We start from the raw sequence: 72,089 nt of genomic DNA, 5'->3' as shown, positions 1-72,089 counted from the left end.
GTGAGACACAAGAAGATTGGCATTCCATCGGATCAAGAAGATGGAATGGTGGGTGCTTTATAGGCTTAGATTTAATGCTCTAATGATGGGTCAAGTGAGGCTTACCAATTGATGGTATGGATCTCACTTTGGACCCTAGGTGTGGTCGATGGCCCACCTTGATTCTCATGATCATTCCATGATGGGGCCATTCTCCATGGGCTCCATCATGATGTTTATTTTTCTTGTATGAATAGGGTCATCTAGACCATTGCATTTTGGTAGAGAAAGGATCTCCACCGTTAATTTTAATTGGTGGGCCTGCATGTAATGGGACCCACTTGATGTATGTTGTAAATCATGGAAGGGAGGGCCCATAGTGCTGGGGTCCCTCCATCACTCGATCTTACTCTCTTTCTCTCACTCCCTCTCTTTTTTCATTTTGTTATTGTGTGTGATGATGTGGCTATGTGGCCCACTCGGATGGACCCCACCTTGATGTATGTATTATCCACACCATCCAACCTTTTGGTGGTCGACGTATGTAGGTGGGGCCCACCTTAAAACGGTGTTACAACCAAATTATCCAGCGTTCAGGGACGCGGGACGTGGCCACAAGTGAAGTATGAACTGACAGCGTGGTGCACTGACGTGCAAACCAATATATATATATATATATATTAGTTTGATTCTTAAGGTTTTTGGGTTGGCCACTCATATAGGCCCCACCTTAATGTATAAGTCTAATCCACGCCGTCCATTCCATTCCCCAGCTCATTTTAGGCGTTGAGCCAAAATATGAGGCCAATCCAATTTTCTAGCAGGTCATATCATCGAAAATAGTGATTCTTACCATTAAAATCATTAGGGCCTACTCTGATGTTTCTATGCAAAACACATCATATATTGGGCCCATTTGGTCGCTCTTGAGCCATAGAATCCAATGGGTGGAGTGGATTCACTTGATGCGGGCCCCACCTACGAAAAACCACAAGAAAACACATTTAAAAAAATAAACAAAGCAGCAGGCGCTGCTGCTGGCGTCCAGAGGACGCTGCAGCATCCTGCTGTGTTTGACGCGGAATGGCAGGGGGTCCCAATTGTGGGCCCCACCATGATGTGTGTGAACATCACCACCGTGCAACGGGTGGGCCCCTTCTAGTTGTGGGCCACCCTAAAAAAATCAGTCGTGGGAGCTAGGTGGCCCACGTCATAGGAAGCAGTGAGGGATTGAACGTCTGCCATTGGACTCCCTTGGAGTCCAGCGGTTTTAGATAAATATAATATTTATTTAATTATTTATTTGGTCTTTGTGACCTTACTAACAGACTAGATGGAAACTAAACTTTATGGTGGGCCCTGTGATTTAACCGTGAAAATTATTATCTCCACTACTATTTGTGGCATGGTCCAAATGATCCTTCAATATGATTCTTTTTGGAATGTATGAGGCCCACCTTGATATATATATATATATATAAGGCCCATGTGATGCAGCCCATTTGATGTATTTGAGGCCCATGGGTTGAGGCCTAATGGGATGTACATAAGGTCCATTGCGATGTGTGAATCCACCATAGTTTGTCTAGTGATATTTATGACGGGCAATGCCTTGGGAGCAATGATGGTTTGACATCCACATTGTGAGGATAATGTTGGTTAAATGTCCGCATTGTAACTCTCCCTATGGCCTATTGATTAACCCATACTTGTTGTGTGTAAGCCATCTAGGCCCATCCTCGTTGGAAAGATAGTTCATCACCATATAACGTGCTTAGTATAATTCCATGACTCATGTCATATGCATCATATGTATGCTTGACATGAATAGTGACTAATCATAGCATATGCCATTGGATAGATTATTCATAGGACTCACTGATAGGAGTTATCCACATGAGCACGTGGTACACGCAGGATTGTTACATGATTGAATAGCATGATTCATGCATCTCGCATTTATGTGTCATGATCATTGTACGCCCTAGTGACATCAGGGCCGTGGCTTCCACATGCACATTGTGGATGACCGTATCGGATACCGAAAATACTTGATTCCAACACTATGGGCACTTAGGATGTCCTTGGGTGAAGTCCCAGAACCTTTTTGGTACTAGGAGATGCTTTAACGTTTAGACCGAGTGGATACACGAGCCCCTGAGTGCCGAATACCAGTACGTCACATCTCCCACTGTGTCATGGTCGTTGGAAGGGGGTGTGGCCTTATCCGCCCGAGTGAGTTGGTTGTAAGCTAGGATGAGTTTGACCAGCTCGCAAATGAGTCCGCTATCAATGAGCTGAGTAGGTATTGACAAACTACTGGTCAGTCGGATAATCTGGTCTATTCCGCTCGCTGGGCTGTCCGACTAGGAAGGCGACAGTCAGTGTGAAGTGTACTAGACCCTGGTGATATCCCAGAGAGAAACTATATTGATATGTGTACTTGATGAGGACTGACATGCTTGCTTTGTATCTCACATATGACATTTGGCTACATAGGCCTCACATTGCATGGTCTTGGTATGGTTAATAATATTTATGTCTCGCATCACATAGCCTTGGTATGGCTGATTGTATTCATGGACTTACCCACATATTTTCGCATTACGCTGATATTGTATGCTTGACACTTGCCTTGCGCACACACTTACACCACCCTCTAAGCTTTTGTAAGTTTATGCATGACCGTTGCGTGCAGGTGTCGTTGGATCGCAGCAGCGTGAGGCAGGAGCGGACATCTGATCATTTTTGGAGCCTTTTGATCACTTTGTATTTCCCTTTCTGTAATGTACTTAAAGTTTTTGATATAGTGGGATATGTTGTGATGTTATTTTTGTGACTTAGTTATGTTCCATTACAAAAAAAAAAAAAATCATACTAAAAATCCTCTTTATAGGATCCCATGATCGGAATCTGGCATATGAGTGCCGAGATCCGAGAATGGGGCACTACGGAGGCTATCAAAGCCGGATTTGCCGATCGAAAATTTTCTGAGCCATTTTTTCCGAGTTTGAGGCATGACAAAGTTGACCTGGAAGGGCACAGAGTTTGTATGGAGTGACGCCTGTGAGCAAGTATTTATGGAGCTAAAGGACCATCTCACGTCCACTCATGTCCTCACTCTTCCCTCTAGGAGTGAAGGATTTGTTGTATTTATCGATGTTTTGCAAGTGAGTTTGGGTGTTGTCCTAATACAGCAAGCAGACCAGTGACTTATGTGTCTCGCCAGCTCAAGGTCCATGAGCTAAACTACCCCACGCATGATTTAGAACTAGCAGCAGCCGTCTTCGCACTGAAGGTGTGGAGGCACTATCTCTATGGGGTTAGGTTCGAGCTCTTCTCCGACTATAAGAGCTTGAAGTATCTATTCTCTCAATCTGAGTTGAACATGAGGCAGAGACGTTGGATGGAGCTCCTGAAGGACTATGATTTCGATCTCCACTACCACCTAAGCAAGGTAAACGTGGTGGCGGATGCCCTCTGTCGTTAGCCACGGGGCCTAATGGCGCATATGATGATTTAGGAGTGGAAGATCTTGAGGATGTGGCAGCATATGACTTTGAGATCCGTCTGCAGTCTTCTATCGTACAGTTATTGAGCCTATCGATTCAACCGTCTCTTTGTCGCAAGGGTCATCGAGGCTTAACAGGCGAATGAGTCATTGCGGAGTTATTAAGTAAATGCAGCATCTGATAGTCAGTCAGACTAGCAGATTGGTTCTAATGGTGGACTTCACTTCAGAGGATGATTATGTGTCCCGGATATTCCAAAGTTTCGTAGAGATCTTATGACCGAGGCACATCGATCACGGTTTTCTATCCACCTTAGCCCGACGAAGATGTACCATGATATGAGGCGACAGTATTTTTAGGCGGGGATGAAGCATCAGATCACAAGTTTTGTGGCCGATTGTGACACATGCTAGCATGTTAAGGCCAATCATTAGAGATCCCCTAGTCCATTACAGCTGTTAAGCATCCCATTGTGGAAGTGAGAGCACGTATCCACCGATTTTATTATAGGTTTACCGAGGATTCAGTGCGGTCATGACGCCATCTAGATTGTCATTGATCGTCTGACGAAGTCGGCACATTTTCTTGCGATTTGTACGACTTGTCCTTTAGACCGGCTTGCTAGATTATTCATCAAGGAGATTATGAGACTGCACAACATTCTAGTTTCGATCATTTCTAACCGAGACTCGAGCTTCACGTCTCATTTTTGGAGGAGCTTTCAGAGAACAATGGGGTCTATTTTGCAGCTCAACACCGCTATCATCCGTAGACCAATGGGTAGACCAAGAGGGTCAACCAAATCCTTGAAGATATGCTTTGGGCTTACGTCATTGACTTCGGGGGTAGCTAGGATGAGCATCTGCGGTTAGCTGAGTTCGCATACAACAACATCTATCAGGCGACCTTTGGCATGGCTCCTTTTGAGGTACTATATGGCAGACTGTGCAGATCACAGAGTTGTTGGACCGAGGTTGGGGAGCAGCGTCTTCTAGGTCTCGAGCTTGTGCAGCAGACGTCAGAGGCTATCGATATCATCAGGCAGAGGATGCGTATAGCTCAGAGTTGACAGAAGAGTTTTGTTAATCACCGGCATCGTCCCTTGGAGTTCACTATTGGGGATAGAGTGTATCTCAAGGTCTCGCCCATGAAGGGCGTAGTTCGATTTGGAGTGAAGGGCAAGCTTGCCCCAAGATTTATAAGACCTTTCGAGATCACTAGGCATGTTGGCGTCGTGGCCTACAGGCTTACCTTGCCATCTCAGTTTTCTAGGATCCATAATGTTTTCCATGTCTTTATGTTGAGGAAGTGTGGGTCAGACATCGTTCCTGTTATCGATTGGCAGTCATTAGAGGTTCGTGAGGACGCATCTTACATTGAACAGTCGGTTCGTATCCTTGATCGGAAGGAGCAGGTCCTCTAGACCAAGGTCATTCCCTTGGTGAAGGTGCAATGGGGTCACCATTCTGTTGATGAGGCATCTTGGGAGTGCGAGGCCAAGATTTGAGAGTGTTATCCCCATCTCTTTAATGATTGATTATATGTTATATCTTGTATGTTGTCTCCAATATTATATGATGATGCTATGTTTCCATTTTCCTTATGAGTCTTGTCTAATTGTGTTATTAGTGTAATTTTCAGGGATGAAATTTTTATTAGGAGGGGAGAGCTGTAAGGCAAGTATCCTAATTTGTACTATTCCTTAGACTCCCGTGATCCTCCCCGTCGAATTTCGGCAACCCGCAACCTGTAATCAGCATTTACACGTGACCCTAAGTTGCATCCTGTAGATCTATGTCGACTCGACTTGAAACTTGTACCCTCACGACCGCATCGTCGCTGCGGTTCCAACGCCGCGTCTTTTGCATCGATTCGATACCATGTCCATGAGTTGTGGGCCGGCGTTTATTTCGAGAAAAAAATCACACGTTGCAAATCCCAAGAGAATCTCTACCATCCATCACATCAATCAATCAATCACAAGTACACAACCCATCCTTCTCTTAAATAAGCCATCCCCAAAGTCAACTCTCTCTCTCTCTCTCTCTCTCTCTCTCTCTCTCTCTCTCCACCCATCCCTTTTCTTACGCACACCCATCCCTCTCTTACACACCCATCCCTCTCATCCCATCCTTCTTACAACGCCCTCTCCTCTCTCATTCTCTCCACCATTTTCCAAGCTTCCATGAGAGAAAAGCTTTAAGGAGAGAAAAGAGAACCCAAGATCAAGACCCACTTTCCTACCCCCCCTCATCTCATCATCCAACCCTTCAATCTTCATCATCCACCATCAAAGAAGAGAACAATCGGTGGGTGATTTTAGGATTTCCACCCTTGATCTCTATTTGAGGGCCCACTTATTGTGGGATCCATTTTGATGTATGTGTTGTAAACCGAGAGGACCTCATAGCAGCGGAGCTCCTCCCTTTACCACTCAATTCTCTCTCTCTCTCTCTCTCTCTCTCTCTCTCTCTCTCTCTCTCTCTCTCTCTCTCTCTCTCTCTCTTTACTTGGTTTGATGGGCTGATCCAAAACCTTGGTGGGCCACCTCGTGGACCCACCTTGATATGTGCGTGGTATGTTCCCATTATCTAGAGTTGGCCGCCTAGTGTCCAGCAGCAGTGGCCCACCTTGCTGATTGGCCTAGATGAGGAAGAACAGAAATTTCAGCTTGATCCAATAAAGGTGGGCCACCATGTAGACCCACCATGATAGATGTGTTTTGTCCATGCCACCGTCCAACGGGCCTTGGACGTGGGACCCGTCTACTCGTGTGGCAGTCCACATGTCCGGTTGCTAGGGATGGTGGGTCCCCTTGAAGTATGTATTGTATATCCTCACCGTCCATTTGTTGGGATGGTGGGACTATACCATGATGTATCTATTAATCCAAGCTGTCCATCTGCTGGTGGTCCAGCAGCCCAGCCATATGGCTGCTGTATTGACGTCAGAAGTTCTGTGGGTTTAATCCCCACCGTCCATTCACTGGACGGGTGGGAGCCACCTTTAATACATGTATTTGTATATCAACACCGTCTATCTGGACGGTGCCATGTGGGGCCTACCTTAGAGCATGGGTCTTATCCTGTTGGACGGTGGGACCCACCTCTGATTTATTTGTTATCCACGTCGTCCATCTGTCAAGACCACCATGATTTATGTATTTCATCCCACCATCCATCTAGACGGTGGGGATCACCTGCTGCATTGATGTTAGTAAGTTCTGTAGGTCCCACATGATGTACGTGTTATATCCAAACCGTCCATCTAAGGACGTGGCCCGCTAGCAGCAAGGTTGATGTATTAACGTCAACAATTCTATGGGCCCTGATCATGAGGTTTGTTTTAGATCCAAACCGTCTATCCACTTCGCGAGCTCGTCTTAAGGCTTGAGACAATAAATAAGATAGATATGCCTATCAGGTGGACCACACTACAAAAATTAGTGGATGATTGAATGTTTACCATTGAAACTGTTTAGGGGTCACATAAGTTCTGGATCAATATGAGAATTGTTTTTGCTGTCTTTGTGACCTTATGAACAGATTGGATGGAAAATAAACGTTTAGGTGGGCCCCGTGAATTGTTAACGGTGAAAATCATTATCTCCACTGCTATTCGTGGTATGGTCCCGATGATCTTTCAATATGATTCATTTTTTTGGGGTATTGCTCTATAATGGTCTTTAAAAATAGATGAATGGTGTAGATATAATAAAATGAAAGTATTTTACCCACACGTGTGGGTCCCACCTTAATTTGATGTATATTAGGCCCAGATATGAGGTCCATGGGTCGTAGCCCATTGTGATGTATTTGAGGCTCAGATATGAGGCCCATTGTGATGTTAAGCCCATGGGTTGTGGCCCATTATGATGTATTTAAGGCCCATGGGTTTTGGCCCAATGTGATGTAGATGAAGCCCAATGTGATGCATGTGAGGCCCATGAGGGAGCCCTAATGTGATGTATGAGAGGCCCTTGTGTGAGGCGCAAAGCGATGTATATGAAGACCGATGTGATGTGTGATTTCACCATGATGTATATAATGATCTTTATGATGGGCCATGCCTTGAGAGCAATGATGGTTAAATGTCCACATTGTAACTCTCCCTAGGGCCCGTTGTTAGGCCCATTCTCACCTCCCCTTGGTGGGCTAACCAAAACTGTTGGGCCCTCATGGTCGTTAGGCCCATTCATGATATGAGTAGGCTGTCTAGGCCAATACTTGATATGAGAAAAGTACATCATCATCATATAACATGCTCAGTATAACTTCACGATCCATGCCCATGCGCATCATATGTATGCTTGATATGAGGAGTGATTCATCATCGCACATGCCATTGGGCGGATTATGATGGGACTCCCTGATAGGAGGAGTTGCCTGCATGAATGGATAGTATGAATCATGCATCTCGCATTTGTATGATATGATTTCTATACGCCCTAGCGACTCAGGGCCATAGCCTCCACCAGCATATTATGGATGGCTGGATTGGATACCGAAAATACTGTTACTAGCATCGGGGCGCCATAGATATCCCGGGGTGAAAATCCCTAAACCGGATGGTACCAAATGATGACTCCAATGTTGCGACCGAGTGAATATATGAGCGCACGAGGGCCGTATATTAGTACGCCGCGTCTCCCACTGTGTCGTGGTCGGTTGGAAGGAGGTGTGGCCTTATCTGCCTAAGGGTAGGGGGCATAACTAGACCGAGTTTGACCAGCTCATAAATGGGTCCGCTATTGGTGTGCTGAGCTGATATTGTTAGGAGGATAGTAAGGTCTCTTCCACTTGCATGGTTGCACATCCAGTGGGCGGTGATTTGGTGTATAGTGTACTAGACCCTAGTGACATATACATTTAAGAGATAAACTGTATTGATATGAGGATTCATATGAGATTTGGTATGCTTGAGTTGCACCTCGCATATGACATTATCCATATAAGCCTTGCATCACATAGCCTTGGTATGGTCGATAGCATGCATGCCTTGGATCGCATAAACTTGGTATGGTTGTTAGCATTCATGGACTTGCCAATAAGTTTCTGCATTATTCTGATATTACATCCTGAGCACACTTATATTGCGCACACACTTACACCACCCTCTGAGCTTTCTATAAGCTTTTACACTACTGTTGTGTGCAGGTGACACTAGGTCATAGCTAAGAAAGAGCAGGAGTGTGCCGCAGAGCTTCTAGAGTTTTGTCATTATTATCATTGTATTCCCCTTTATGTGCAATGTACTCAAGTTTTGATCGTAGTGGATTTTTGTGATGGTGTTCTCATTATTATTCGTAGGTTATGCTTATTATGAATCAAGTTCATGTTCAAAATTCTCCTTGTAGGATCCTAGGTTTGGAACCTGGTATATGGGTGCTGGGAGCCGAGAATGGGGTACTATGGAGGCTGTCGGCACCGGATTCGGCGATCAAGAATTTTGTGAGCCCAGTTTCTGAGTTTAGGGTATGACCGAGAGAGAGAGAGAGAGAGAGAGAGAGAGAGAGAGAAATGTGATCTTGGTGGGCCACCATCAACTCCATCAATCCTATCTCTTCCATTCATCTCAACCATCCATCTAAGTCATCAAGGTGAGTACACCCCCTCCACTCTTATAGTTTGTTTTCTTTCTTGATTATTTGAATGATTGATTGTGGTGATGATGTGATGATAATGACAATGATTATGGAATGGGACTCATTAACCATGGCCCTATCGTGGGCCCATTGTAATGTTTATATGTCATCCAAACTATCCAAGTGTGGCCCATTGGGCTGGCCAAACACACACACACACACACACACACACACACACACACACCCATGCACACACGTGTACACAACACCATATATAAATATATTTAAAAATATATATAAAGGGAAGAGAGAGTGGATGCTGCAGCAAGCAGTGTCCTAGCTACTTCAAAATAGGGCAGGGGCTGTAGGACCACAACGCTCCCCCACACTCTCCCATGCTGTATGTATTTGATCCACACCGTCCATCTAATTTCCCCGCTCATTTTAGGCCTTAAGCCAAAAAAATGAAGCTAATCCAAATCTCTGGTAGGCCACACCATAAAAAATCATTTAAAAAGTGATAGTTACTATCAAATCTATTAGGGCCCACTGTAATGTTTCTGTACGCCTAAACATATTAAATATTGGGCTCATTGGACCTGCCACGAGCCAAAGAGCCCTTTAAATGGAGTGAATCGTCCTGATGTGGGCCTCACCTACAAAAAACCATAGAAAAAATCAATAAAAGGGTTGGACGCCACTTGTTATTAGTGTCCAAAGGACACTGCAACAAGTAGTGTCCTGCTGCTTGGACGTTAGTAAGGACGATGGGTCCCACCACAGGTCCCACTGTGATGTATGTTGAATATCTACACCGTGCATTTGATGAGTCCCCTTTAAAAATGGGATATCCCCAAAAATCAGCCGTACACGGAACCCAGGTGGCCCACACCATCTAAAATCATGTGGAAACATGGCTCATACATATAAAAGCACTTGGTGAGGCCCACCTAAAATTTGGATGCATCTGAAACTTAGTCTGACCCTTAACTAAGTGGGCCGCACATAATGGATGGGCTGGATTTGTGAACCGCGCCTCGGCAGCCCAATAAATGATTATGAATGTTTTAATGGAGGGTAAGCCTCTCAACTTTTGTGTGTGTGGCCCACATGTGCCATAGATTGACTTGATTTTAAGCCTTAGGCCCACCATGGATTGGTGCATCTGACTGATGGTATTGAGGGTCGACATGCGTCACAACCTCTCAATACTTGATTTTTGAGATTGTTATTTCCTTTGGTTATTTACAGTTAATTTGGCTATCTTTTGTTTATATTCTACTTATTATTTTTTATTTGGCATTGTCTATTCACCCCCCCCCCCCCCCCCAAGGACATTTTGCTCGGCCTTTTATGAGGTACATTATCCCAGCTGGATCGATAACGTGGTCCTCGTGAAGAAAGATAATGGGAAGTGGTGGGTCTGTGTAGACTATTTGGATCTGAACAAAGCTGACCCCAAAGATAGCTTCCCTCTGCTCGGATTGACTAGCTGGTAGATAGCACAACTAGGCATGAGCAGCTCTCATTCCTGGATGCCTACTCTGGGTATAATCAGATCGCTATGCATCCTCCAGACAAGTAGAAGATGACATTCGTCACTGATAAAGGTCTCTACTGTTATTGAGTCATACCCTTTGGCCTGAAGAACGCTGGAGTGACATATTAGAGGTTAGTGAACTAGATGTTTGCCAAGCAGATTGGTCGAACCGTAGAAATTTATGTCAACAACATGCTAGTGAAGAGCGTCAGAGCATTCAACCACATCACGGACCTTGGGGAGACTTTCTTAATCCTCCGAGAGTACCGTATGAAGCTGAATCCCACCATGTGTGCCTTTAGAGTCAGCTTGGGCAAATTCCTCAGTTTTCAAGTCAGCTAGAGGGGCATCGAGGCGAATCCCGGGAAGATTAAGGCACTACTCAACATGAGCTCACCTCGGACTACAAAGGAAATACAATGCCTCACTGGTCGAGTAGCAGCACTCGTTCGATTTATATCCCGAGCCACCAATAAGTGCCTCCCCTTCTTCTAGCAGTTGAAGGGTCATAAAAAGGCCGAGTGGACCTCGAAATGTGAGCAAGCCTTCCGGCAGTTGAAGCAGTACCTGGGTTCGCCTCCCCTTCTATCCAAGCCGAAAGAGGGTGAACCCCTGTTCCTATATCTGGCAGTCTCTGTCTCGACCGTCAGTTCCTCACTCGTCAAGGAGGTAGGAGGCAAGAAGTATCCTGTCTACTACATAAGCAAGGTAATGGTACTCACCAAGACCAGGTACCCAAGCATGGGAAACTAGCACTTAGTTTGGTCTTCTCAGCACGGAAGCTACGCCTGTACTTCCAAGCACACACCATCATCGTCCTGTCCAACACCCCCCTCAAGTAAGTCCTTCAAAAGTCAGACGTCTCAGGTCAACTGACAAAATGGGCGATAGAACTCGGGGAGTTTGACATCCAATATCATCCGAGGACTGCAATCAAGGGCCAAGTTGTGGCTGACTTTATAGCCGAGTTTACCATTCCGAGTGCAGACACCGAAGCAGAAGCAGCTCTCGTGACCCCACCTGTTCCCCCGCCTATCAAGGATGCGGAGTCGAAGCAGAGGTGGGTCCTTGATAGACGCTACCAAGACAATTCCCGCCCTGACGGGTCGTCCAATGTCAAGCGCGTCAGGGCGGGAATTGTCCTGGTAGCGCCCGATTCTACGACTATACAATACGCCATCAGGCTCAATTTTAGAGCTTCTAATAAGAAAGCAAAGTACGAGGCCCTGTTAGCAGGACTCAGACTAGCAGCTAGTCTGGGGGTTCAGTCCCTTGAAGTGCAGTGTAATTCTCAACTTGTGGTGAACCATATCTCCACCGAGTATGAAGCTACGGAAACCAGGATGGTTGCTTATCTGGTCGGGGCCAGGAAAGTGATAGAAAGGTTCTGGAGCTGCATCATCAACCAGATTTCGAGGGTAGAGAATTCTTGGGCCGATACCCTTGCAAGGTTAGCCTCAGCCACGGAAGGAAAGATTCCTCGGATCATCCCCGTGGAATTCATGGAGAGCCCGAGCATTGACCGAACAGATCAGGAGGTGGTCAACCTGGTGGAAACTAGCCCAAGTTGGATGGACCCGATCTACAACTACCTTGTATCTGGTGAAATCCCCCAGGATTGATTGGAGGCCCGACGCCTAAAGATCAGAGCTGCCCGATACATTATCTTAGACGGGGTCTTATACAAGAATGGGCACTCACGGCCTTACCTTAGATGCCTCCGACCTGAGGAAGCGGACTATGTGATATATGAGATCCATGAAGGCATCTGCGAAAATCACTCTGGTGGCAAGCCTTGGCTTTGAAGATACTCCGCCAGGGGTACTTCTGGCCGACCATTCGAGAGGACTCAAAAAGATTACGTCCAAAGGTGCGACAAGTGTCAGAGGTTCGCCACTATACCGAAGCAACCTGTAGAAGAAATGATCGTCATGAGTGGGTCTTGGCCATTTGCCCAATGGGGGATTGACATCATTGGACCTCTGCCCACATGGAAAGGGCAAGTGAAATTCGCTATTGTTGCGGTCGATTACTTCATTAAATGGGCTGAGGCCAAACCCGTGGCCAAGATCACCGAACAGAAAGTAATCGACTTCATCTAGAAGAACATCATCTGCTAGTTCGGGATCCTTCACACCATCATCTCTAACAACGACAAGCAGTTTGACAATGATAAGTTCCGAGGCATGTGCAGGGGGTTCGGCATCCCGAACGCTTATTCTTCACCTCAGCATACGCATTCCAACGGACAAGTGGAAGCAATAAACAAAGTCATCAAGCATCATCTCAAGACGAAGTTAGAAAAAGTAAAAGACGCCTGGGCTGAGAAGCTCCCATTTGTCCTTTGAGCCTATAGGACTACAGCTCGGTCGTCCATTAAGGAGACCCCCTTTGCGCTATCCTACGGCTCGGAGGCAATCGTCCTAGCTGAGATCGGCCTTAGAATGGCTCGGGTCAGAAGCTACCAGGAGGATCAGAACATAGAGCAAATCACAGCAAACCTCAACTTGCTCGAGGAAGCCAGAGATGTCGCCAGACTCCGAGTCGCCACTCGGCATCCGCAAGTGGCATGGTTCTATAATTCCAGGGTTAAAATGAGGCGGTTCCGGCCAGGGGACCTGGTCCTCCGCAGCATCTTCCAGAATACAGCAGAGCCAGGGGTCGGTACGCTCGGACCAAATTGGGAAGGGCCTTATCACGTGGTCAGGTCAACCAAACTAGGCTCTTACCACTTGGAAGATCTCAAAGGGCGTCAGCTCCCCCACCCCTGGAATGCCGAGCACCTGAAGATCTACTATTCGTGAAAATCTACTGGCCATTGGAGGCCTTCAATAATTGTATAGCTCAGAGCTACTAGCCTTTTAAGGCCTTTAATAAAAGTTCCTTTCTACAAAATCTACTCGTGCGATCTATCTACAAACAAAAAAGCTGCCCCTCATAAGTAGAGGCGAGCTTGACGGACCGATCCCTTAAAGAATGGGTTGGCTCGTTAATCCACAAAAATCTACAAGGGGTCCTCTCATATGTAGAGAAAAAATCCGAAGGTGAACCAATCCCTTAAAGAAGGGGTCGGCTAATCATACGCTAAAAAATGTACAAAAATAATTAAGGGTCATGCACCATTCGTGGGGGGTTGACCCCTTTAGGGATCGGCTATTAACATCAACAATTCATCGCAACGATCAGCACATGAGAATATGCCCTCTACCAAGGGGTTAAAAGATTATCATCCATTCAAAAATTTATCATCAAAAAATTATCCATGTCATGTAAAAAAAATATAATACAAGTCTCACTCCCTCCGACTAGAGGGACGAGCCACCGAGCTGGGGGGCTGAGCGTCAGGGGTGGCCTCGATGACAGGAGGGGCACTCTTAGGCTCATCCATCATGACCGGTTCAGCATCCTTAGCCTCGTCCACAGTGAGAGCATTGAGGTCGATGGTCAAATGAAGCTTTCGAGCCTCAACGAAGTAATTATCGAAGCCGGTGTTGTAGCCAAAGAAATACAGTTTATCCAACTCCTTGGCCCTCTCAGCTGACCCCTTGTATTCGGCCGCAGCAACCTGTAAGGCCGCTCGAGCCTCGAGCTCTCCCCATAGTTTCGCCCGGTCTACAGATGTCGTGGCCTCAAGGACGATCCGTTGCTGGGCCAACTAGTCCGTAATCAGTCTTCGCTCCGTCTCGAGTCTCTCCTTAGCCACCTCGAGCCTCAACTTGGCCTTGACGACCCTGAACTCCAGGTTCTTGTTAGCCTCGCGCAAACGTTTGATTTCAGGGTCGGTGACATTCAAGCAGGCCTGAAGTCCGTTGACCTCACCCTGGAGAACTAGCTCCCTAGTTCAACCCTCATCAACACGCCTCTGCAGCTCGTCACGCTCCACAGTCAGAGCCCCCAACCGTTTCTCAAGCTCGACCCTCTGTGCTTTGAGTTTGGCACTCCGTGCCTCTTGCTTTGCCTTCTCCACCACAAGGTCAGCTTTCTCCGCCTCGAGCCGTTCCATCTCCTTCAATCTCTCCTTCACCTCCACCATCATTGGCGACGAATGGTAACAGACGATGCGTAATCATTTATGAAGTTGACGTGGTGTCGGGAGAGCAAGTCGGCTATCTTCAACTCTGGTACATGCTTGGCCGCCCATGAGTTTAGCAAAGCCATGTGATAACCTGGAGGCAGAGTCTCTGGACTGAGCTCGAAAGCTCCTCGACCCCACTGGCCACGAAAGATTGGGCGGCCGCCTCGGGCATGGTGGCATATCCGATAAGGGCATCGGTTCGGCCAGCTAAAAGCTCAGCCTCAACAGTAGGGTGGTGGGCTACGGATTGTGCGGGGATGACAGTACTAAGAATCTCCCCGACTTCCTCTCTCCCTACCCTTGGTGGGCCTGCAACCGCTAAAGGTGGAACCTCGGGGGCTTACTCCTCTATAGCGGTGTCGAGATGGTGATAGGCTCGACTCCAACAGGGGCCTCGGGGGCTTACTCTTCTACAGACTGTGTCGAGAATGGTGATAGGCTCGACTCCAACAGGGGCCTCGGGGGCTCGTGCTTCGGGAGCAAAGGTCGGGGTAGCAATGGGAACAACGTCGATTGGGACTGTAGCAGGTACGGCTTCAGCTGGGGCCATGACATGTCCAGCTTTGACTGAGAAGGTCATGGCTGCAGCAGGAAAAGGTTTGGCTCTGGAAGCAGAGGTCATGACTGCAGTTAGAGTAGATTCAGCCTCGGAGTCTTCCTCTTCTTCGGCGTCACCTTCGTCCTCAGCTCGGATGAGAGGACTACGTCCATCGAAGGGCACGGCACTATTGGCCTCCTCCTCTTCGAGCCACCTACCTCAATTCCTGTCCAAAAGAGGAAGTCAGCCAGAAAAATCTATTGAACGTCTGCAAACAAATCTCTGAAAATCCTCACCCCACTTACCCAAAGCAAAGAGAGTAGGCTGAATTCTACAAAAGCCAGACGACACCAAGTTCTCCCCGTTAATGAGTTCGAACCAAATGCGCTGGTCCTCGAGGAGCAATCTAGCTCGGGTGACCTGCTACTTTTAAAGAGCAGAGAGGTCTAGGGCCCCCTTCGGCTAAGCTGCAAACAGAAGCAGAGCTTGAGTTAAAACATAGAAGGATGGATTGAGCCTACAGTGCGACTAAAAGAAGTGCCCGACCTAAGTTGGCGAACTTAGTGGGGACTCGAACCCGCAATCCGTCCAATTCAGAGGCAGGGACCTCCCATTCCCTCGAGGCCCAGAATCACTTCCCTTTCCAATCCTTGTTGGAAGTAGGAAGTTGGGTTACCAAACTCGGGACGCATTGAGGCCTAACTGAGAAGTACAACCAGGGCTTATCCGATCTATCGAATTTGGCCATGTATAAAAATAGAAACTCGTCTGGCGTCAGCCTCTGACTCCTCGCCCGATGCCAGAGAATAAAGGTAAAGGAGAGGATCCTCCAAGAGTTCGGAACCAACAGCCCCGGTGTTATTCCCAGCTGTGCGGTTAGCTCATGTAAGAACAGATGGATAGGGAATTGGAGCCCGCATTGAAGGGCACAAATGAAGATAGCGATCTACCCCTCGGTTGGAGAGCCCGCTTGGTCCGTGGGGGCAGGGGCTCGGATGTGCACCGAGTCGGGAATTTGATAGTCTTCGCAAAGCTGGGCCATCTGGAACTCGACCAAGATTGAGCCCCCAGAGACTAACGGCTTCGACCTACCTCCTGAGGGGCCTGCCTTCGACCGCCCCGCAAGATCTCTAAGAGCCCTCTTCGGTCTCTTACCTCGACTTTTGGTCCTCTAACTCATGGTTCTCTAGGTCGGGACCAAAGCGCTAAGGGGTATGGCCTCAGAGGGGCCTTTGGACTCTCTAGGTCCTGAGGTGCTGGTTTCTGGTTCAGAGTCTAAACCAGCTCCTCAGACCTCTTCTACTTCATTAGAGTTGCTCGACATGATGCAAGGAAAAAGGCTTTAAGTGATGGAAGACTCACAGTGTTGTAGGCGATTTCCTCCTGCAAAAATTTTCCCAACCCCGGTAGCTTCCTCCGAGTCGAATCTCTTCTCCGATAGTCAGAAACCTTTTATCCAGCCATGAAAATTCTTTTTCCGGCAGATGACGATTTCTAGCAAAGAACGATTTGAAAAAAAAAGGAGCAAAATTCTTTTTCCGACAGAGGGCTATTCGAAAGAAAAGAGCAAAGGAAATGGGAAGAGAGAGTGCGAGAAGTGTGAGAGTGAGAATGGGAGGGGTTTATATAACCCCCTCATTGCTCAGTATCATCATTGCAAATAGCCGTTCCCGAAGCCAAGGTGGCTGGCACTGGCACCAAGGGACATGTGGAGGAAAGCTATACGTCCGAACCCGCGCTCCCGTGCCCGAGTCATCTCAGCATTAAATGTTATTCATGGCGCGAACAGCCTCTCGCCTCCCTACAAGCACGTGGCATCATTTCCGTCATTCAGCTGATTGCGGATCGTAACCGTCACCACGTGTCCTTCGCCCAGAGGCTACAGTCCGAAGATTTGCGACTGTCGTACAACACGCGGGATCCGAAGCGCAATCATTGCATTGATTACATCCCAGTTATCCCAATCGTCATCATGAGCAGAGGCGTGGAGACGTCGTTTCGTTTCCCTAGGCATTTACTCTCTAAGTCCGGACTCGGACCAAGAGAGTAGGGGGCTTCTGTTATAGGGAAATCTGAACAAGGATAATCAGGGTCGGCCTGAGCTACCCGAATCAGTTAACAAGGCCTCAGAATGAGGATACCATGTCAAGTATGAGCCAACCCCTAAGTTATAACTGTACGTTAGCTGAGACGAGCTCTCCACTAATGGATCACGACTCCGAACTATAGCCCTGATTAGCCGATCCAAACCTCCGTCCTCACCCAAAGAAGGATGGCTAAGCCGAGCTCTAGTCCTCAACCTCAGTTTCATTCAGCGAACTTCGATCCCAGTGATCTACTGACGAACTCTGGCCACTAATACTTAACCTCGGGTCAGGGCAGGTTGAGGCCGAGCCTGGGTGAGGACACTCTGTGTGCCGAGCCCAGAGACTAACCTAAATGCGGACGTGACCGAAGATCTCGCCCAAGGATATGCGCCCTTAAGACACGATACACCGCACGACCTAAAAATTGTGGATAATATCTCCACGATTACAATATATACTTGATTGAGTAAATCGTGCCGAGATTAACGGACACAATCCTCTCTACCCACAAGTATAAATACTAGGGGACCCCATTGCTATAGGTATGCAATATCTCGCACCCTCTCTCTACTTTCGACTTAGACCCAAATTCCCTAGCCTGAATTAGGCATCGGAAGGTCCCCCGGCTAAGCCAGGGTCTCCTTTACTCACCCCTTTGTACAGGACCAGGGTTCGTTGGAAGTTTGTAGCATTGAGTAGAGGGTGGTCCAGATTTTGACTTCAACAATTATTATTTTAACTATTTAGATTTAGAATCCCAATGAAGAAAGCCGCATTTGATCCTGTTGACCAACAACAAAGATATGTCGAATTCTTTCTCTGTTTTTTTTTTTTCCCCAAGCCTCAAAAACTCCAGATCTTCTCTATTAAAAGAAACATAAGTATGTTTTCATCAATGTGGGTGGGCCTTAAAAACCTTTTAAAAGCAAAAGACTAAAAAAAGATGGGAAATCTGTTTTAAAAAACAAAAGGACTTTTCACCTTTTTGCAGTGAATTACGGTAGAATAGAACCTTACAATTCATGTTCACAATAATAACATGATTAAAATCACAACATTCAAATCGTGAACCGTACAGTTTAGATAACCTTGGTAGTAGCAAGAGAATAGTATCCAAGGCGGACGACCAGAATCGAGATACCGCAGTATTCAAATCGTGAACTATACAATTTAGATAACATTGGTAGTAGGAAGAAAATAAAAGGGTCCCGATTGGGAAAATTACCTAAACTTGCACTATATCTTCCGAAGGCCATGACTTTGCGATCAACAAACTTTATGGTATATCCAATCACCTAAAATTCATTGGCCTCCAAACGAGTTCACAAAATGAGATCATTTTAGGGATCAAATTAGAGTTCCAAGTAAGAACTACCTATTTTTAGTTAGTTTTATTTTCTTTATTTTTAGCATTTGAAGCATCCGGTTGTGGTTGAGTTCCCTGTTTTAGTCATGTACGGGTTACTGACGAGTTTGGGATTGGTTTATGTAAATTTTTACCATTTCAAAAAAGTACCCTGTTTCAAGTCAAATTAAGAATATAGGGCCTCTTTTGCTCACGTAAGACCATCAGATCCGTTGTAATCAGCACTTTTGATTCAATAATATCAATTTTATTTCTCATTCCAGATATTTTTATTGAAGGGCCATCGTTGAGAAGATGATGACCTCCTCTTTATTCCATGCAGCAGTTATGTCATAGATGGATGGTGTGTTTCAATAGGCATGCACATATGACCCACTTGACAAATGGACCAGGCTGATTTATTGTCCCGCACATGTTCACAGAAGCTCCACCTTATAGAAGGCCCAGATTTCCTACACGTGTGCTGCAATTCTCCTCCTGTCTCTCCACATGCAAACTGACTTAACATTCTTCATATAATACAGATGGCAAGATTAGAAAGCTATAATGCATTTCTTAACGAATAGATCTTATAAAAGATTGTTTTCTTCTTCTTGAAACAATGGCATATACATTTTATTGATTTGAAATACACACGTGATGGAGGATACTTGCACCGTAGAGGTAGAACAAGCCCTCGGGGCAGTTCTACTCAAGAAGTTTGTTACAGGTCCCAACACCAACTGCTGCAGCAAGATGCCATGCAGCATGAATGTATGGAGTGCTTGGGAATAAATCATCAGCAATAAAAAGCGCACCTCCTAGGATGGATGACATCTTATGCAAGTTGTGTGCCATCCTCAGCTCTGGTTTTGTAAATGCTCTTTTCGCAAATGCAACCTGAAAGACAAAACAAGGATGATAGAGTCCAGATTAACTGAAAACAGCAGCAACACAAAACATGAGTGTATCATTAACGTGCCACATGAATCCCCATCTTTCCAAAGACTTCAGCAAAGAAGCCACTTGGGTAAGCAACACCACAGTATTTGTTCCCAACAGTGCATTTGATGCTTAAAAGCGAAACGCTAAGAGCATTATGGCTGTAGCTTCGACTGAAATCAAAGCACTTCAATTTAAAAAGAAAGTAAAGAAAAAAGCCTTAAAGGTGATATTTTCATATTGCAGTATAGAGCAGGCTGTGGGATTCTACCTCCAACCTAACATCCCATAAAGTAGAAACAAAAGATAAAGAATGCCTAAAAGACCGGTTGACAATAAAATCTTCCCAAGTCTATTTACTCATCCACAAAGAAAAGCAATTTAGTATAAAAGACTTCTTAAGTTGGTTGCTTAGAAAAATAAGTCATGGCATGTCTCACCCAAATTGCAAATAAACTGTGGTGAATGTCTGTTTTCTTGATTTGATTTCCTTATTTTATATTTTGTATGACAACTTTTGCCCCTATTTCGACAAAACAAAGGACAAGGAATTCAAGGGCTAAGCCGAACAAAGAAATTGAAACCTGCAGTAGCTAGAGAGATTGCCATAAGTTGCAGAAAAGCCAACTGAACCTGATAATGAGGAGAATCTGACAAGAGACCATTGGATTTGCAATGCCAAAATAGTACCACATTAAGATCTAGACAGGATGAGTTCTTGATCCTTGCTCTTAAGTTATGGAAGTCTTGAACAGAAACTTTAACGTATTTTATCAAAGCCTTATGGGACTGCTCAAGGGTTTCAATATCCGCAATCCCAGTGTTCAAATGTGAATATCTCATGCCTCAAGAAGAGACAGAAGAAAAATCCAAGGCTCTTCCCAAGGCTTAACTGCATGAGGCTTAACCTTCATGTGTAAGCCTCACCCTCAAGGTCTACATCACTTCATGTCTCTTCCTCCACTGCCACCCGCCGTCCTCTCTCTCTTCCCTTCTATATCAAATTACATAGTATCAAGATGGTGATCAATCAAAGTTTGAACACCCTTCTTTTTTCCTTCCACTCTCTAATACTTTTTCTTCTTGTCTTTTTCTTTCTTCAATGCATTCCTTGTGTTCAGCATCCCTTGAGAAACTAGGGTTTCTTTCAGTGTTGGCCCCTTAAATGGCCTACATACGAAAAGTGATCACGTGTCAATCATCGCTGCTCATTTGGGTACGAAATTGAAGTATCTTAGGCTGATTTGTGCATTCCACATCGAGTGTACATTGTGTTTGTGCATGCGGTTGAAGTATTCTTATCCCCAGCAACATTAACCACCTTATTTTGATTTGAATTTTTCCCCCTCCTTGTACTATATTGAAACAAGATGACTATGAGTTACTTTGTGGTTTACTTAATTACGTTAATAACACTTTTGTCCATATTAGTTTATTGATTATGGCTTTTATGTTTGGTGCTTTTCAAGAGTGGATGGTGGAAACAATCTTGTAGAGTGGCAATGAGAATTTGGTGTAGTTGTAGTTGTAGGATGTGGAGAGTGGACTTGTTTATTGAGTTGGGGTTGGTGCTTGAAAGTTTGCAGCACAAAAATGGCCAAGCATGACAATGAAGATGTAGGGTGGCAGTATAGGGTAGAATGGAATAAATAGATAGAATATCATTGGTGAATACTATGTGAGTGTTAGTAGGGGCATAATTCAATTAAAAATTTGCATTAAAAAGTCGAGTTTATGGGTGGCCAAGTGTACCTAAGGGAGCAAATAAGAAAAAAGGTCGAGAGAGAGAGAGAGAGAGAGAGAGAGAGAGAGAGAGAGAGAGAGAGAGCAAATAAGAAAAAAGGTCGAGAGAGAGAGAGAGAGAGAGAGAGAGAGATATGAAGAAAAAGGAACCAAACCAAATAAAAAGAAGGGGCAAATATCTCCAAATTGAACACATCTCAAGCATGATTAGTCGATTTAGGATATATATATATATAGGGAAAAGGTTCTATGCGGTCAAGCTCATGGGAACTTCCCATGAGGTCGAGTTGTGTGGGCCCACCGTGATGCGTGTCGAACATCTACCCCATCAGTCAGATGTAACATTCCATGGTGGGCCTATGGCTTAAAAATCAAGTCAATCCGTGACTTGTGTGGGCCACACCACATACAAAAGTGGAGAGGGGTTACCCTCCATTAAAACATTCATAATCATTTGTTGGGCCCACCGAGATGTGGTTCACAAATCCAGCCCATCCATTATGTGTGTCCCACTTGTATGAGGGGTCAGACCAAGTTTCAAACACATCCAAATTTCAGGTGCGCCCCACCAAGTGCTTTTATATGTTTTAGGCATGTCTTCACATGATTTTCGACAGTATGGCCCACCTGAGTTCCGTATACGACTGGTTTTTGGGATATCCCATAATTTAAAGGGGACCCATCAAATGCATGGTGTTGATGTTCGAGATACATCATGGTGAGGCCCACATAGCTCGACCTCATGGGAAGTTCCCATGAGCTCGACCGCATAGAACCTTTTCCCATATATATATATATATATATATAGCCGAATGCTCAGACCAGTTCGCACGAAACTCGTGTGAACTTTTTTAGAACTCATCATATGTGATGTGAGTCCAAAATCTGAACGGTCCACATGATGCAACACCCCATGAAACCCCCAGGGCCCAACTTTTACTTTGATCCAAAACTTTGGTGTGCCATGAAAAAAGAAAACAGTTTCCTCCCTTGATTTGCATCTCTCTTTGCTATGGCCCACCAGAGTTTTAGATCAGGGTGAAAATTGATCCCTTGGGATTTCATGGGATTCCGCATCACATGAACAGTTCGGATTAGATGCCCATGACACGTGTGCAAAGTTGCACAGGTGATCATGCCTCTCTCTCTCTCTCTCTCTCTCTCTCTCTCTCTCTCTCTCTCTCTCTCTCTCTCTCTATATATATATATATATATATATATATATATATATTTGTGTTGTAATTTGTAACTCGGGATTCTCAAAATGAATAACGAACCTTTCCATTTTAGAGTTGATAGGATCGACAATCTCAAATGTAGAAGATACAGCCATGGTAAATCTCAAACAAATAGAAGAATGATAAAGATAAGGCCTTACACCAACCAATACCAAGTCACTGCCATAATCATCTATAGCTAAAAGTATGACAAGCAAAGCCCTAAAAAAATAATAAATAAATAGAATACAAAACAAAAATCCAAAAGAGCTCCAAGGCAGCCCACAAAAAGAAGGAAAAAAGATCTTACGACTAACAAAGCTTGATAGTCTTCACAAATCTTGACAATCTTCACGCAAAAACTTAATTACCTGATTATTGTCCTCAAACAGATTGCTAAAAGATTAGAGCAAAAAGCATCTAAAAACTCTGCCCTAACAGGAAATTCCAGCAAATCCTAGCCGATGCAAACCGTTGTCTAAGAAAAACTGGAAGAAACCTCTCGAGGAAATCTATCCAAACTTGTCTATCCAGCAAACCTTATTTGCCAAAACCAGTATTTTAAGAAAATTGGCAGAAAAAAGCTTCAAAAATCTGATTAAAAAAAACCTAAAAAGTAGCACCCAAACAATCAACAACCCATCACAAAAAAAGGGATTGATTTGCCACACTCGATCAGTTCAAGCTTTTAAAGCAAGTGGTTAGTTGTCTTGCATCAAAGCGGTATCGGAGCGGGAGGTCTCGTGTTTGAGACTCCTCACCGGGGGTGATTAATCCAAGGGCATTTTCACACCGGGCTCGAGTGGGGTGGCCAAAGGGATGCGGGGGCACACTTGGGGCAGGTGGGTTGTGTGAGGTGAAACACATGTGATGTGGGGCCCACAAGGGGGGTTCAGCCGAGGACATAACCCATGTGATGTGGGGTCCAAGCTATGAGATATAGGGATTGATTCGCAACACTCTATCAGTTCGAGCATTTAGAGCAAGTGGTTGGTTGTCCTACATCACAACAACTCTCAAACCAAACTCTCGAGACTGGACATCCAACCTTGTTTTCTAATATGTAGAAATGTATAATTACAAATATGCCCTTAGCACTTAAAGAAAGAAAAGAGGGAAAAATAGGAAAAACATAAATAACTTAAAGAAAAATAACCCAAGCACCAACGGCCCACAACCCAATTACTCAATAGGCCCACACACAGATATCAACACCCCTGAAACTAGCTTCGAACCTTTGATTCTTCAATTTGGGCCCAAATCGTCTGTTTCAATCTTGAAAACAGGTAGTAGAAAATCACCTTCAAGCAATCCCTAAGCACCCAAAAAAAAAAAAAAAAAAAAAATGAAAAGAAGGAAAATTTTGGGGAAAAAATGCAAAACAATGATATTCAAGGCCCCTTATATGCATGTATTAGTAATGACCACTATGCGAGCTATGTATTATGCTAATACAATGCATTTCTTTCACGGGATACAGATCCCATTACCTATCATATTAAGCCGATACAAATATGATAAGCATGAGGATAAGGAAGTCCAATTTTAATGCATGAAGCATGTAGTGAACTCATAGGTTGTAAAATCAGTAACTTGTAAAAGGTTTACCGGTAATCTCTCTCTCTCTCTCTCTGAGGATAAGGAAGTCCAATTTTAATGCATGAAGCATGTAGTGAACTCATAGGTTGTAAAATCAGTAAGTTGTAAAAGGTTTACCAAATCAGTAAGTTGTAAAAGGTTTACCGGTAATCTCTCCCTAGTGATTATCAAAAAATTGAACATGAAATGGCCCTACTGATTATCAAAAAAATGAACATAAAATGGATCCATTTAATGGAGAATCATTATCTATGGACATTGGTCATTCCGTGGCCCTCTCTCTATGATCCAACGACGAGAGGCAGTTTCCAACGAATTCTCATTTTCTCTCACAGCAAATTCTAATGATTATCAAGAATTTGAACAAAAAAATGGATTCATTTAATAGAGAATCATTATCAATAGACACTGGTCATTCCTTGTCTCTGATCTGGCGACCAGAGGCAGATTCTAGCAACAGATTTTTCACTCTCCCAGTGATGTGCAATCTCCATCCAATGAGGTAATTTGTTGTTTTTATTTAAATTAAATGCAATTCAAGTTGTTCATCTGTGGATCAATGGATCCAATCATTGCCCTCTTCTACGTTTGCGAGAAAAAAAAAAAAATAAAGAAAAGGTAGTGTTTAATACTCAAACAGAGTGCGAAGGTTGATACCCATGCACCCAGATGTTGGGACCATGGTGATGTTCATGAGAAGTCCAATCCACAATCATGTGCATCCCGTGAAGTCATTGTAGTGCACCAAAAAAATCAGCCCGGTTGGTTGATCAAGTGGGCAAAATGGAAAAGGAACAACTAGGATGGGACATCACCCTTTAAAAATCTTCCAAATTTTTATGTGGAGTCCACCATGATGGTTTTAGGAATCCAAACCATCCATCATTTGCATCTCTTGATTCCCTAATAATACCCCAAAAAATTCAAGCCAATTGATTGTTCAGGTGGGCCACACTAGGGTTAACAGCTTGATTGGGACTCGCACAATTAAAAACTTCCAAGATTATTTGTAGGGTCCATTGTGATGGAATGGCCTACTTTTTGGGTGTCAATTCATCCGAGTCATATGCATCAACTTAACTAAATTAGATGGAAATGAGCCCAAACAATCTGGACATTTTTAATGGTGGGTGTCCCCATCGTGAGTGTTTCATGTGGTTTGGCCCACCTAATTGTTGTAATGGCCTATTTTTTTAGTGTCCATTCATCTTGGTCAAATTCATCATTTGAATGGATTGGGTGAAATGTACACTACATTTCAGACCTCATAAACAATATGGAAAGTTTAATGGTGAGCGTCCCCATCCAACTGTTCCCTATGGTGTGGCCTACTGAATTTTAGATTGGCCTGATTTTTAGGGGCCAAGGAGAACATGATGGGGTGCACACGATGGACAGATTAGATGAATTTCATGCTAGACATGGGCCCAATGCTTGATATGTAGGCACCTAGCAATTGTACACTTGACAAACATTAACTGAAGGTAAATGGAATAGATGTGTTAAGCAATCTTAAGCTCTCATCCATGCAAACTTGTTCATACATGGTTGCATTAAGACCTTAGATATTTATTAATTTTTAACCATCCAATATAGATCGGTGTGCCGTCCATGAAATAGGGCCAAGAGAACATTAATTGTTAGACGTACTTTCATGACTAATTTTGGATTATGGTTATTAAACTTTATGTTTAGACATTATTATTATTATTGATATGCTTCTTGTTTACATTCCGGTGCTTAAGGTCATTTGAATCAGCGGGCCCACTTTGTGACCCACTTAATGATTGTTTTATCCAAAGGATCAGCCCAAGGCTCCATCAAGTGGGCTTAACCCAATGTCATGGCTTATATGAGGCCCTTTTATGTGATTTAGAGATTTTGGAGAGAGTTACACCTCCAAGCTGTCTGGTGCAAGTTATTCAATAATGGTAATAAACGGCGTATTAGCCAGCTGTTGAACCATTACATTACAGCCCCATAACAGCTGAAAGTTTTTTAAGAAAAAAATGTGAAAAAAAATATTAGGAAAATTCAAACGAAAAAAATGAGGAGATTCAAAATTTCTTTTCTATTTTCGGACACCTTTATGATGATGTAGCAGGCCATTCTTTGGTAAGAATGTTGTTCGGGCTGCCTAATAATTTTATTAACCTAAGAAAGTTTAGGCTAGCTTCAGACCTCCTATATTTAATTTTCTACATATTCAATATAAATAAAATTATATGAGCATGAATCTAATTATGAGACAATTTTAGCGTACATACACACACAAACACATCTATGTATGTATGTATATGTATGTACACACACACACACACATAGATAACATTTAGCTGCCTAAAATGTTAATGCATGAAGCATGAAGTGAACTCATAACGGTCGTGCAAATTTAGTACCACTAGAATGCTCCCAAAATGGCTCGAAATTCATGCAATCTATGCAACTCATACCATTAATGATGCGGACATCAGACCATTCAAAGTATATCAACGCAGAATGTGTGCATTACCTGTGTCAATGTGGTTAGATGACAGGTACGGGTCAGGTCTCTAGAGGTTGAAGACCTAACACATGCATTCATGACATGTGTAAGTTGCTTGAAGGAGATAATTTGGACCATTGGATTGCGAGGATGGTGTGATCAAACAGTTGGGTCGTCACAACCCACCTTCATTGCACTATCATTGGGGCCCATTGGGCATCTTGGATTTAAGTTTATCTTATGAATACTTTATTTATTTGAGTTTTGAGAGCACGCACAATTTTTTATGCGATTTTTTTTTTTTTTGAAACTTTTTTTAATAGGGGTATTTTGGTTATTTAATGTAATTCCGAATTTATAAGGGTGTTTTGCCCTAAACCTAAAAAGATGCTATGTTATGGTTATGTAAAGAGAGAGAGAGAGAGAGAGAGAGAGAGAGAGAGAGAGAGCGCTTTTGCTTCTTCAAGGTTGGATGATTCCGTCTTCGTCTTCTAGTGATTGGAAGAGGACGTGAGGCCCAAGGAAGTGATTTCACATCTTCTCATTCTCTCTACTTCTTTCTTTTCTCAAGGTATTCTCTTCTTTAAATATTTTTTCTTCATTTTCTTCTAAATTCTCTAGATTTAGAAGTCTATTCATTTTCTTTTCAATCCAAATCATAAGATCTTGATCTCCACATATACATATTTTGATCTTCTTTAAATCCTATCACCTAAGGCCATAGATTTGAACTATAATCAAAGAACCATCATCAATTTTTCTAAATTTTCCAGATTTCCCAATCTAAAATATTCATATTTTCTATATTAGAAAATCCACTTGGATTGTCAAACGAACCTATTGCAAGACGAAAGTCCAATCTTTCACTGGTTCTGACTAAATTCAAATTTTAAGGTTCAATACAACCTGTTTGTAATGGATGGCCATGATCATTGCTGAATTTTCCCTAGTTCTTTCTTGTTTTATGATGTATAATGCTGAATTATATTATTAATCGTCACATAAATCTACCTCTTTTAACTACCACATTCATTTTTGCATAAACTTGGCCCTTTTAAATACCGCATTCATTTAGGGTTGGATTAGGCCGTCCTACACCAATTTTTGGTTAGGTCGTCTTAGATCAAGTTATCAAGGGTTTAGATTTTTATTTTTCTAGGATTTCATGCATAGAATATAGATTTAGATATGAAAATTTCATATTTGCATCATATTTAGAGTCTAATCTAAAATTTTCATATTTGCATCATATTAAGAGTTTAGATCTAAAAATTTCCACATTTGCATCATTCTAAAGGTTGGGATCATCGGTGTTCATAATCTTGTGTCAAAACAGTCTACGAGAGTTGTATTTTAGGAAACCTAAGTTGAGTCTTATAGTGTATGCCCACTCGGACTAGTAGAGGGTTTGGTCTACACCCGATCTTGAACATGGAGCAGTTAACTAGGATGATGAACATGATCAACCAACGTTTGGCCGCCATTGAGGCGCAATCTAGGAACACGAATATCCGTACAGATATAAGCGTCCCTATGAGAAATCTCCAACATTGGAGGGGATGATCAGTCTCAAGTTGGGGGAGTAGTCGGGGAACGGATGGGAAATCGTAATCGAGATCGTGGAGCACGTGGCCGAGGGGTAGGCCGTGGAGGGGCGCGAAATCCGCAGCTCGCAGTCGAGTATCAAAGTAGATGCTCCTATTTTTAATGGGCGCCTTGACCCAAAGGCATTCATTGACTTGTTAGCAAACATGGACCATTATTTCGAATGGTATGAGATGTCTGAGAACTGACAAGTGTGGTTTGGAAAGATGAAGCTTGTGGGTCAAGCTAAATTATTTTGGACAAATACGAAGACTAGGATCGAGAGATCAAGGGGTGTCCCAGTAGCGCATTGGGTAGAGATGGAGCTCTTAAAGGAAAAATAGCTTCCTCTCTCTTACCGTCAAAAGCTCCTAGATCAGTGGTAAACATTACGCCAATGATCTATGTCGGTTGCAGATTACATCGCAAAATTTGAGTACATTATGCGGTGTGATATTCAGGAGGATCCCTCGGTGATGTTGAGGCATTTTAAGGTGAGTCTTTGCATGGATCTGCAACGTGAGCTTATGACCCGTGAAATAGGTGACTTGGATCAAGCATACAAAGTTGTACAGGAGTTAGAGCATTACCTAAAGTCTCCTGTCACGAGACGCTTTGAGTCCCGAGACTAATGTTAGATCTGGTTTTCAGGGAACCAAACCTAACGTTGGAAGTCAGCCTAAGGCGCAGCCTAGTGCACCACCTAAGCCTAAGGATGATAAGGGCAAAGGTATCCTAGTGCCAATCCTGGCAATGGTAATCACTTGAGATGTTATGAGTGCGGAGGTACAGGTCATTTTGCATACCAGTGCATGGTAAAGACTCGCAGGAAAGCCTTAGTCATAGGTGAGTCAAATGAAAATGCGGATGATGTGGGTGATTACGAAGTTTAGGAATATCACCCAAAGATAGGTGCTAGTGATTATGAAGAAGAAGAACCAGAGGCTGCACCACTAGCCGTAATTAAATGTGCTTTAGCACAGGTCAAGGAGAGATGATTAGAGCAGAAGCACAATTTTTTACATGTTTATCAAGAGCAGTGACAAAAATTACGAAGTCGTCGTGGATAGTGGTAGTTCACCAACATGGTCTCAACTATCACAGTCATTCGTTTGGGTTTGAAATTCATCCCACACCCTCAACCCTACAAGGTTTCTTGGGTTGACACGTCTTCTATGGCCATGTCCCAGCAGTGTTTAGTCCCTGTCTAGATCAGTTCATATAAAGACGTGTTGTGGTATGATATTTTGCCTATTGATATAGGCCACATCATTATAGGGAGGCCATGGTTATACGATAGAGATGTCACGATTTTTAGTCACTCGAATGTGTGTACATTCATGCAAGAGGGAAAGAAAATTAAGATTAATCTGTTGTCACCCAAGAGCCCCACGGACAAGGCTAGGGATGTGAAAACCAGAGTCAAGGAAAGAAGAGAAGAAATTCAATCCAAAGTCTCTGCATATCATAAACGCAAAAGAGTTTGAAAAGGAGACTGAGGATGATTTGACAATGTACGCCGTAATGGCTAGAGAAGTTACACCCGAGGTTCATGTAGAGTTGCCCCCCAAGGTGACCCCGGTTCTAGAGGAATACTATGATGTATGCCCTAAGGATTTACCAGATGAACTTCCACCTATGTGGGACATCCGGCGTGCCATTGATCTCGTCTCAGGTCTACTTTACCGAACCTTCCTCGTTACAGGATGAACCCTGCAGAGCATGCAGAGTTGAAGAGGCAGGTAGATGAGCTCCTGCGAAAGGGTTTCATTCAGAAGAGCATGAGTCTGTGTGCCGTACCAGTGCTATTAACGCCTAAGAAAGATGGTATGTGGCGGATGTGTGTGGACAATAGGGCCATTAATAAGATCAAAATCAAGTATCGGTTTCCGATACCAAGGCCTGATGATATGTTAGACGTGATGGCTAGGTCCACCATTTTTTCCATGATAGACCTCAAAAACTGGTATCACCAAATACACATATGCCCACGAGATAAGTGGAAGACGGCCTTCAAGACAAAAGATGGGTTGTACAAGTGGTTAGTCATGCCCTTTGGCTTAACTAATGCACCCAGTACTTTTATGCGTGTGATGACTCATGTTTTGAGACCCTTCATAGTCAAGTTCTTAGTGGTTTATTTTGATGACATACTCATATATAGTACCACTAAAGAGTTGCATCTCGACTACTTAAGGCAGGTCTATATTGTCCTTAGGGCGGAGTGGTTATGTATGAACCTTAAGAAATGTTCATTCATGTCTGATAGGGTTGTCTTCTTATGATTCATAATGTTATCTGTTGGGATGCGAGCAGATCCAGAAAAATTTAAGACTATAGTTGACTGGCCTGAACCGCAGAACATACATAATGTGAGAAGCTTTCATCGCTTAGCTACATTTTATTGTCGGTTCAGCACTATTATGCCTCCCATTACTGATTGCATTAAAAAGGGGGAGTTCATATGGTCTAAAGGCCACAGCTATGGCGTTCAAAGATATTAAGGGCAAAATGATAGAGGCTCCCATCATGCGTCTTCCATATTTTTCTAAAGTCTTTAAAGTAGCGTGTGATGCTTCGGCCGTAGGTATAGGAGGAATAATAAGCCAAAAGGGTCATCTAGTTGCCTATTTCAGTGAAAAACTAAATGAAGTAAAACAAAGGTATTCCACCTATGACAAAGAATTTTATGCAGTAGTGTATTCACTACGTCATTGCCATCATTATCTTCTACCACAAGAATGTCTTGTTTTCTAATCACGAGGCTTTAAGGTATTTAAATTCCCAGAAGAAACTCAACCCAAGGCATGCCAAGTGGGTAGCTTTCTCAGGAATATTCCTTTGTCCTGAAACATAGAGCCGAGATCAAGAACAAACCAGTCGATGCCCTTAGTAGGAGAGTGACATTGCTCAACTCATGAAGTGTAGAAGTTGTCGGGTTCGAGCAATTGAAAGACGAGTATCCCATGTGTCCAGATTTTGGGGGAACATACGTGTCACTCTTAAGTAACCAGCGTAGTTCGGGTGAGTTCATGCTCAAAGATAGCTTCCTTTTAAAAGGACACCGACTTTGTATCTCCCACACTTCCCTCCGAGATTTCCTTGTTTTGAAGCTTCATGTTGGAGGTACAACTGGCCATTTTGGTCGAGATAAGACCATCGCCCTAGTGGAGGATAGATTTTATTGGTTAAGTCTCAAGCGAGACGTAGCCAAAATTTTAAGGCAATGTTGAACATGCCAACTAGCAAAACAGAAGAAGCAGAATACTAGATTGTACACGCCATTGTCAGTGCTACATGCACCATGGCAAGACATCAGTATGGATTTCGTGGTTGGGCTTCCCAAGATAATTAAAAAGCACGATTCCGTTTTTGTGGTCGTGGACCATTTCTCCAAAATGGCCCCCTTTCTCCCATGTTCAAAAACATCATATGTGTCCAACATAGCCAAGATTTTCTTTGAGGGGGTGGTTCGAGTACATGGTTTGCCTAAGACCATAGTATCTGACAGGGATGTCCAGTTTACTAGTTATTTTTTGAAGATATTATGGCACATGATGGGCACGAGACTCCAGTTCTCATCTGCCTACCATCCTCAAACTTATGGCCAAACTAAGGTTGTCAATCGAAGTCTAGGAAATCTACTACAATGTTTAGTGGGTGAACACATTAAAACTTGGAACTTAGTCTTGCTTGTCGTTGAGTTTGCATATAACAGTTCAGTTAATAGGTCAACGGGTACGAGTCCATTCGAGATTGTTAGTGGTTACAAACCTAGACTGCCCATACATTTGTTACCTATGTCAGTCACCCGAAGTCCCTCAGAGTCAGTCGATGCATTTTCCCATCACATTTGTTATGGGTAAAATTGGACTGACCAAACGGCTGGAATAAGATGGAAACAACGAAGGCAAACAGCTCAGGTGAGAGGTTGGGCAAGAGCTCAGCCTCAGATGCCGACCACTACCTCCGCGAATAATCCGGGCACCAACCGTGAGTGGTGGCCTTGGTCGCCTAGTTAACATCTCATTGTCTCGACCAAGGGACGGATATGAATGCTGACCTGGCCTTGACCAAAGGCTTTAACCTCATGACTAGACCCCGACCAATGACCTAAAGCTCGGTCTCAGCTATAGACCTCGGCCTCAGATACTGACCACTAGGGAATATCCCCTCCCATATACGGGAAGGGCTCCCTTCCCAAGATCTTCGTCGAGGATCATCCCGAAATTAGCGTTGTGTATTCAAGGGAAGATCCCTTCTATGATACGTATCTACATAAATTGATTCACCACTATACACGTGAGGGTTGTCAAAGGGTTTTAAATAAGGATCTGACTGACAGGAAGAGGTATGCGCTACTACCCTAACTCGACTAAGCCTATTGTGTGCTTCTTTTAACTTAGACATCAGAGGGTCCCCGACTACAAGCAGGGCCCCTATTGTCACTTGGTTTTGTAGGTACACGACGGGCTAGCAGAGAACCAGATCTCAGCATCAACAGTTTGGCGCCGTCTGTGGGAAACGATAGTGAAGCCATTCCAAATTCACTTATCATGTCTCCATCAACACCTGCAAGGGCTAAAGGGAGGAAAAGGGCCTTGGCCGCCATTGCTACACCAACCCCTGCACCAAAGGAACAACCTGAAAATCTCCAGGATCCGCCTTCAGAACTTCATACCAACCCTCCTGCAGCAGCGGCGTAAAAGTTCCGCAACAAAGGAGGTCAGCTCATCTCCTTAGAAAGCCAGGTCGAAGCTCTAACTGGCAACGTCGACCGCGTATGCGGGTCCTGGAAAGACAACAACCACATCATGATCGTGGTGCAGAAGTAGATGCGTCAGCCGAATTGTCCTGACCTCCTCAAGTGCCCAATGACTCTCACGTGATAAAGGAACGACCCGGGCAGCTTAGCCGAGCTCTCGTGCATACCGCAAGAACCACCGTACTCTCAGACTCCGACCTGCGCCGCACCCTTGAGAAAAGGAGGCATGGGAAGGCTCGTGAGAATAGAGATTGTCGTACAGAATGAGGTCCCATGGGAAGCCGGGCTCAGAGAAATCCGAGGATAGCTCAGTGACATCCAACAAGCGTATTGTCCTTGGGTTCCTACCTCCGTCGAAGTCATGCTAGAGCAAACAGAGCCTCCATTTACCGACGACATCATGAGATCTCAACTTCCGCCAAGATTTCGGATGCCTCAGATTACTCCCTACTCCGGAGCCGGAGATCCAGCCGAGCATCTCGAATCCTTCAGAGCTTTACCATGCTACACTTCTTTTCCGGCCAACAAGTCAGGTGTATATGACATCTGAGCCATGCAAAAGGTAGGCCCCGTCACAAAGAACATCTGGTTTGAAAATCAAGTCTATTCACTGATTAGGTTGGCCATGCCATCAAAATCACTAGACAGTGGGCAACTTGACCCAATGTATAAACGTGCTTACCTGATCAATATATTAGCTTGATTTCGTCCAAGGGATCTTGGGGTCTGTCTTTTGGACAACATTGGATGTCCTACAAATGTGAAATACTAGGATAGAGTGTTGTGGCATGGTAAGTTTAGGTTATACATGGTGATGCAGGACAACTAACCACTTGCTTTAAAAGCTCAAATTGATAGAGCGTGGCAACTCAATCCCTTTATATCAAGGCCCAAGTCAGGCCCTCGGCTGAACCCCCCTCATAGGCCCCACTTCACATGGATCTTGCCTCACACGGGCCGCCCACCTTGAGTGTGCCCCTGATTCACACAGGCCACCTCACTCAAGCCCGATGTAAAAATGCTCATGCATTAATCACCCCCGATGAGGAGTCTCGAACACGAGACCTCTCGCTCTGATACCACTTTTGACACATAACAACTAACCACTTGCTTTAAGAGCTCGAACCGATAGAGCATGATGAATCAATCCCTGTATCTCATAGCCCAAGTCAGGCCATTGACCGAACCCCCCTCATGGGCCCCACTTCACATGGGCCACCCACCCTGAGTGTACCCCCACTTCACACAAGCCACCCCACTTGAGCCCGGTGTGAAAATGCCCTTGCATTACATGGTCATTCTTGCTAACTGAAATAGAATTCCAACAGCATAAAAGTTACCATTATGGTAGATGAGAAATCCACCCATCAAAAGCATTTGTGAAGGCAAATCTAGGCAACATCTTCATGGTATTTGAAAAATTCATCACCAACCAATATTCTCAAAATGCTGACAATTACATTTCACGTAGGATGACAACAGCAGGGTAATTTGGTCATTTAAGGAAAATTTCAGAAAATGGAGCTGTGATGGAAACTCTAGTGATGTTTAACGTATGAACCTTCATGCATATGAGACTGCATTGCTAGGAAAGTCTGCAGCAATCCACGTAATTGTACTCAACAATTAACATAAATTATATAAAGCATCAAACTTCTTTGACACCTAAACACTGAAAATAAAATATGATGCAGAGAATGGCATAAAAGACAGTTAACCCGGATCCTCAGACTGTGAATTGGATGTGTTTTAGAGAGAGAGAGAGAGAGCTATGGTTTATGCGAGCATGATTATTTTCATAGCCTCAATACATAGCAATTCTTTCTGGAAAACTTGATCCCATACAATCCTCTCAAAATAGAAATCCCAATCTTATCCAACAACTAGAACCTGTTATATCCTACAAAATAGGAATCAAATTCAAACCAGGACACTAAATTCAACTCCATTTTTATATAGGGAGTACAACTGAGTAAAGAAACTATAGTAATTGACGACTAAACCCCAAACAATATCATAGATTTCTTATTGTAGAGTTATTTAGTGTTACTATGGCACAGTACAAGGGCAGATTGCACAACTGGTACTACACATCAAAAAACTAATGACAAATCTCGAGAAAAGCTTTTGATTAAACCATTTACCTCCATCATGCCTGTGTGAACAGCTGAAACCATTAATGGCTGGAAAGGTAGAAGAAAAGCAGATGTTGCCATTATTAATTTTGGATTCTCATTCCTGAGAGCATTTGAAAGACACTGCAGAAAAATGCCCATTTACTGCTTAGAATGAATGAAATGAAATTATGTGGTGCAAAGGACCGAGAGAAGTAATCTGAAAGACAAACAATGATATTACCACTCAACCAATTGAATGCTGCAAACCATCATATGACAGTGAGAAATGCTGCAATGCAGTTCAATTACAGATGTTTTATGCACTTCCTTCTGCATGGTACACATAGCAAACATGAGCTTGTCAGAACTATTGTTCTGGTGGACCACCATGCATATGCCCTGCCCTGTAAGCCAATCTGACCACCCAGTTGAATGTTTTGCTTGTTGAATGTAGATTGTTTGAGTTGATTATTCCATCTTGTAGGCCACTGATTGGATGGCTACCATAGGTCCAATCCCCCTCCTTATGGTATATACCATGTAAACATGGTGGACAAAACAACAACAATCCCGAAGTCAATAAATATTTACCATCTGTACCCTTAGGAGGGAGTTGCATAGAACTCAAGAATGTCAGCTTCAAAATAGAATTTCACTATGGCTAAACCACCTTGTAAGATTTTACTATTGTTGTCTAACTTTTCAACAGAACACTTCACTATTTAGAATTCACACTCTACCAATTGAATTGCCATTGACTATTTTAAATGACATATGGATCCCGGACAGAAATCTAGGATTTTCCAGTAATTTGAGAACAATATTCTCTATCGGCGGTGATTATACTGACATATGCCATTGTGTATTAGAATAGTTTCTACACCTACTTTTCATGCTTTACAAGCAAACTAGTAGATCAGACATTCATGGTTGAAGGGGCAGCATCCAACAAGTTAGGCAGCTCAATAACCAAATTAAATGCCACCATTATCAGATTTAACCTTCAGAAAAACATTACTTTGATGCAGCCCACGGGCAAATCACAACCCAAGTGAAGGGCAATGGTGGGTCACACCCAACAACATGAGTGATTGGGAACCCACCATATAATTTTGAGATGCACTACAGTAGCTCTATATTAATTTTCCATTTTTAGAAACTTATTTAGGGCAAATTTGGCATCACTTCAACGAAGTACAAAATGGATTAGCAATAAACAATTTCTAAAAAAATGTTTAGTGAGTGAGAATTGCTTTTGAATAAACATGTTTGGTAAACGTCATGATCATCATCACCATCATCATCATCATCATCATCTAAGCCTTTTTCCCAATTAACTAATGTCAGCTACATGAATCCGGTTTCCCCCTACCACGCTATTAAGGGTCATACCCTCAATTAGACCACTGGTCATCATACCCTCCACCCACGTCCGTTTGGGCCTTGCCCTTGACCTTTTAGAGCCTTCAACATGTAACAATTCACTCCTAACCAACATGGTCCTTGGTCTCCATTGCATATGACAAAACCATCTCAATCTACTTTCCCTCATCTTATTACCTATTGGTGTTGCTCCTAAGTTCCCTCAAATGCATCCATTTCTAAGTCCATCCTTGTCTTGCCACTCATCCACCTCAACATCCTCATTCCAGCTACACTCGTCCTATGAACATGGTCCTTAACTGCCTAACATTTTGTCTCATAAAGCATGCTGGTCATAGAGCTATCCTATGAAATTTCCCTTTTTGAATGGTATACAACAATCACATAAAACTCTGGAGGCACATCTCCATTTCTTCCACCCAGCTTGAATCATATGGGCTGCATCCTTCTCAATCTCTCCAGTCTCATGAGAGATTGGTGGATACCAAGAAGGTTAGAAGTGGGTCCTTCACATGCATGATTAGTGGAATCTATTCAATTAAAGTGATTTGAGAGGGATGGATCATTAAGTGTAGGCCACATGATGGCCAATCCATGATCAAACCTTTTCTAATATAACTAATAGTAGGGATCATCCATTGATTGGATTGTTATCATCATTCGACCAAAACAATTGGGTAGTGAGAATGCCCCAGGTCCTGATGGCTTCCCTATGGCATTTTAAAAAAAAGGCAGCTCATCAAAGGGTATGTGATGGATTTTGTGGTTGATTTCTCCCTTTCCAATGTATTAGGGGTGTCTTTCATTGCCTCATTACCAAAGTCAAAGGGGCGGAGATGATTAAAGATTTTAGGCCTATCAGTTTGATAGGGGGTCCTTATAAGATTATTGCTAAAGTGTTGGCCTTGGTAGGAAAGTGCCATCGCATGTCATTTCTGAGAACCAGGGGACATTTCTAGGAGGCAGATGTTGGATGGGGCTTTTAAGTGCCCATGAATGTATTGATTCTAGAAACAAGGAAAGAAGATGCGGAGTGATGTGCAGACTAGACATAAAAAAAAGCCTACGATCGTGTTGACTGTTGAGTAAGAATTTCTTGATTACATGCTTCAGAGGTTGGGGTGTGGGCAAAAATGGAGTTGGATGTGTGCTTACATTCATTTAGCTACTTTCTCCATTCTGGTCAATGGGTCACCCAAAGGTTTCTTCAAGTCCATGGGTATTAGGCAAGGCGACCCTCTTATCCAATTACGATCGTGATCAAGTAAGCACAAAGCAAGATGCTCTATAGAGGAGAGGAATCAGGGCTAATTAAAGGTTTCCAAGTGGCTAATGGGGGGCCTCAAATTAGCCACTTCCAATACACTGATGATACCCTCTCTCTTCTTCTTCTTCTTCTTCTTTTTTTTGTGACGTGGATGTGGAATCAATAGATGATCTTCGGAAAATCATTGTATGCTTCAAGGTGGTTTATGGGCCAAGTGTTAATGAGGCAAAGTCTAAAATACTTCGAATCCATGTGGATAGTGAAGAGTTAGGGCAGTTGGATAATCTTTGCCTATAAAGCTAGGTCCTTTCCTTCAATTTATTTAGGCTTGCCACTCTATATAGGTATGCTAGCTAGTCACTTGTGGGACAAGGTTAACGAGAGGGTCAAAAGGAAGCTTGTGGGGTAGAAGCGTCAATATCTATTTTTGGGAGGCCATCTAACTCTTATCAAAACTACTTTCTCCAATATGCCCACGTATTTTTTGTCTTTATTTAAATGCCCTATGTAAATGTTGGAAAGATTGGAAAGCTTAAGAAGAGACTTTTTGTGGCAAGGGACAGGATAAAAATAAAATAAATAAATCAATAAAAAGTCCTATCTTTTAAAGTGAAAGGACATTTGCAAGCAGATTATAGAAGGAGTTGGGATCAAGTACCTTGAATCTTCAAATATGGCTTTGCTTGGGAAGTGACTATGGCATTTCAGCAGTGAAGCGGGAAGACTTTGGAGGGAGATTATAGCTGGCAAATATGATGTGAAGGAGGGGGGCTGGGAAATGACGAGCACTTCTCTATACCATGCTTCTAGTATTTAGAAAGCAATTACACCGGTTGGGCATTTGTACAGAGGGATTTCCTTTTCATTGGGAGGTGGACATCGCATTCGCTTTTGGACAAATGTTTGGTGTGGAGACCGGACGTTCCAAGAAGAGATCCCCACATTTGCACAAATTGCTTCTAATACATTCACTACTGTGGCCAGATGCTACTCGTTAGTTGGTAGGATTGTGGTGTGGGCTCCTCTATGTCGTAGGAATCTGTCTGAGGATGAATTCTTGGAACTAGCTAATTTGTTGTCTCCCCTGGAAAATGCAACCCCATTGACTCATGAGGAGGATTCCAAGTTCATAGCTCGAGTCGTTTTTCCATTTGATCCTTCTTTAATCCGATTTGTGGTTCACCTCATCTTCACCCCTTTCCCATCTCATATATTATGGTTGTATGGAGCTCCCCCTTGGGTGGCAGCTTTATCTTGGCTAGTGGGGAGAAAGAGAGTGATAATTGTTGATAACTTACAAAGAAGATCCATTATTCTTCCAAAGATTTGTCTGATGTGCATGGGAAATGCAAAGTTAATTGATCACCTCTTGCTCATGTAGGACTACTTTCTAAATGTTTTTCACATCACATGAGTAATGCTGAAGATTGTACAAATCTCTTATGGGCTTGGCATAGAGGTGGGGTAGGAAAAAGCAGGAAAGAGTTAGGGAGATTGCTTATTTTGGCAGTTTTGTGGTCCATTTGGGGGAAACCCAATAAGTGTTATTTTTAAAATAGGTCTTCTTCTTTCCTTTTAATTTTTTTATTTTTTAAGGATAATAGATCTTAAGAAGTTATCAAGGAGATTAAATGTATGTGTTGGGTTGGGCCTCTTCTGTAAAGACTGTTAAAGTTGTCAATCTCTACTCTCTTTTTTTGAGGTGTGGAGTTGGGTTATATTCCTTTCACGCTTTTAGTATGGTCCTAATAAATTTCAATCATCTCTCTAAAAAAAAAAATTATAAAATTATAAAAAATAAAAAATTGAGAGGGATAGGCCATCAAAGGTGGGCCCCAAAAAAATGGATGGTTCATTTAAATGATAAAATAAAGGGTTGGACCTAAACAATGGATTAAGGTTAGAATTTACTCCAAGGTATTCCATAATGGTAACGATGGGAGTAATGCTACAAACCATTTCCGTTACGGGGGCATAATGTACGTCCCTCGTGACAATTTTTTCTTCTTCTTCTTTTCTTTTCTTTTTTTTTCTTTTCTTCTTCTTCTTCTTCTTCTTCTTCTTTTTTTCCCAGTAAATTCCAGAAAATATGGAAAAATCTCATTTAATTAGAGGATTACAAATATGTATTCTTGTCTAGTTTTGGACATGTTTATGATGGCGTAACAGTCCACTCTTTAGTAAGCATGATAGCTCAGCCTGTTTGTTGATTTAATGAACCTGACAGGCTTGGATTGGCTGCAAAACACCTATATTTCACTTCCTAAATATATTTGATTTCCTATATTTGGGGTACCACTTAAATGAAAAATATCCAATGGCCCTATTTCAAAAAAAGCGTCCACAAAACAATGGTTAGATATGTGGGCTATTGGCTCATATAATATTAAATTAATTTCTTGTGGGGGAGGGTCCACTACAATAGCTTTGTAATATGTCATGTGTACAATTTTCTGCATGCAAGTGTATCAAGCATTATCGCCCGAGTGTAGATTTAGTCAGGTCAACCGTGCAGCCCACCTTGATGTATGTGTTGTATATCCACGCCCAGTGTTTTAAATAGTAGTAGCATGATGTGTAGCGCTCAACCCTCTATAACGTGTAGCGTAAATACATAGCGTGTAGAGTGAGCTACACGATCCTCTCAAAAGAGAGATTTAATAAAAATATAAAGATTCTAGAAAGAAATATATATATATATATATATATATATATATATATATATATATATATATATATATATATATATATATATATATATATAAATGCCTAAAAGATTATTCATTTTATCAATTAAAAGGATGTTCAAACGATTTATTAGTTATCATGTATTAAAAGTCAATCCACATATATAAGCCAAATCAAATAATTATCACATCAACAACTTTTTAAGCAAACAACTTTAAATAATAATGTCTAATTGAAACCACAAGTCACAATAATGAAAAGAAATAAAAATCCCATAGGTTAAAAGTATCACGTACAATACAAGTGTCACATTCCTCAACATTAGATACAAAGAAAATATGAAAAAAGTAACAAATAAAATAAAATAGTAAAAAAAATACATTGTACCTTACATTACGTACACTATGCGCTACGTAGCTATAGCGTACGCTATGACCCCTGTAGCATGTGCTACTGGGGATTTACACTATTTAGGACGTAATGCTACAGGGGATTTACACTATTTAGGACGTTACGTAGCGCTACAGCCACGCAACACTGCATAGCACACACTACAGGCGCCATTTGAAACGCTGTCCATGCCATCCATCCTTTTTTCCAACTCATTTTAGGACTTGGGTCCAAAACCGAAGTAGATCCAAATCTCAGGTAGACCACGCCATAGGAAATAGTGGTCATTGATGCCCACCATTAAAAACTTAGGGTTCACCATAATGTTTATTTTCCATCCAACCTATCAATAAGGTCACACAAACCTGGCTGAAGGGAAAACACAAATATTAGCTTGATCCAAAACTTTTATGACCCACAAGAAGTTCGTAATGGTCAGTGGTGTGGTCCACTTAAGACTTGGATCTGTTTCAGTTTTGGGCCCGCATCCTAAAATGAGCTGGAAAAATGGATGAACGGCGTGGATATGAACGCATACATCAAAGTGGGCCCCATGGTCACAGTCCCAACTTGATTGAATCCATGCCCTATATGCCCAAAGAGTATCATGGGGGGGGAGCGGCGAGAGAGATGGTCTCAAGTCAAACTGGTTGGACTACGAGGCATGGTTCACCCAACACATCTTCCAAATGGTAAATGCATGTGAAATTCAACCTTTCCACTAGATTGGCCCCAAAATGTGGGTCACCTAGTACAAAAATCATCCAGATCTACACATCAAGTGGTCCACACCATAGAGAAAAAAAATTAACAGTTGATAAATGGAAAAATACAAGCACAGTCCACTTGATGGGTGGATAAATCTGATTTTTGCAAATAGTCATCATCGTGACATGGCCAACCTACTGGATGGATCAGATGTCTCACACACATCAAAAATTGGAAGTTATTCACTGATGACCGGAACTTATGGTCCAGCCGATTGCACAAAAACTTGGATATAAAAAAGCCATGTATACCCCTTGCTTTTTTGCTTTTCAAGAGAGAGAGAGAGAGAGAGAGAGAGAGAGAGGAACATGCAAAGGAGAAGAAGAAAGAGAGGGAAAAAAAAAAAAAGGCACATTTTTCCTCCTTTTTTCGAAAGGTAACACTGGCAGGGATTGAATCCTAGATCATTCTCACACAATACACCATCTCTACTAACACATCTAACAAGCGGGAGATCTTTTTTTTTTTTTTAATTCTCTAATTATTATTTTTCTTTAAGTTTTTATGGGTTTTTTTTTTTCCAGAAATGAGTTTTGGGTGGTGCAATTACTCCATTACACCATTACGAAAGACTGTAACGGTCCGTTATGGGGTGTTTTCTTCAGGGTGGCCCGTTTCGCCCCTATATCATGTAACAGGCCATATCGTTACCATCACGTAAACGATTTGGCATACCTTGATTTACTCCAGCTTTTGCTATTTTTAGGACTCTTTTGGAGTGCAACTGATATCTTTTTCGCTGGAATTTCTAAAGAAGAGTTACACTCTTATTATGGGTGTGAATGTGATCTTATCAATTTCTAGGTAATCCATTCCTCTCATTTGGTGTTTTCTTTTCCATCAACCTACTTCTAGCAGATTTTGGCATTTTGCTTGGGTTTAAGCACAAATTAGATTACTGATTTGACAATCATCCCCCCAGTTTGCACGGATTTTATGCTTCAACTGAACAAGGAGACATTTGGAAACACAGCCAAATGGTACTGCAAAAACATTTATTGATAAAATAATAATAAAAAGGAAAAAGAAATTGCAAAAGCATTCAGTTCAATCAAAAGGAAATGATGAAATTATGATGTTCTCACATCAAGTTAGTAGCTCTGAAAACAGCTACATTCCTCAAGTCCAACTTGAAAGTCACATAATTTCAATTGAAGCATACTCCCGGATAGAAACGTTAAGGAAGATGCTTACAATTTGGCCATTTTCTCTTAATTTAAGTAATTATTGCAATTCATTTCAGTAGTTCATCCAAAAGAGGTGCAACAGTTCTAAACTGTTTTCGGTCAAATCTCTCTATACATCAATAGCTTCAAACTCTTCAGGGGTGGATAATACTATGATGGGAAAAGTCTGGAAATTCAAAGTTCCTCCAAAGATCTCAGTTTTCGGATGGTTAGTAGCGAAGAAGAAAGTTCTGACTGTCGACAACTTAAGGAAGAGGGGTATGATAATCACCAACATGTCTTTGCTGTACGGCAGATGAGGAATCGGTGGAACACCTTTTCATTCATTGCCCCCATACCGTGCAAGTGTGGTCAGCAATTCTCAGCTCTTTCAATATTTCGTGGTGTCTCCCTCCCTCATCAGATGGTCTGATAAAAGCTTGGATTGGGCCTAAATTAGGGAAGCATAGAACTATGATGTGGAGAATGTGTCTGTTGGCAGTTTGGTGGTCGGTATGGGAAGAAAGAAAAGGGAGATGTTTCATTGGGATCTCTAAAACATTGGGTTCAACAATCCAGAGAGTTCAGTTATTCTTAGCAGAATGGGGTTATACTTTACCCAGTCTATAGGATTGTAATCTGTATTAGCTTCGGAGGATGTCTCTCTCGCTATCTAAGCGGGAGATTCCTCTTTCTCTTGTACTTTATTTTATTAATATAACCTCTGTTACTTAAAAAATAAAAAATAATAATAAATTAATTAAAATAAAATTAAATTTAAAAATTAAAAAAAAAAAAAAAATGCAACCAAAGTTCATTAGCAGGCATATATGATCTGGTGTGGGTGAATTTATCCGAATCACATAAACTGCATGTTATTGTTGGTGCTTTCCTTGATAAGATTTCCTGGAAACTACCCAACTGTTCATAGATTCTTGAAATGGTTTTCAAATGAGATCTCACTTACAACTGTTGCCGTGGCTATCATTGTATAATCGGCCCATCGCAAATACTTCCTGATATCCCCTCTTGAACAGTGATATAAACTTGAGGCAACTCCAACACCAATTAACGAATTAGCATACAGCGCATTGTTCATATTCTTCCTGCATTCTCAACAAAAGGAGTGAAACATGGTAAAGGGAAGACCAATATTGCTTTGAAGTCATTCAAGGCATTTTGAAAGAAAAACTTACCGTGGGACCTGGATGCCAAGAGCAACAAAAGGTAGGGATGTCAGCACATTAACAATGGTTTCTGCAAGGTTTTGATCCCCTATAAAAGAAAATAAATAAATAAATATAAGAAAGGGTCTGATCCCAAATATCTTGGACAAGGCTATGATGATGATGATGACAGCAGTGGTGATGATGATGAAACTATCTTTGGATAAAGAACCAAGCATAGTATTCAAAATACCTTGAAGGTTACAGTGGATTGGCCTGAAGCACGGTGGTCTCTGCTGCCATACTCGTCTGAGAAAATATAAAGTCAATCAACCAGCAATACGTCAGCTAAACCACCGTAAAATCTTATTTAGTGTGATATAGAGCTTTACTACCCTCACACGGAGCCTTGCATACGTGACCAAAAATTGCAAACCTATGTGGCATATCTAAGCCAGCCATCAAGTGGGCTCCATCTCATGGATGACCTGGTTGGTTCAAAGAGCTGGCAGGTCAAACCATCAGCAGGCCAGAAATGCAAAAGCACTGGATGATTTTAGAAAAATAATAATTAAAAAAAAAACGAACCACTCCACATTCATGCATGTCTGGCCTGCCTGATGACCAGAGCAGCCTGATTGTTGGGCCCATCATCTACAAATTGGGGCCACCTGATGCATCATTCAAATGTGCCACATACGAGCTAGGTAGCCATTTGTGGAGGCCTATAAAATGAGGTGCAAGTGAGCTTAGAAGAACTAGAATATGTGCCATCACATGAGAACCATAATTCTGAGATAGATATATATATATATATATAAGTACAAGAAACAGGAGAATTCATATGTTGATGAAAGGTTCGGTGATGCAGGACGGTCTAACTAGAAAGCATGAGTGAGCACAGAAATTATCCAGCGAAATAAACTAAGCAAATCAATTGAAATATTTAACATTCCACATCATAGTAAAGATAAGAACAAAAGAAACATGCAATGGTTGCAGACCATCATCACAATCCTGTGGTACCGTATTCAAATCATGCATGGATTGGATCCGGCGAGGGATGGGACCTCTCGATCTTGCATGGTTTCAATCCAATAATCAATACAGCTTCTCTAGTACAGGAAATCAAATGATTTCTAGAATAGGGACGGTTAGAAAATCTGAGAGAGAGTTGGATCAATTCTCAGATTTTCAAGATCAATAGCAATCAAAGAATACTAGGCATAGAAAGAGAAGAAGAAAGTTGGAGGGCTAGAAATAGAATTTAGAAGAAGAGAAGAGATTAGGGGAAGAGAAGAAATTACTACATAGAGAAAGAGGAAGTACCAAGCTTTCATTAAAAAAATAATAATAAATAAAAATATTAGGTTTAGGGTAGAAAACACTCTATTTATAAAAATTCGGATTTAAAAGAAAATGACTAAACTACCCCTATAACAAAAGGAAAAAAAAAGTGCAAAACAAAGCTTTCTAATAAATAAATAAAACAAATCCAGCGTAATAGATCAGTCTTCTAACTCATCATACACGTGTGTCCTAATGTGTGGCCTTCAATTAATCCAGGGACACGTGTAAGGTCTTCAAAATCCTCATTGGTTGTGCCACGAACCATCTTCAAGCCATAAAGATGTATTCGTCAGCCACTTTCGTCTTTGATAAACTTTGAAAGGTCTGATGTCCTCATCAACTCCCCTCGGGTGAGAACAACTCGTATCCGACAAGTTAAAACTTTTGTGCATCTCAAGAAGGTCCGAATCAATCCACTGCAATTCCACTTCTGTAAGCCATGTGGAATCAGATGGTGGCTTGTTCTTCCATTTGACAAGGTACCTTTGGAAGCCCCCATCTCATATGGAAACAATCTCCACATCCATTATCCCTTCAATCTCTTCCTTACGGAAAATTGACGGTGGAAGGGGTGGAATGGGTTGAGAAGTAAAGTTGGAAAGTGGTCAATGATGGGAAGAAACAATGGAAGGGTGAGGACAGAGGACTAGATCTTCCACATTGATCATCGGATTTATTCCCATTTCAGGTTGAAGGTCTACCCTATACGCATTAGACCCAATTTTACACAATACTTTGAATGATCTAATACTTCGAGTTTGTAATTTCTTAGCGGAACCCAAAAGAAACCGGTCTGGTCTAATCCTAACCATTACAAAATCCCCTTCATTAAATTCTGTCCACCTACGATGTTGGTCAGCTAAACATTTATAATTATCATTACTTACATTTATTCGATGTCTTAAAGGTGTATGCAAGTCATGAATGTGTCGTGCAAATGCATCGGCTGACTCGTAAGATCTTTGGATAACTGACATGGGTAACAAGTCTATGGGCATTCGAGGTTTGTACCCACTAACAATTTCAAATGGACTCAACCCTGTAGATCTATTGAATGAACTGTTTTAGGCGAACTCAGATATAGGTAGAATCAAATCCCAAGATTTCACATGTTCACCCACTAAGCATCGTAAAAGGTTTCCACGGCTACGATTAACCACCTTGGTTTGGTCATCAATTTGGGGGTGGTATGCAATAGAAAACTGCAAACATGTTCCTACCATGTGCCATAATGTCTTCCAAAAACAGCTGGTAAATCTGACATCACGGTCAGACACTATGGTTTTATGTAAGCCATAGAGACGGACCACGCCATCGAAAAAGACTTCAACAATATTAAACACATCCGAAGTTTTAGAACATGGGATGAAATGCGCCATCTTAGAGAAGCGGTCCACAACAACAAAAATGGAATTGTGCTTTTTAATCGTTTTGGAAAGCTCAAGCACAAAATCCATGCTGTCTTGTCACGGAGCATGTGGCACAGGTAATGGCGTATATAATCCAGAATTTTTCTTTTGTTGCTTCACCATCAGACACGTTCTACATTGCCCTAAAATTTTGGCGACATCTCGCTTGAGACTTGGCCAGTAAAAACGATCCTCTATGACGGCAATAGTCTTATCACGGCCAAAGTGGCCAGCTATCCTTCCCGAATGAAGCTCCCATATGAGGAATTCACGGAGGGATGTACGGAGAATACATAAACGATTTCCTTTAAAAAGGAATCCATCTCTCAACACAAAATCCCCTGCACTTTGCTGATCACTCGAGAGTAACGTATAGGTACCCCCAAAATATGGACATGTGGGGTACTCGTCTCTCAGTTGCTCAAAGCTGACAACTCCTACACTCAAAGAATTGAGCAACACCACTTTACGGCTAAGGACATCGGCTGGTTTATTCTCTACTCCAGCCTTGTGTTTCAAGACAAACGAATACTCTTGAAGGAACGCAACCCACTTAGCATGTCTTAGGTTAAGTTTCTTCTGGGAGTGAAGATAATGTAAGGCCCAAGGTGTTCCGTATCCATTACGATACGCCCGTAAAGGCCGATACGTATAGGTAACGGCCATGACCGTTACGTGATACAGGGGTGAAAAGGGGCAGTTAGTTTTTTGAGACCGTATCAGCTATTACGGTGGTCGTAAAGGTCGTTACAGGGCATAACGACCGTTACTCCTGTGACAGTCGAAAAATGATCACTTTTTTTTCTATTTAAATTCATTTTCCTCCTCTTTTTCACTTTTCTCATTCCAGAAACTCTCCTGTATCATTTTATAGCAGATTTCGACCACTCTTACTATAGCTTTTAAGATTAAAATTGTGGATTGAAATGATTTGAGTGAATAGATTCTCCGAGGGCCTTTTTTTCAAAAAATTGAAAAATCAGTATTTATGCCTTTTTCTGATTTCTAGTTCTAATGCTTAATTGTGATATGTAAACATTAGAGACAATCATATTAAACAATTCACTAGACGGCCCAATATAACACTTTCACCAAAGAGTGGACCGTTACACTACCATAAACATGTTCAAAACAAAAAATGAATACATATTTGAAATATTTACATTATTCTTGATTTTCTATATATTTTTTCAGAATTTTTTGGGCAAAAGAAAATTTTCAACCATTACGGTATCGACCATTATGGCTGATACCCGTATCGATAATGGTGTGACTGTTACGGCCACCATTACCGATACGAAATACCTTGGTAAGGCCTCATGATCAGAGAATAAGACAAATTACTATGGTAGGAGGTATTGGTGCCAACGTCTCAAAGACTACACTACCGCATAGAATTCCTTATCATAGGTAGAGTATTTTTGTTTTGCCTCATTCAGTTTCTCACTGAAATAGACAACAGGATGACCCTCTTGACTCAGGACTCCACATATACCAACACCAGATGCATCATACGCAACTTCAAAGACTTTAGAAAAGTCGGGAAGGCGCGTGACGGGAGCTTCGACTATCTTGTCCTTAATTTCTTTTAAAGCCTTAATTGTGGCTTTCGACCACACGAATTCTCCCTTCTTCATACACTCTGTAATGGGAGCCATAATCGTGTTAAAACTCCTAATGAATTGACGATAGAATTTAACAAAGCCATGGAAGCTTCGCACTTCATGGATGTTCCTTGGTTCAAGCCAATCAACTATGACATTGACTTTCTCTGGGTCTGCACTTATCCCTTCTTCTGACACTATAAACCCTAAGAACACAACCTAACTAGACATGAACGAACACTTTTTAATGGTAGCGTATAATTTCTCCGCCCTAAGGACACTACAAACCAACTTCAAATGTTCAATGTATGATTCTCTAGTGGTGTTATAGATTAGGATATCGTCGAAGTACACTACTAAGAATTTCCATATGAATGGTCTCAAGACCTGGGTCATCACCCGCATGAAAGTTTTGGGAGCGTTGATCAAGCTAAAGTCATGACCAACCACTTATACAGCACATCCTTCATCTTGAAGGTTGTCTTCCATTCATCACCAGGGCGTATACAGATTTGGTGATACCCACTCTTAAGATCTATTTTGGAGAAAATTGTGAATTTAGCCATCATGTATAATATGTCATCAAGCCTAGGTATGGGAAACCTATACTTGACCATGATTTTGTTCATGGTTCTACTGTCCACACACATACGCCAAGTGTCGTCTTTCTTAAGTGTCAGTAAAGCGGGTACGGCACACGGGCTCATGCTCTCCTGAATGAAACCCTTTCGTAGGAGCTCATATACATGCTTCTTCAACTCTGCATGCTCTGCAAGGTAAGTGCATTAGAACGGTCGTAGATCGTGACGTCATTATCGAATAGCAACGGTCTGCCTCATGGGTGGCAACTCATCCCGCAAATCTTCAGAGAATACATCTCTGTACTCCTCTAAGACCGGGGCTACCTCATGGGGTAACTCTACTGATACTTCTAGTGTAGCCTCTCTAGCCACTAAGGCATACACTGTCAAATCCTCCTCAGTCTCTCTTTCAAACTCTTTAGCTGTGATGATGTGGAGAGACTTGGGTGTGGATTTCCTCACTTCTTTAGGCTCACTAGCCTTCTCACCTTTGTTATATGCAGTGTTTTGTGGTGGCATAGGTTTAATTTTCAACTCTGCATGCTCTGCAAGGTAAGTGCATTAGAACGGTCGTAGATCGTGACGTCATTATCGAATAGCAACGGTCTGCCTAGGATGATGTGACCAACATTCATAGGCAACACATCACATCACAAGGACTCCTTATAAGACCCGAACTCGATGGGTACAAGATATTGATGGGTGACAGGAAGGGAAGTCTTGTCTACTCATGAGACTTTATATGGATCAAGATGAGGGGTGGCCTCTAACTTTAGACGGCCTAAGGTGCTAGTGGAAATTATATTCTGGCAACTCCCACTGTCCCCTATCACCTTACAATTTTTCTCACCACACTTGGCGATCGTGTGAAAGATAGTGTTGCAACGCCAGTCAACACTACTTCTAATCTGGGCTTACACACACTTGGCAACTGCTAGTTTGGCATCATCACCCACCTCATCCTCATCACTCAATGATCCTACGGGCTGACATTCTTCAACTTCAGATTCGCCCTGCTCATATTCGCTATCCTGGGAATCGCCTATGACTAAGGCTTTTCCTTTGCTATTAGTGGGACACTGAGTTGCAAAATGCCCAATATTCTCACATTCGTAGCATCGCACATTTTATCCTTCACCTGGACCAGCACCAAGGACGCTTTTTCCCTTATCATCCCTAGGCCTAGGCGTAACATTCGCCTGCGCCTTAGGTTGATTACCAATGTTGGGTTTAGTTCCCTGGGAACCATTCCTAACATTAGAGTCTCGAGAATCGAACTGTCTTGTGACAGGAGTCTTCAAATACTACTCTAATTCCTACACTACTTGGTACATCTCGTCCAAATCTGTCACGGGACGAGCCCAAAGCTCACGCTGAAGATCCGGTCGAAAGTCCGTCTTGAAACGCGTGAGCGTTACTAGAGGGTCTTCATCAATGTCACACCGCATCATGAATTCCTCAAATTTTGTGATGTATTCCTTGATAGGCATGGATCCTTAGCGTTAAGATTGTCATTGTTCCTAGAGGTTCTAACGATAAGAGAGAGGGAGATGCTTCTCTCTTAGCATAGTTTTCATCTCGCTCCATTGGACAACGGGAGCTCCTCCCACTCGTTCAATCATACGCTCTTTATTGGTCCAATACATCTTCGCTTGCACCACAAGCTTCATTTTGGCAAACCTCACTTGTCGGTTCTCTGACATCTCATGACACTCAAAATAGTGGACCATTTCAATTAACCAATCAATGAATGCCTTGGGGTCAAAGCGACCATCAAAGGTCAGGATATCAATCCTTACATTCTTCATGGCCCTCTCATCAGGATCAAAGAGGTCCTGACATGCCTGTTCTCTACCCACATGCCCGCCATTGGTGGGGGTTTGTCTAAGGGTTGGCTCCTCACCAACACCACCTGCTTGCGACTACACATCTCCCCCAACAGTAAGGTTCCCCCTTTGGGATGCCTCTAATCACTCAAGTCTAGTTTCGGTGGCAGTCAATTTTCGTTCAATATTTTTGTTGGATGTCTCTATGGCAGTTATCTTTTGGAGTAATTGAGCGGGGTGATAGGTTAATTGCTCGTTACTCATGATGGGATGTTAGCCAAAGCCCTTAACACTTCTAGTGGGCATACACCAAAAACTCGAACTCGATTTTCCTAAGCTCGACTCTAAGGTTTGAACAGACCTCGATATGGATGTATGATCCTATTTCTATATGATGTACGAATGCTGTAGATTTTTAGATTTAACTAAAATGAAAACACAAATATGGAAATTCAGATTTATATCTCACAGGACTGTAAATCTGAAAAAGCAGGTTCACAATTTCGGTGGGATGTAGATCTGGAATTATCTAGATAATCTTAGATGAGAAAACAGATGATCCTAAGTTCAAATAACTCAATCTAAAAAAAACCATGCAAAACCTAAAGCTTTGATACCAAATTTGATGCAGAACGGTCTAAACTAGAATGCATGTGTGAGCACAGAAATTATCTAGCCAAATAAACAAAGAAAATTAATTGAAATATTTAACATTTCACATCATAGTAAAGATAATAACAAAGGAAACATGCAATAGTTGCAGACCATCATCACAATCCTTCTGTACTGTATTTAAATCATGCATGGATTGGATCCGGTGAGTGATAGGACCTCCCGATCTTGCATAGTTTCAATCCAACAATCAATGCAACTTCTCTAGTCCAGGAAATCAAAGGATTTCTGGAATAAGGACGGCTGAAAAATCTGAGAGAGGGTTCGAATCAATTCTCATATTTTCAGGGTCAATAGCAATCAAAGAATCTTAGGCATAAAAAGGGAATAAGAAGGTTAGAGGGCTAGAAATAGAATTTAGAAGAAGAAGAGATTAGGGGAATAGAAGAGATTACCACAGAGAGAAAGGGGAAGGAGGCATCAAGCTTTCATTAAAAACCAAAACATTATTAGGTTTACGGTAGAAAACACCCTATTTATAAAATTCAAATTTAAAAGAAAATGACTAAACTAGCCCTATAATAAAAATTTAAAAAAAAAAAAAAAAAAAAAAAAAAAAAACGCACAAAACAAAGCTTTCTAATAAATAAATAAATAATCTCACGTAACAGATCAGTCTTCTAACTCATCCTACACATGTGTCCTCCTAATGTGGGGCCTTCAATTAATCTAGAGACATGTATAAGGTCTTGAAAATCCTCATTGGTTGTGCCACAAACCATCTTTGAGCCATAAAGATGTATTCATCAGCTGCCTTCGTCTTTGATAAACTTTAAAGGGTCTGATGTCCTCATCATTCAGGAAGCATCAAACCAACACTAGATGAAAATAGAGACGCGCACAAGCACATACATGCACGGGCACACGCACACATCTTAGAGAATTGAATGACAGGATTCATGTAGCCAACCCCAACTAGTTGGGATAAGGCTTTGGTGATGGTGATGATATACCTTAGTGTGTAGCCAACCCCAACTAGTTGGGATAAGACTTCGATGATGATGATTTTGATTTAGGGACTTACGTCATTAACAATCGTTGGTTTGCTGCAAACGGCCTGGAGCTTTCATATGTGGAGAGATTGCAATCCTCGTGCTGAGAAATCTCACAAGCTGTGAATGGCGAATGGGGAAGTAAATGCACTCCATGAACCCCATCCAGTGTTTTAGAAGGACTTGATGTGTTCTGAAGACCCATAAAAAAGTTCTGCTAAACTCCAGTAGATTGATTGCAAGCAAGCACTTCTAAATATCACGTGAAAATAATGTTGTTGCAAACATATCTACTGAATATTACTGCCATGAAATAGGAAGAAATCGTTATTACCATAATCACAAAGTCAGGCATCAACTTTCCGAGTAAATAACGAACAGCCGCTGTGTAATCTTAAGCAAATTTGGAAGCAGAGAATTCCAACATGGAAGCCAAGAGATTAAATGCCTCATTTTTTATAACATTTTTTTTCCATTACTAATATTTATCAAGGATTTAAATATTGGTATAAGGGAATGTCAGGGCCGAAAATCAATATGATATTGGGTATATCAGACTGCATCAGACTATACAGGGCTGTATTAGTCGATTCTTTTGGCCAAACAAATGAAAATTTACTGGAAAAAAGGAATGTAAAACACAAGCATCTATCATTTTTCTGTTTTTCTTTTGTTCTACATGAGTGACCAAGAATGTGTAGCAACAAGGAAAGAGATCTGATCTCATTAAATATAAAACAAGTCCCAAAGCATTAAATCCGTATCTTTCACTGATTTTATAATGTTAGAAGAGTCTCCTTTGACAACAATCCCACCAAGTGATTTTCTAACTAAACGACAGGGGGAAATTCCAATCATTTTTTATTGCACAAACCTGTATTTGACGATGCATTAGACTATTCTTTGACAAGAATATCACCATTGAACCTGACTTGCTAAAGAAGATGCGAATTGCCTTTAACTAGGAGTTAAAAGAATCTCGCATAAACCTGAGATGGCCCAATAAAAAAGCGTCAAGTGCGCATGTCAGAGGTGGAGCCCACAATCAAAAGCAAAGATTCTTCTGAGCGAAATAATGTTTTTCTCCTTTCACGGCCGCATGGTGCTTTTTCATTGGGCCACGTCAAGGATTCTTGTAATTGGGCGAATGGTCTTCACCGTAGGTTTGCTCCCTACAGGTGAGGGTTCGATTCCCCTCCTTGGCTTTACCCAATACACATGGTTGTGGGTGATTGCGTGTATTCGCATGGATTAGTCTTACTTCAAAAGGAGGTGGGGACACCCTGTGTCTTCAAAAAAAAATAAAAAGGATTCTTGTAATTGGGGTTACAGGCAATTCATGTCCTGATAAACAAAAACCAAATAGGCCCTAATCAAACACAAACCAAGCATGATTTGGTAGATTGTAGCCCATTACATTGAAATACAACCCAAAAAAAAAAAAAGAAGAAAATAAAAGGTGATGGTTTATTCCTTTTTCCAATTTCATCCATAATGGCCACTGTGCTTTGATTCGTCGAATCCCACTCCTTTTTTTTTTTTTCTTTGAGAATTAAATCCCACTCAAATATTGTTTTCTGATCCAAAAAATGCCTAAATTTAGTCTAAGATGAGTTTCTAATCCTCTTTAATGCTTAGAATGAAGAAAGAAGTTGCAAGAACGAAAGAGAGAAACCAAAAAAAAAAAAAAAAAAACAACAACAAAAGAGGGCCTTTATCGCTGCATCAGACCCGTTACAGCCTGTATCAGCCATAGCAGCCGATACAGTCCCATACGGCCCATTTTTCTGGTCAGCGAAAGGAGGGCTGATGCGGGAACAAGATGGCTATGTGGTAACCGATTTTTCAAACAATGATCCTGACCTCAGACCCACTCATGCTCTGTACTTGGCACATCCCAAATAGGATTAGATTAGGCCGTGTTTGGATGCAAACATGAATTGAAACACAAATATGCAGTTCAAGCAACAAAAAAACAATTACCAGATTCGTTTACGTTTCCATAACGAGAAATTAGACCTCAAATTGCTATTTCATTTGCTTTCTAGTACAACCTGAAAGTGATGAAATTGCAATTTGGAGCCCAAACACTCAATACCAGAAAGAAAGAGAGAGTACCTGCTAACTTGCGCTGAGGAGTGGGAGGTGTCGCTCTGCAGCTTACATAGAAAGACTGGGAGGGGAAACCTCAGCTGTTTAAATACCCAAAGTGAAGAGATATTAACCCGGAATGGAAGCAGATAAGGTGCTACTCGGGTAATACCAACCCTTACCCGTGCGGGCAACATTATTGAGGATTTGTTGTATTATCCACGCCGTCCATTATATTTTTCCAGCTCATTTTAAGACGGGATTCCAAACATTAAGCAGATCCAAATCTCAGATGTACCACGCCACAGGATGCAGTGATGATTGAATGCGCACCATTAGATAAGGTCAAACATACCTAGATGGTCAACCATATACGGATAAAGAGAAAATACAAAGATCATTTTTGATGAATTGAAAACACAAAAACTTAACCTGATGGAAAACTACTGTAGCTTTATGAATGTTCCAATGTTGGTCGTTCGGTTTCCTTTTTTCCCATAGTGTAGCCCACTTCACACATGAGTTTTGGATTCTCTTCATTTGTTATACCCTCGACACGGATGGACTGGGCATTTCTCACAAAGATCATAGTGGGCCCCATGTAGCATCCGAGGGAGAAATTTAGGACTGTAAACCCCACCTTTTATCCAGCCGTTTTCTATGAAAGAAGGCAAACTTTGTTTTGCAACTTAGACCTACACGTGCGGATTACGAATTTCAGGATGAAAATACCCCTCCTTTTCACTGCTACTGCTTTTCCTCTCTCTTTCAACTGTTTTCTTTTCCTCTCCCTTTCCACTGCTGCTTCACTGCCGTTGCTTTCACTCCCTTTCCTCATGTTGAGGGTCAAATATTGCATATCAGACCCCAATTATTACTCGAATTCACAAGTACGATACTGTTTAATGGCTCGTTTAATCGTATTTGTGATGTGGATTATATTTACGAGCTTGGATCGAAATAAGGTGCTAAAAGTCTGGAGTTAACACTCAAAATTTACCAAGGCAAGGTACGGACTCTATGGGACCAAGATCGACGGATTTACACACTAGAGATCCAAGGAAATTGAGAAGCTGAAGCTCAAGTGGCCTAAAAGTCAGCTAGAATGCAAGATCACAAGGTTTTCACCATCCATTTAGCTCGAAACTCCATATGTGACCTGAGGATCATAAATGAACCGTACAAGTAAAATTTGAACCATCGGATCCCTCTGAAAGTGTCCCAATGGACAGATCAGCCTATAAATTAGTGAATTAAGGCCCACCTGATATCGGGATGCGCTCCAATTTTGGTTTCAACGGTATACATGAGGTGAAAAAGTGGATGGATGGATTGAATTTTGCATATACATCAGGGCGAGACCCACCCTATGAAGGTGGAGTGCACAGAAGCCGTGCACTCGCCGTGCACGAAGTGAGCCAATTCGGTCAACAAGCGCTGACCCGACTCTAGTTTTCTGCTGTGCGAAATCGGGCAACAGGGACCTGCGGTCCAGCCTTGTGGGCCACCATCGTGACTTAAAGGTCCGATCTGGACCGTCTATCAGAATCCTATAGGTCCTCTAACCATCGCCTAGGTGGTGGAATCCTGAAAGATGATGGATATTTGATTTCATCTGTTAAAACGGACGATAGACGGTGGAAGAAAAACATCGGTGGACCACACCAAAACTCGACAAAAACCGGCCCATTCTGACCTAAAAATCGAGATAAATCCGGTGGACGGCTTGGATTGATCATTTGAAGCTGATTGTGGACCCCACCATCGTCACAGCGTAACGATACGCAGGCCCTATTTTTGCGCCGGACGCTGTCCGATTTTTGCGGCAGGTTGTGCGCTCTTGGGGGCGATCGACGGCTGATCTGAACCATTCATCATGTAGGACTGCCAAAAAAATCCTAGAGGACGTTCTCCTTTTAGAAAGAAAGCAAGGAAAGTGGGAGTAGAGGGGCGCTGTTTTCTTGACTGCGTAGCAAGATTTACGCAGGGGAGGGTTTTTGCTACTCAAGGAGTGCGGCTGACTGTATTTTTGCGCACAGAGTTCCGTCTCCAACTGGACCTCTCCACGCTCCAAGCCACCGGCCTTGGGTCTTTTATAAATGAGAGAGGAGAAGAAAGAGAATGGGGCGATAGGAATCTTGAAGTTGGACGTGAGCACGGTTTGGGGCTGACGTGGAGCAGGGAGAGAGATAGAGAGGAAAAGGTTTTTTTCTTTTTATTTTTGTTTAAGGTTAGCCGCATCATGACGGGCTAAACCTCTTAGCTAGGGCTAAGAGGTGAAGCTTGTAGTGAGATGGGAGACTCTATTTGTTGATTTAACTATTTAATCGTGAATTGAACTTGATTATGGTTTAATTATTAAGGGAATGTTTGTAGTTTTTAATGGTCTATTGTGACTGAAATTACAATGGGTCTGTGATAGCTTTGAGCATGTTCCTTTCCTTTTATGTTTATGACGTCAGGAAGCCCTATTGTTCACCATCGTCTCATGGGCATGGTCGGATGACGATACCCTTCCTAACTTTCATGCACTATTGATTGGTTGGTAATTAGTTTAATCATATTGTTTGCTTTTGTCTCCTGGGCATGGTTAGATGATGGAATCCATTCTAATTCATATACCTTTCATCTCTTGAAAACCAGATCAAGTAAGTTCAGTTTAAATTCAATAATTCTTGATGCAGGCATAAGACCTCCCTGATCTCTACAGATGGATCCTCTGAATCCCTAGTTTCCTTCCTCTGAATTTCTTAAGTTTTCGATAATTATCCCATAATTATTCCTTAAATTCTATTTGATTTAGATTACATCTTTTACTAGTTCTAGATCTAGTTAGTTCCAGATCACGTACAATTTTCAGTCCCTGTGGATTCGACCTGGATCTCACCGAGTTTATTACTACATCACAACCCTATACTTGGGGAGTGAACAAGTTTTTGGCGCCGTTGCCAGGGACTGACGGTTGCGATTTTCTGAAATTAATTAGGTTTAGAATTAATTTAAGATTAGAATTTGACTAACTTTAGTTGTAGACTTTTATTTGATTTCTAGAACTAACTTGCTTTCCTGTTTTGTAGGATCCTGACATAAGTTTCTAAATTGGTAATTCCTTCCTAATCTCTCTACTTTTTCTACTTTTTAGAATTAGGGTTTAAATTTTAAAAATTTTTAATTCTAGTATTTTTCTATTTTTAGGAAGGTGTTTATTTTTTGGAACTTCCATCTTTATTTTTAGAAACTAGGTTAGTTATTTCCCTTTTTAGAAAATTTTTCTAATTTTAGAAACTAATTCATCTTTCTTCTATTTTAGAAACTTTCTAATTTTAACTCTTTTAGAATCTAACTTTGTTTCCTAATTTACTTTTAGAAATTTTTTACTTATGGAATTTTTGTTTAGAAACTAACTTTCCTATTGTGTAGGCCTTTAAAATAGGAATTTCTAATTCGGTAAGTTCTTTCTCTCTACTTTCTATTTTTCATATCTCTTTTTAATTTACTTTCTAGTTTAGGACTTTCTTCCTTTTTAAGGATTTTCTAATTCTAGACATTCTCTTTAGAACTGACTTGTTTGTTTTCTTTTGCAGGTCCTTAACTTAGGGGCTTCAATTTGGTAATTTCTTTCCAACTCTCTCTCTCATTCTTTCTAGATTTTCTTTTCCTTTCTTAGGATTAGGCTTTGAATTTGATTGAGGGCTGCGAGTGTTTCATGCCCAAGTGGGCCCGTGACAACACTCGACGTCTCTTGACTGAAGGAGGATTGGTTGAGGGGTTGACTATCCATCGCAGGACTAGACACTACTTGAAATCCCCTGAGTTAATTGAAGTTATGGCCGAAGACCAACCTCCTCTACTTCCACCCAGGGTGGAGGATACCCAAGATGAGAATGAGGTGCATCAGGCACTCCCGCCTTGTACTTTACGAGATTATCTACAACCGGCGGGAGTGAGTATGCCCTCATGTATGATTTTCTCTGAAAACACAGGACAAATGGACATCAAGCCAGGAGTTATCCAACTCCTTCCCAAATTCCATGGACTTGAATTAGAAAGTCCATATTTACATTTGCATGAGTTCGATGAGATTATAGCTACATTATGTTTTCCTAATGTATCTGAGGATACAATTAGGCTGAAACTCTTTCCTTTTTCCTTAAAAGAGAAAGCTAAGACGTGGTTACATTCACTACGTCCTAGATCCATTGGCACATGGAACGACATGCAGAGGAAATTCATAAAAAAATTCTTCCCACATTATAAAACGATTACCCTCAGAAAAGCAATCATGAACTTTGCCCAAAAGGAAGATGAAACATTCTTCCAATGTTGGGAAAGGTTCAAAGATTTGGTCAGTTCATGCCCACAACACGGATTTGAAACGTGGCGCATTACAAATTTTTTCTATGATGGACTGACATATTCAATGCTCCAAATGGTCGAGACAATGTGTAATGGAGAGTTCATTAATAAAGATGTTGACGAGGTATGGGATTACCTCGATAGTCTTGCTGAAAAAACACAATCATGGGACTATTACCCAAAGTCGAACACCACGTCTAGGCCGACTCAATTAAAGGAGAAAGGTAGATTATATCTCCTGAAAGAAGAGGATGATCTCAAGTGTAAAGTGACTACGCTCATAAGGAAAGTTGAGGCCATGGAAGGAAAGAAGGATAAGGTTAATGAAATTGTTTGCGGCATCTGTGATTGCAACATTCATACAACTGAGAATTGCCCTACAATACCCGCCTTTCGAGGAGTGTTGAATGAACAAGCTAATGTCGTAAACTATCAAAGACCTTTTACTGGACCTAACTCCAATACGTACAATCCTGGTTGGAAAAATCATCCAAACTTTAGTTGGAGGAATGGACAAACGACTACCCCTGAAGGTTTCTTCAATCAAAATCCAAATCAAGTGAAACCTCAAGAGGAACCGGTTCAAAATTCCATACAAGAGCTGGCTCAGGCAATGCGGGGAATTACAGATTTTATGCAAAAGATAGATTCTCGTATGACGGTTATAGAAAAGGGGATGCTTCCTGCACAACCTCTCCCCAATCCTAAACCGCAGTACGAGATTAATGATCCCAGCTCTTCAAATCAAATGGGGCTCGCTAAATCCATCACCACTCTTAGGAGTGGAAAGATCATTGATAAAACTCTTCCAGTTGGACCCGAAAAGCCTCAAGAACCAGAAGAGGATAACAATGATGGATCCAGTGATGCCCCACAAAAATTAGAATCGGAACTTCTAGAGAAGCCAGTTGCTCCGTTCCCCCAACGGTTGGTTTCACCAAAACCTCTCTCTAACTCTCAGGATATCCTAGAGGTGTTGAAACAAGTGAAAGTCAACATTCCTCTACTTGATGTCGTGAAATAAATTCCTTCATATGCCAAATTTCTGAAAGACTTATGCACGACCAAAAGACGGCAAAGTATTCAAAAGAAAATTTTCTTGACTGAGAAAGTGAGTGCTATCCTAAAGCAAGACGTGCCACAGAAATTCAAAGATCCCGGTAGCCCAACCATATCATGTGTAATCGAGAACCATCGAATTGATCACGCACTTCTTGACTTAAGAGCGAGCGTCAATCTGATTCCCTACTCAGTATACAAACAGTTAGGTTTGGGTGAATTAAAACCCACCCTAACCACACTACAATTTGCTGATCGCTCTGTTCGTGTATCAAGAGGGATAATTGAGGATGTGTTGGTCCAAGTTGATAGATTTTACTACCTTGTAGATTTCATCATCCTGGACACCGAACCCATCAATAACATAAGCACTTAGATCCCTGTCATTCTTGGCCGCCCATTCCTTGCCACTTCAAATGCAATTATCAATTGCAGGAATGGTGTCATGACTATGTCTTTTGAGAATATGACATTGAAATCAAACATCTTTTTCAATAACGGCAGAAACTTAGAGGAGGATGACGATTTCCACGACATTAACATGATTGACTCTTTCGTGGAAGATACGACACCTCTGACCTTGTCCTCCGACCATCTAGAGACGTGCTTGGCTCACTCCCATGATTTTGATGATGACATGATTAGGGAGACGTGCACCTTGCTTGATACTGCACCGGTACTTGAAGTTAACCGGTGGAGGCCACAATTTGAAGAATTGCCATAAACCGATGTAGTGCCTCTATCGTCTAACCTCAAGCCGCCGAAGCTTGACCTAAAACCTTTACCCTCTAATTTGAAATATGCCTATTTAGGTCAAGATGAGACATACCCGGTGGTGATCTCTGCCCACCTGGAGAAAGAACAGGAGAATATGCTCATATCTACTCTCATTGAGCGTAAAGGAGCCCTGGGATGGACAATAGCGGACCTCAAGGGAATCGATCCCTCGATTTGTACTCACCGCATATATCTTGAGGATAATGCAAAAACTGCTCGGTAACCACAATGTAGACTAAACCCAAACATGAAGGAAGTGGTTAAAGCCGAGGTTCTTAAACTATTGGACGTGGGTATCATATACCCTATATCTGATAGTCAATGGGTGGGTCCAGCTCAAGTGGTCCCTAAGAAGTCCAAAATCACCATCGTAGCCAATGCTAATAATGAACTCGTGCCAACTAGAGTCACTACTAGTTGGAGAATGTGCATTGACTACAGAAAGTTGAATACCGTCACAAGGAAAGACCACTTTCCTTTACCATTCATTAATCAAATCCTGGAAAGGTTAGCTGGTCATTCCTATTACAGTTTCCTTAATGGGTATTCGGGCTACAACCAGATAGAGATAGCCCCTGAAGACCAGGAAAAGACCACATTTACATGTCCCTATGGCACCTTTGCCTACCGAAGGATGCCATTCAGACTATGTAATGCCCCAGCCACCTTTCAGCGATGTATGCTTAGTATCTTTTCTGATATGGTGGGGCAATATCTAGAGGTCTTCATGGACGATTTCTCTGTTTACGGTCCATCTTTCAGCAAGTGCTTGGAAAGTCTTAAATGTGTGCTGAAAAGATGTGAAGAAAAGAACTTGGTGCTTAATTGGGAGAAGTGCCATTTCATGGTTCAGAAGGGAATTGTCCTTGGGCATATCATCTCGTCCAAGGGAATCGAGGTAGATAAGGTAAAAATCGATCTTATCTCTAACCTACCTCCACCTAAAAACATCAGAGACGTGCGATCCTTCTTAGGACACGTAGGATTTTACAGGCGATTCATAAAGGACTTTAGTCTCCTCTCTCATCCTTTATATAATCTTTTGCAAAAGGATGCACCATACGAGTGGACTGAGTAATGCCAGGAAGCTTTCACCAAGCTTAAGGGCATGTTAACCACTGCACCCATCATGCAGCCACCCGATTGGAGCCTTCCTTTTGAGCTTATGTGTGACGCTTCTGATTATGCTCTTGGGGCGGTTCTAGGCCAGAGAAAAGATAAGAGGCCCTACGTCATTCATTACGCAAGTAGAACTTCAAATTCTGCCCAAATGAACTACTCGACTATGGAAAAGGAACTCCTACCCGTAGTATTCACTTTGGATAAATTTAGGTCCTACTTGATCGGATCCAAGATCATTATCTACACAGATCATGCGGCACTTAAGTATCTTCTTTCTAAGAATGATTCTAAGCCCCGCCTGATACGATGGATCCTTCTAATCCAAGAATTTGATTTGGAAATTAAAGATAAAAAGGGAGTAGAGAACATAGTGGCCGACCATCTGTCTCGCCTTAATACCTCTGATTCCCTTGAGACGACCCATATCAACGACATGTTCCCTGATGAACAACTGTTCAGAGTCTCCCATTCACCTTGGTTCGCTGATATTGCTAATTATCTTGCTACAGGTGCCATACCGACATAGTGGACTGCGCAAGATAAGAAGAAATTCTTCACCGACGTGCGCAACTTTTTCTGGGATGATCCTTATTTATTTAAATATTGCCCAGATTAAATCCTAAGGAGATGTGTACCAGATGATGAGCATCAGAGCGTCATCTCCTTCTGTCACTCCCAGGCCTGTGGTGGTCACTTTTCTGCTAAAAAGACCATGGCCAAGATTCTGCAGTGTGGCTTTTACTGGCCCACTATGTTTAGGGACACTCATGAGTTTTGCAAAGCTTGTGAGCGTTGTCAGAAATTGGGAGCATTTTCCCATCGAAATATGATGTCTTTGAATCCCATCCTTATCATTGAAGCATTTGATTGCTGGGGCATCGATTTCATGGGACCATTCCCCCAATCGTTTGGAAATCTGTATATTTTGCTCGCTGTGGATTATGTCACTAAATGGGTCGAAGCGATTCCGTGTCGAACTAATGACCATCACACGGTCATTAAATTCCTAAAAGAAAACATCCTTTCTCGATTCGGAACGCCTCGAGCCATCATTAGTGATGGGGGCTCACACTTTTGTAATAAACCATTTGAGAGCTTAATGAAGAAATATGGTATCTCTCATAAGGTGAGCACCCCGTACCACCCACAGACAAGTGGGTAAGCTGAGATTTCTAATAGGAAAATTAAACACATTTTGGAGAAAACGGTTAACCCAGATCGTAAGGATTGGTCAATCCGATTGACCGACGCCTTATGGGCATACCGTACTGCCTTTAAAACCCCTATTGGAATGTCTCCCTTTAGACTTGTCTATGGGAAAGCTTGTCACTTGCCTGTGGAGCTGGAACATAAAGCGTACTGGGCGATCAAAAATCTTAATTTCAATTTGGACAACGCTGGCTCGCTACGCAAACTTCAATTGAATGAACTTGAAGAAATTCGGAATGATGCGTACGATAATTCGAGAATTTACAAGGACAAAATGAAAGTATTTCATGACCAACATATTTTGTGAAAATCATTCACGCCTGGTCAGAAGGTCCTTTTGTACAATTCTCGATTACATCTCTTTCCGGGTAAGCTTCGATCTCGTTGGACCGGCCCTCACATTGTTGTTACTATTTTTCCTTATGAGGCCGTTGAGATAAGAGATCCCGATAATGGCAAGGAGTTTAAAGTCAATGGACATCGATTGAAACCATTTGTCGAGAAATTTGATTCAGAGGACATGTCCATGCCCCTGACTGCTCCTGTTTACCAGGATTGATCTCCTAGTCTGATGGAGGTATAGGTAGGTTTATCACTTTCATAAGACTAGGGTAGTTGCTTTATTTGTCTGGCTGAAGACGGTAAACTTAGCGCTCCTCCGAGGCAACCCAGCTCTTCATTTCATTTCGTTTTTATCATTAGTTAGTTCAATGTTTGTGGCTAACATTACTGCAAACCCTCATGAGACTACAACTCGTCCACTAGGGGCAACCTAGGGGTTTAAAGGCTTGATGCATATGCTAAATGCAATCGAGAGCACCTACGAAAGTGGTATAGGTAGGATTTTATTTTTGTTATTTTTGTATTGCCTTCTCTCTCGTGCTGATTGATGCCCATGCTGCGATCTCTTGGAAAGTGTCTCTCGATTCATCATCCAGGTACTATCTTCCCATCACTTCATTTTTACTTTTCGTTGTCCCAAATGCATTGCATGCTCATATCTTTCACATTGAGGACAATGTAGATTTTAGGTTGGGGGTGGGAGATTAGGTGACCTACTCAGCATTTTCTTGGTCTTGAACAAAAATTGTGAAAATTTTAAAATTTTTCTGGAACTTCTTGTGAATGCAAAGTGATTTTGATGGCCGTCTTGAATTTAGACTTACAAGATACATGATGTTGGTAATTTATGTCTCTTGGATTTAGTTGTCTAATAAATTTCACAGTTGAGAGTGACTTATCAATCCATGATTAGAAGTTTTAAACATTGACTGAATCATAATTTTACATGTCACATCTCGCTTAGACATTGAGGTTTCAGTTCAATATTGAAGGACTAACTTGGTAATCTCTAAACATGAAAAGAACGAACTTGGGAAATTGAATGGATTGGGCGAACATTCTTTACCATAGGTTTGCTCCCTATAGGTAAGGATTCGATCCCCCATGGATGATAGTTGAAACAAGAGTGGGTGTGAAGTTTTTTACCATGGGTTTGCTCCTTATAAGTGAGGATTTGATTCCCCTTCTTAGCATTACTTAAATAAAAAAAATATATAAATAAAAAAATAAAAAATTAAAAAATTAAAAGAATGAAAAGATGATGTGGGAGGCAAGTTTTGGTTATCATGAATTCTCTTATTGGTTACCAATGATATCCTTAATTAGATAAGTGAATTTTAATGTTGATAAGTCGAGATTAGACTATGCATCCATGGAATTCAATATTTAGAATTGTTCTAATTGATGAACTTAATTATGAAGTTTACCATGTGCTTGAGTCTAGGAGAGAATTATACCTAACAATTCATGGATCTTAGATTTGTTGTATCTGACTCGTTTCTCAAAATATCACTCGGTTTCACAAGAATTGTCTTGTAATTCTCAACTTATTTTTCGCATTCTTTGCTTGGGACTAGCAAAATGCTGGTTAGGGGTTGTGTTGAGGGTCAAATATTGCATATCAGACCCCAATTATTACTCGAATTTACAAGTACGATACTGTTTAATGGCTCGTTTAATCGTATTTGTGATGCAGATTATATTTACGAGCTTGAATCGAAATAAGATGCTAAAAGTATGGAGTTAACACTCAGAATTTACCAAGGCAAGGTACGGACTCCATGGGACCAAGATCGACGGATTTACACACCAGAGATCCAAGGAAATTGAGAAGCTGAAGCTCAAGTGGTCTAGAAGTCAACCAGAATGCAAGATCACAAGGTTTTCACCATCCGTTTAGCTCGAAACTCCATATGTGGCTTGAGGATCATAAATGAACCGTACAAGTAAAATTTGAACCATCGGATCCCTCTGGAAGTGTCTCAATGGACAGATCAGCCTATAAATTAGTGAATTAAGGCCCACCTGATATCTGGATGCGCTCCAATTTTGGTTTCAACAGTATACATGAGGTGAAAAAGTGGATGGATGGATTGGATTTTGCATATACATTAGGGCGAGACCCACTCTATGAAGGTGGAGTGCATAGAAGCCGTGCACGGAGTGAGCCATGTCGGTCAGCAAGCGCTGACCTGACTCCAGTTTTCTGTCGCGCGAAATCGGGCAACAGGGACCTGCGGTCCAGCCTTGTGGGCCACCATTATGACTTAAAGGTCAGATCTGGATCGTCTATCAGAATCCTATAGGTCCTCTAACCATCGCCTAGTTGTTGGAATCCCGAAAGATGATGGATATTTGATTTCATCCGTTAAAACGGACGATAGACGGTGGAAGAAAAACATCGGTGGACCACACTAAAACTTGACAAAAACCGGCCCATTCTGACCGAAAAATCAAGATAAATCCGGTGGACGGCTTGGATTGATCATTTGAAGCTGATTGTGGACCCCACCATTGTCACAGCGTAACAATACACAGGCCCTGTTTTTGCGCCGGACGTTGTCCGGTTTTTGCGGCAGGTTGTGCGCTCTTGGGGGCGATCGGACGGCTGATCTGAACCGTTCATCATGTAGGACTGCCAAAAAAATCCCAGAGGATGTTCTCTTTTTAGAAAGAAAGCAAGGAAAGTGGAAGTAGAGGGCGCTGTTTTCTTGACTGCATAGCAAGATTTACGCAGGGGAGGGTTCTTGTTGCGCAAGGAGTGCGGCTGACTGTATTTTTGCGCACAGAGTTCCATCTCCAACTGGACCTCTCCACGCTCCAAGCCACCGACCTTGGGTCTTCTATAAATGAGAGAAGAGAAGAAAGAGAATGGGGCGATAGGAATCTTGAAGCTAAACGTGAGCACGGTTTGGGGCTGACGTGGAGCAGGGAGAGAGATAGAGAGGAAAGGGTTTTTTTCTTTTTATTTTTATTTAAGGTTAGCCGCATCATGACAGGCTAAACCTCTTAGCTAGGGCTAAGAGGTGAAGCTTGTAGTGAGATGGGAGACTCTATTTCTTGATTTAACTATTTAATCGTGAATTGAACTTGATTATAGTTTAATTATTAAGGGAATGTTTGTAGTTTTTAATGGTCTATTGTGACTGAAATTACAATGGGTCTCACCGAGTTTATTACTACATCATAACCCTATACTTGGGGAGTGAACACCTCACCCCGTTAGAAAGAAAAAAAAACCCTTTTTATGGGCCCCCCTTCTGAAAATGGTTGGTCAAACGAAGAAGGCACGCGCCAAAGGTATATTTTAAACTCAGTTGGGCCCACATTGAATGTATAAGTATAGGAAATGGATTGGCTACTCCTCCCCCTGACACTAGCCCCGTGGCTGGCGGTCGGTGCTCTGTGGGCCCCACCATGATGTACGTGGCTGGTGGTCGGTGCTCTGTGCGCCCCACCATGATGTATGTGGCTGGTGGTCGGTGCTCTGTGGGCCCCACCATGATGTACATGGCTGGTGGTCGGTGCTCTGTGGGCCCCACCATGATGTACGTGGCTGGTGGTCGGTGCTCTGTGGGCCCCACCATGATGTATGTGTTTCATCCATTCCGTTCATCCATTTTTAAAGTTCATTTCAGGGCTTTATCCTAAAAATAAGAGGGATATAAATCTTAGATGTACCACAATACAGGAAAATAATAGTGATTGGATATCCATCATTTAAATCCTCCTGAGGCCGACTGTACTGTTTATCTGAAATACAATCTGTTTATTACGTCATAAAGACCCAGATGAAGGCTAAAAACAAAGATCAGCTTGATCCAATATGTTTATGGCCACCAAAAAGTTTTTAATGGTCGATGTTCATTAAACATTGTTTCCTGTAATGTGGTCTAATTGAGATCAGGATATACCTCATTTTTTGTATAATATCATAAAATGATATATAAAAAAAGATGGACGGCATGGTTGAAACACATACATCATGATGGGGGCCACAGAGCACCGAACACCAGCCATTGGCTGGTGGCAGGGGAGTAGTCAATCCCTTTCATGTAGTATATCCACGCCGTTGATCTGTTTTCTATCTAATTTAAGGGGTTGAGCCCCAAATTGAAGCATATCAAACTATCAAGTAGATCATACCACAGGAAACAGTGGGCATAATGATTTTCTAGTTTGCCCCGCTGATTTCATGTTTCCCCCGCTCAATTTTCAGTTTGTCCCGCTCATTTTCCAGTTTGTCCCGCTCATTTTCCAATTTGTCCCGCTCATTTTCCAATTTGGCCCGCTCATTTTCCGATTTGGCCCGCTCATTTTCCAGTTTGGCCCACTCAATTTCCAGTTTGGCCCGCTCAATTCCCAGTTTGGCCCGCTCAATTTCCAGTTTGTCCCACTCAAATGAATATTCCAAGGACTACTAGTTGAGCACTAAAATAAATCCCCAACTAAAATGAGTAATATACATGTGAAAGAATCTATTTCTTATAAGGGAAAATAAACCATGCCTACATAAAGAAAACATAACAAGTTACAGTTTCCCCATCAGTTATGGTAACGAACCCACTGACTTCTCTTCCAATAAGACTTGTCTCAACCACTATCTGCAATAATGAATAGGCGCTGCATTTACACACTTGGAATGCGCATCTGATAGTGATATGGACCAGCAGTAACAATTGAGGAATTCTAGGAATATATATACTTTCATGATTTTTCAGCAATAAAAACATAAGATAAGCTTACCAGAAATAGATAAAGGTTTCCAGAAAGTCAATCAAGTTTCATGGCAATTGCTAGAAGATATCCAACTCTAGACTCTTTTGATTAGTGCTTTTTGCAATTTTCGGATATCATAAGGAAATAAAACCAACATTTCATAGGAATCCATGATGAAGAGCTTGAGGACCCCACTTTTCAGATATCATGAGGAAATAAAACCAACTTTACTTAGGTGTATTTTATGTAAATTGCATATTTTGTTTGATAAATACAGTCACTAGTCTTTCCTTTCTTTCAAAGCTTTTCTACTTACACAGAAAACAGGAGCTTTTAATGAACATCCAACCCCGCTCAATTTCTAGTTTGTCCTATTCAATTTCCAGTTTGTCCCGCTCAATTTCCAGTTAGGCCAGTTTGGCCCGCTCAATTTCCAGTTTGTCCCGCTCAATTTCCAGTTTGGTCCGCTCATTTTCCATTTTGGCCCGCTCAATTCCAGTTTGTCCCGCTCAATTTCCAGTTTGGCCCACTCAATTTTCAGCTTGTCCCGCTCAATTTCTAGTTTGGCCTGCTCAATTTCTAGTTTGGCCCATAGTATATCCACGCCATCCATCCGTTTTTCCATCTAATTTAAGCGGTTTAGCCTCAAATTGAAGCATATCAAAAGATCAAGTGGATCATACCATGGGAAATAGTGGGCATAATGATTTCCACCGTTGAAACCATAGTTGGAAAGATTTCACCTTTCAAAATTCCCTGATAGCTGGTACTTTTGAAGAGATGCAGTAGATTATATCATACAAAAATGCTGATTTATTGTGGGCCCTATTGTCGATGGAGCATAATTATAAAATCATACTGATTGATCAATCTTTGTTATCCAATCAATCTTCTTCTTTGTTGTCTATGATTTTTCTAAGATTATGTTTTCTACATAAGTTTTGGTTTTAGTTGATTGTGGCCTTTTTTGGGTCTTTTCTTATTTTTATATTTTTAGAGATTCAATTGTGTTTTTAATAGTTATTGGTTGAGCTAATCTAGTATGCTTCTCTCTCTTGTGGATCTTTAGCCAGACATGGGGCTGACTTAATATGAGATAATATGACAAATATTAATATGATATAGTGATTTAGCTATATGGGATTGAATTCTATTTTTGAGGTTTTTTTTCTTTTTCTTTTTTTTTCCTTGTAAAGGATTGGAATTTATTTTTTTTGGTTATCTTGAAATGCATAACATTTTTTGGAGTTTGAATATCATGTTCTTAATATCTTACATTACTGTAACTGTTGTGGGCTTTGTTTGGTTTCTATAGATTATAATTGAGTTGTGAAGACTATGATTTTTTTTTTCTTTCTCAATTTTGATTTGTGGAAACGTTGCTAATGTGATCTTTGGCTTGTTTGGGTTGATTCCCATGTTTTGATGTTTGAAGAATGTCATTTTTATTTTATTTTTGTATCTTTGGCTTGTTTGTGTTGATTAAGAGTGACAAAAGCTGCACTGCAGAATGACAAAAGCTGCATTACGAATAAAAGTTGCACTGCAGAATTTTGGCCATGGTCTTTTTAGCAGAAAAGTGACCACCAAAGGCCTGAGAGTGACAAAAGGAGATGACACTTTGGTGTTCATTGTCTGGCACACATCTTCTTAAGATTTGGTCTTGGCAATATTTAAATAAAAATATGGATCATCCTAGAAGAATTTGCATACCTCGGTAAATAATTTCTTTTTATCTTGCATAGTCTAATGTGTCGGCGTGAAACCTTTGGCAAGATAATTAGCAATGTCTGTGAAATAGGGTGATTGAGAGACTTTAAACAATTGTTCATCAGGGAACATGTCATTTATATGTTTCGTCTCAAGGGAATCAGAGAGATTAAGGCGGGAAAGGTGGTCAGCCACTACATTTGCTGCTCCCTTTTTATCTTTTATTTCTAAATCAAATTTCTGGAGTAGAAGGATTCATTTTATTAACCGGGGCTTAGCATCATTCTTAGAAAGAAGATACTTGAGAGCTGCATGATTCAAGTAGATGATGATCTTGGATCCAATCAGGTAGATCCTAAATTTGTCCAAAACGAATACTACGGCTAAGAGTTCCTTTTCCGTAGTAGTGTAATTCACTTGGGTAAGATTTAAGGTTTTTCTTGCATAATGTATAACGTAGGGCCTCTTATCTTTTCTCTAACGTAATACTGTCCCAAGAGCATAGTCGGATGCATCGCACATAAGTTCAAAAGGGATGCTCCAATCGGGTGGCTATATGATAGATGCGGTGGTTAACATGCCTTAGCTTAGAAAAAGCTTCCTAGCATTGCTCAGTCTAGTCATATGGTACATCCTTTTGAAGTAGATTGCATAAAGGACGAGAGAGGTGAATAAAGTCCTTTATGAATCTTCTATAAAATTTGGCGTGTCCTAAGAAGGATCGCACGTCATATATGTTCTTGGGTGGAGGTAAGTTAGAGATAAGATCAATCTTAGCCTTATCTACCTCAATTCCTTTAGAAGAGATGATATGTCTCAAGACAATTTCCTTACGAACCATGAAGTGACACTTCTCCCAATTAAGTACTAAATTCTTTCCCTCACATCGCTTCAGCACATTTTTAAAAATTTTCAAATATTCGTTGAAGGATGGACTAAAGACCGAGAAGTTATCCATGAAGGCCTCTAAATATTGCCCCACCATATCAGAAAAAATACTCACCATACATCGTTGAAAAGTGGCAGGAGCATTACATAGTCTAAATGGCATCCTTCGATAAGCAAAAGTGCCGTAAGGACATGTAAATGTCATCTTTTCCTAATCCTCAAGGCTATCTCGATCTAATTGTAGCCCGAATATTCATCAAGGAAACAGTAATAAGAATGACCAGCTAGCCTTTCCAAAATTTGATCGATGAAGGGCAAAGGACAGTGGTCTTTCCTCGTGACAGTATTCAACTTCCTGTAGTCAATGCACATTTTCCAACCAGTAGTGATCCTAGTTGGCACGAGTTCATTGTCGACATTGGCTACGATGGTGATTCCTGACTTTTTAGGAACCACCTAAGTTAGACTCACCCATTGACTATTGGATATTGAGTATATGATACCCACATCTAATAGCTTAAGAACCTTAGCCTTAACCACTTTCTTCATGTTTGGATTTTAGTCTATGTTATAGTTGCCTGGAGCTCTTCGCATTATCCTCGAGATGAATGTAGTAAGCACAAATCAAATGGTCAATTCCCTTGAGGTCCGCAATCAACCATCCAAGGGGTCCTTTGTGCTCAATAAGAGTAGAGATAAGGATACTCTCCTGTTCTTACTCCAGGTGAGAAGAAATCACCACCGGGTATGTCTCATCTTGACCTAAATAGACATATTTTAAATCAAAAGGTAAAGGTTTTAAGTCAAGCTTCAGTGCCTTGAGGTTAGACAGTAGAGGCACTACATCAGTTTGGGACAATTCTTCAAATTATAGCCTCCACCGGTTAACTTCATGTACTGGCACAGTATCAAGCATGGCACCTTTCTCCCTAATTGTATCATCATCCAAATCATGAGAGTGTGCCAAGCACGTTTCTAGCGGGTTAGAGGATAAGGTCATTAGGGTTTTATCTTTCACGAACAAATCAATCATGTTAATGTCGTGGGTATCATCAACATCCTCTGCCTGTTTGCTCATATTGAAGAAAATATTGAGCTCTAATGTCATATTCCCAAAAGATATATTCATGACTCATTTCCTACAATTTATGATTGCATTTGATGTAGCAAGGAATGGGCGACCAAGGATGACAGGAATTTGAGTGCTCATGTCCACGATGGGTTAAGTATTTGGGACGATAAAATCTACTAGGTAGTAGAATTTGTCAACTGGACCAACACATCCTCAATTATTCCTCTCGGTTCACGAACTGAACGATCGGTAAGTTGTAATATGGTCCAGGTGGATTTTAATTTCTTAATCTGGTAATTCTCAATTACACAAGTGATGGTTGGGCTACCGGGATCTTTGTATTTTTGGGGTACATCTTGCTTTAGGATGG

The 72,089-nt window shown here is 41.7% G+C and overlaps 1 protein-coding gene and 1 non-coding gene across 5 annotated transcripts; both read right to left on the bottom strand.

The window, feature by feature from the left end:
* Positions 1 to 19,214: 19,214 nt before the first annotated feature.
* Positions 19,215 to 54,677, bottom strand: LOC131227894 (uncharacterized). Of its 4 annotated transcripts, XM_058223726.1 has the most exons (8): positions 54,493 to 54,633; positions 52,407 to 52,677; positions 44,194 to 44,249; positions 43,971 to 44,049; positions 43,742 to 43,880; positions 35,140 to 35,253; positions 23,798 to 23,876; positions 19,421 to 19,560 (listed from the first exon to the last, which is right to left on the bottom strand). In XM_058223726.1, exons 2-7 carry the CDS (start codon positions 52,577 to 52,579, stop codon positions 23,808 to 23,810), a joined length of 630 nt encoding a protein of 209 aa, XP_058079709.1. In that variant the 5' UTR covers positions 52,580 to 52,677; positions 54,493 to 54,633; the 3' UTR covers positions 19,421 to 19,560; positions 23,798 to 23,807. The 4 variants fall into 4 exon arrangements, with proteins under 4 accessions (XP_058079706.1, XP_058079707.1, XP_058079708.1 ...); XM_058223723.1 differs by lacking the exon at positions 23,798 to 23,876 and having other exon boundaries at positions 19,215 to 19,560; XM_058223724.1 differs by lacking the exons at positions 23,798 to 23,876; positions 52,407 to 52,677 and having other exon boundaries at positions 19,215 to 19,560; positions 54,493 to 54,677.
* A 4,052-nt stretch (positions 54,678 to 58,729) lies between these two features.
* Positions 58,730 to 58,836, bottom strand: LOC131228470 (small nucleolar RNA R71). The gene has a single exon (XR_009162973.1). It is a non-coding gene; the product is annotated as a small nucleolar RNA R71 (small nucleolar RNA).
* Positions 58,837 to 72,089: the final 13,253 nt, after the last annotated feature.

The sequence above is a fragment of the Magnolia sinica genome, chromosome 15 (genome assembly GCF_029962835.1).
Source record: "Magnolia sinica isolate HGM2019 chromosome 15, MsV1, whole genome shotgun sequence".
NCBI lineage: Eukaryota > Viridiplantae > Streptophyta > Magnoliopsida > Magnoliales > Magnoliaceae > Magnolia > Magnolia sinica.
This window is presented reverse-complemented; position numbering and strand designations above follow the sequence as displayed.

Coding starts and splice junctions, on each gene's coding strand:
- LOC131227894 (XM_058223723.1), bottom strand. CDS start 52,579: ATGGGTCTTCAGAACACATCAAGTCCTTCTAAAACACTGGATGGGGTT. Junction 44,250..52,406: donor AACCAACGATTGTTAATGAC/GTAAGTCCCTAA, acceptor ATATTTTCTCAG/ACGAGTATGGCAGCAGAGAC. Junction 43,881..43,970: donor CTTGGCATCCAGGTCCCACG/GTAAGTTTTTCT, acceptor TTGAGAATGCAG/GAAGAATATGAACAATGCGC.